A 72,089-nucleotide genomic window follows, 5' to 3' on the forward strand; every position below is an offset into this window, starting at 1 on the left:
GTGAGGGAAAGATACTTTGAATGGTCTAGAACCTTACCCTATGTCGAGAACGACGATAAGTCGCGGTGATTCGTCGGGGAAGATGATGAATAGTGACTCACCGTGTAAAGGGAGAAAGACCAATGAGCTCAGGGCTCATCCCATTGTCTTTAGTCAAGTGAATGGCTAGTGATAATAGGGTTAGGGTATCGTAGTCTCGCCTAGGTAGGGTGGCTCAGTGTCCTGGGTTTTACAGAGGGGGGAGAGAGTGATGAGAGGAAGGGAGAGTTCGAGAGAGTCTGAGAGTATTGGCGGGGGGGGGGGGGGGGGGAGGAAAACACGGGACGAAGGGGAAATGGGGCGTGGGCCCCATGACCACAAAACCATCCAGAAAATTATTAAAATAAAACAAATATCCAACCTTAATATGTAGAATAGTGAATTGACTACTTTGCCCCTCGACTTCGTAATTCTGTAAAACGTTCATTGTAACTTCGAATTCGATTCTGCCTGCGCCCACACATTCGTAATGCTGAGTACTACAAGAATACGCCAGGGAAACGGATCTTACGTGAAACGACAAGGCGGTCAACAAAAGTCAACATTTTTTCCTTGAGGGGCATTTTTGTAAATTCACGTTTTAAAATTATAAAAACCGTAATATTTGGAGACGGGTTGTTGTACAACAACCATCTCTACCACCGCTGCCATTGCTATCGATCACAAATTTTTTTTTTTTTTTTAATTTCAAATATTGGTATCATACAGGTTTTCATTCTAAAAAATCATTCTTTGATTAAACTACCAAACAATTTTCCAATCATAAAAATGCAAAATTTTGTTTGTTGTTTTCGTTTTACAAAATGGTTCTTCAAAAATCATTGCGTAGAACGTCATCGGGACGTGCCCTTAGTTATCAATATATGTCCTTATATGTTGGTACCTCTTTTAGTATTGCATTTTAAATTAGTTCTGAGATTGCCAAGGCATCAGCCACATTACGCTATCAAATTTGAATTTTCCCATTCAATAGATTAAACTAGTTCAAAATATCCATGTTAAAAACTTAATTTTATGACAGCCAAAGCCTTCAAACCTAATTACTTAGTTCTTTCTACACCAATTTGATGATCTTGTACTTGGTATCATCAAATCGCTGCTATCTTCCTGCTAGTACTCTATAAAATTGACATGAAAAGCTTTATGGTACAAATATGCAAGGCATTTAATATATTTGGGTAATAAATTTGTAGACTTTAGTGGCATATCAGAAAACTTGCAAGATTTCACATTGCTAATGATATTGGTTTGTATTAATTTAACACCAAACACAGTTGATACATTCCAAATTCCACATTACAAATTCAGAATTAATCCAGAATGTCAAATAGATGTAATCCTTTTTTAATAATATATTTTCCAACTATTATAGCCTGTTCTGCATGATCTAATCTAAGACTATTTCAAGTACATTTGCATGAAGACCCTTATTGTGCGAAGGCTAGTGGGAACCCATTATCCCAACTGCTAGACTACAGGTTGGAAACTTCATTTAACATTAAACAAATGCTTCTGTGATTGAAGGGATCACTATATAAGCTGTGAAACTCTTTTCAGTTCTCACTCAAAAACAACCATTTGGTCTTGAAGTTGAAGACATACAAGTCACACAATGGCCAGTCATTGGCCATACCTGGTTTATGCCGTGGCTATATGCATGATAGCCACAAATGTAGCAGCTAATTATGACAAGCCTTATGTTCATTCATCTCCACCACTACCTCCATCTTCATACCTACCACCCTATTTCTACAGGTCATCCGCTCCGCCGCATTATCGTCACCAAACACCGCCTTACTACAAGAAATCACCACCTCCTCCATCACCATCATCCCCACTTCCCTATGTTTACAAATCTCCACCACCACCACCTCCCTCACCTCCCCCTCCTTATGTCTACAAGTCACCATCACCTCCTTCTCCGTCCCCGCCTCCTCCTTACATTTATAAATCACCACCACCACCCTCACCATCACCTCCTCCTCCTTATGTGTACAAATCTCCACCACCACCCTCACCATTACCTCCTCCTCCATATGTATACAAGTCACCACCTCCACCTTATCCATCACCTCCCCCTCCTTATGTCTACAACTCACCACCTCCTGCTTCATTGTCCCCACCTCCGCCTTACATTTATAAGTCCCCACCACCAACTTCATCCTCACCTCCCCCTCCTTATGTCTACAAGTCACCACCACCTCCTTCTCCATCACCCCCACCTCCCTATGTTTACAAGTCCCCACCACCACCTTCACCCTCACCTCCCCCTCCTTATGTCTACAAGTCACCACCAACTCCTTCTCCATCACCCCCACCTCCCTATTTTTACAAGTCCCCACCACCACCATCTCCCTCACCTCCCCCTCCTTATGTTTACAAGTCACCACCACCTCCTTCTCCAACCCCTCCTCCTCCATACATTTATAAATCACCACCACCTACTCCTCCATCCCCATCACCTCCACCACCCTACATCTACAAGTCACCACCACCACCGTCTCCATCACCTCCTCCTCCATATGTATATAAATCACCACCACCACCTTCTCCTTCACCCCCACCTCCCTATATTTACAAGTCACCACCACCCCTATCTCCTTCACCCCCACCTCCTTATGTTTACAAGTCACCACCACCCCCATATCCATCACCTCCTCCCATATTCCCATCGCCACCTCCTCCTTATTTCTATAAGTCACCACCTCCACCATCTCCCTCGCCACCACCGTATTATTACGCGTCTCCTCCACCACCCACTCATAAATACTAAAATTTTTGAATTCCTATTATATCTCTTCATGTAAGTGAACCTTGCACCTCTCTCTCTCTCTCTCTCTCTCTCTCTCTCTCTACAAATCTTCTTTATTTTTGTTAACAGTCAATATTGTTTACATTGCAGGTTCCAGATTGGTAGCACAAATAATTTCTGCAAGAGAGAGCTTCACCTTGTTACTTGTTTACTTGTGATCAGTCTAAAGTGCGGACCGAAAACTTGTTGAGAATAAGTGGATTAGCATGGACGTTGTCTTTTTCAGCTTTCTTGCAATTTATACTTTTTATTTTTTAATTTGTCATACACTAGATATATGTTGCTTGTGAGTTCATTATTGGTTACATATGCTGAAATTTGAATCATTGTTCATTCTGCATTATTTATTACAGCCCTGAAGGTTTTGAAATTAATAAAATAATCTTATTTGAGGGATGCCTTGTTGAACGAATACTGTGCTTATAGTTATTCTATCCAAACTACTTATTCTAACGATCTAAAATGTCTATTTTTTCAAGTAATTCATATATCATCTTTGAACAAGAGAAAAAAAAAATTTATATCTAAAATCATTAAGTCATTTAACCGTGTCAGTAAAACGATGTTAAAGTAATCTAATGACCTTATTGTTAGGCCTTGTGAGAGTATAAGTAAACTCTCAAACTACTATAATCGTTGAGTAACAATGAATGAAAACAAAATCAGTTTCTCTCTCTCTCTCCGTTTCTGGTGCGGCTAATTCTTGATTGATGATTATCATCGCCACTGTTGCGAAATCCTACTACAATTTCTAATTCATGACATTGATCACAACAACTCTCGTCACAATCAGCAATTTCTTGTGTATTTGGTAGTCCAAGTTCTAAAGGGATGTGGACAAATTTAAGGGAAAGATTTGCTAATGTTACAAAAACTAGCATCTTTCAAACGAAAACTAATCTACACAATGGGTTTGTATATGATGTTGGTTCTTCTTCTATAGTACCAAATCTCCCTATGGTTCAATGATGACAACATTGGGTACTCAAATACTAATCCTGGATTTGTAGTGTCATCGGGTGTTCCAAAGGAACCATATCACATCTCCGCTACCTTTATATACATTTCAGCTTCAACCTCCTTTTGGTTCTTATACCAATTATGTTGCAAAATCTTCATAACAGCCTCTGATAAGTCATATTATTTTACATTTTTACCCTAATCTTAGTTATAATTTGTTTGTTATTAAGAAAATTTTAATACCTTGTTTTATATTTTGATTGTCGAACATGCAAATCTACTTTGTGCAAAAAGTGATGAAACAAAGGATTTTTGGAGTAATTATAATTGGAGTAGATTCAAGAGTCTTTCAAAATGATTGTGTTCAAAATCTCAGATTTTATTTCCAAGCCGTTTGATCATGGCAATTAAATGGAGAAAGATGCATAGTGTTGTCAGATTGACATTTTTAGTATTTTTTTTTTTACCAATACTTTATTGAAGATGACGTTTTTTTTTTTTTTTTTTTTTTTTTTAAATAAAAGTTTCATCTACAAAGTTGTAGTCGACTTTTTTGTCATTGAAACGCCACCTCGCAAGCCTGATTTGCAGTAGATTTTGGTCATAAAACATGTGAACTTTGTGGCTGACCAGATTACCCAATTTAGAGTATGTGTTTTCTAGTTATATTATTTTATTTGGTTTTCCAGATTTGTTGAGAGCAGTGTTCTAAAAATCAGCCTAGGCGCTGGATGGTAGCCGACTGCCGCAATTAACTTGTAGTCAGTCATAAAATTGGAAAGCATATTGGGCGGACATTAGACGGGATTAGGTGGGACTAGGCGGGTCAAAGCGGGTCTAGGCGGGGCTAAATGGAGGCTAGACGGGCGTACGTTAAGTCGTGTGAATTGGAAAATTATATGTTGCAGAGGAGGTACGCAAGGAAAAAGATGGACCGAGATTGTCCCACCATCTTCTGTTTCATTTTAAGGTACTGTTTGGTATGTGGGATAGAACAGAACATAATGGGACGGAACGCGTTCGTCATATGTTTGGTGCCCCAAAGATAATGGGATGCATTGTCCCACGGAACGAAATTTGGGGTTTTTTCCGTTCCACCTCACCCCTTGGAATAGATGTTTGAGATAATACGTTACGCTTCGAAGTTGGAACACCAAAGAAACACTGCTTTCTGGAGAACATTTTTGTAGTAGTATACTATAATTAGTTAATTAGGTTTGATCCTCTCATTATGAATATTAAAATGTTATTTTTTTCAAAAAGTACTTCATGTATCTTTTTCTTGTTGGAATTAAGTCTTTAAAATAAATTTTTAAGCCTTAAAAATGCAAAAAAAAAAACATATTACAGTCTATTGCTCTTCCTATTTACATGTAAATGAGAAGTTTTATGATCAAATCTCGGAAACAATAAATTTACAACCAATTTATTTTCTCATCCCCTTAGCATATAAAAATCGTTGTATAAATAAAAGAAATTACACCCTCTCTAGGTGGGCTACATATTTTAGCCCCACTCAATGGTTCAGATCTGGGGCTTTGGCCCATCATCTATCTTAATCTGAATGCCACATGGCCCATATGTATTTTGCATACGATTTATTGTTGTTACACCCTAATACACGTGATCATAACCTAGTCCCTCCCAACCTGCCGCTCAAACCTATTTTCCTTGTTCTTCTCTCTGCTTCCCGCTTCGCGCTGCCGCGCACCATATTCTTCCTGTAGGTAAGCTCGATGGCTTATTTTCTTTTAATCTTAGTGTTAATTGATTCTTGTTGGGTTTCGTTTGCTTTTGTTTCTGTTTCTTGGTTTACTATGTAGGATTAATTCATTAACTTGGTTTTTGAAATTATTCTTCTTCCTAAATTTCTGTCATCTGTGAGTTATGGCTTCCTGTTTGAATTTCTGATTTCTGTTTGAGCATTTGAATTGCTTTTATTTGTGTTTCTGATTTGTTCTGCAACTGGGTTTGTTTCCATTTGCATTTTGGGGCAGGCCCTGACGGTTTTCGGGGTTAGTTATGGGGTTTTGAACTTGTGGTAAAGTTTCACTTCACTGCCGACGTTATTGCTAAATAGTACTTAAGCCATTGGTTCAATCTCTTTCGGTATTTTGCTTCATATACATTGTTGGTCAGTTCTCAGACAACTTGAGCTTCTTGGGTTTTAGTGGATGTACGTCTAACATGGTATCAGAGCCTTTGGATTTCAGCGCTCAACACTTATTGTATAGATTTTCCTAGAACTTGGACTTAGAGTTCGGTTATGTTTTCTTTGCTCTGTCACCATTACAACTAACTCATAGTTTTGTGGTCTGACGTTTCTTTTCTGAGAATAAAAGTTCAACTTGTTAAATCATTAGACAGCGAAAAATTGGCAACCTTTGTTTCGAAACTCCCCTATTTCCCCTTTCTTGAGTTAACACGAGTAAATTATTATTTTTTTATTGAATACCTCCGTATTTAGAAATTTATCAAATATTTTTTGCAAATGCTTTCGTCACAGCTTCAGATAGTTATGTTGCCTTATGAAACTAAGTTCGTATGGACTTTACTATGGCATTTTGTGGTTTGTGTTTAGATGGTGGTTCTGGAGCTGTTCATGTTTTTGTGCCCTTTGCATTGTTTTACTTATGTAACTCAATTGTTTGCATACTTTTTGTCGAAGAATATATCAAGCATACAATTCATGAGTAATTAAGTTTCTGCCAAATAAATATGAAGATGATTGCCTGAAATATTCTGTGATCGTTCTGGGAAGCCATGCTCCAGTGGTTGTGTGCCTCTTGAAAAGTGTTTAAATATTAATGAATGGTGCTGTGTTTAGGAATTATCAACAGTACAGAACCTTAGAAGACTTAACATAACACGGACAAAGATGAGACCTTTAGATGAGACTGAGACCACGACAGTGTTTGAAAAGCTGTTCAAGTTTACAGGCAACAACCTCAAGAACATTGTCGAGAATCCATCTCATGAAGGTCCAGACCCGGGTCCAGGTCGTTACTGCTTTCGCCTCCACAAGAACAAAGTTTACTATGTTAGCGAATCACTAGTAAAGCGTGCTACAAATATAGCTCGGACCCAGTTAGTCTCTCTTGGCACCTGTATTGGTAGGTTCACTCATGGTGGTAAGTTCCATTTAACCGTTCAGTGTCTGAGTTTATTGGCATCAAATGCTAAACACAAGGTCTGGCTTAAACCTACCTCCGAGATGTCGTTCTTGTATGGAAACCATGTTTTGAAAGGTGGTTTGGGGAGGATTACAGAGAATATTGTGCCGGGTGATGGGGTGGTTGTGTTTTCAATGTCAGATGTGCCTTTGGGTTTCGGGATTGCTGCCAAGTCTACTCAAGATTGTAGGAAGTTGGACCCTAATGGAATTGTGGTGCTTCACCAGACTGATATTGGAGAGTACTTGAGGATGGAGGATGAGCTTTGAGTGGTTATGACAGATGTGTTGGTGTCTAATCAAAGATTTGTGCGGGACATATAAGTCGATCTATCAGCTTTGATCAATTCGAGTTGAAGTTTTGTCGGATGTGGATGATTGTTGAACATTACTTTCATTAGTGATTCTGAGTTTTGATATAAATTCTATATGATCAGGAACTTCTGCAAGATGATTATTCTTACTTCAATTGTCGTACTATTCGTAAATTTGTTTTTGTCGTTCTGATTTTGATTTGATGATGCTGTTATCTAATTGCTGTAAGACCAAATTTCACTACACCGAATTGTTGTTTGTGAATGCACATAGACCAGCTAACTGTTAACCTCACTATGACCAATCGAAATAGCCAAATTATTTATTGCAAGTCCATTGTAGCAAATGAGTCTCCTACAACTTCATCTAACTCGACATCAATTGGAGATGGACTTACATTGGCACGGGTACGCTGCAATGTTGCATCATTGGCATGGGAGGCCATTGCGACGGTGTACTTGTTCCATGAAAGTTGTGGTGTTTGCATCAAACAACGGCTAGGATTTGAGTCTATTTTAACTGGTAATAGCTTGTCTCATCCGGCACATCAAACGGGCAGTTTCCAGAACTAAACCATATTCATGAGGTATTTTGAAGGAAAAATTTATGGCATTACTTATTAGGAACGGGAGCACTAGTTGTGTCTACTATTCTTATTTATGATGTTTCATTCGTTTACTAAAAAAAAAAAAGGAAAAAAAAAGGTGAGAAGTCTTATGTTTGAATTTTGTGAATGCCGAGTTCTGTAACGCCCGTTCCCAAAAATTATGGTTTTTATAATTTTAAAATGTGAAATTGCGAAAAATTCCCTTCGAGGCAAAGATGTTGACTTTTGTTGACTGTCTTGTCGTGTCACGTAAGATTTGTTTTCTTAATGTACGCTCGTAGTACTTGTCGCTACGAACAGGTGGACGCAAACGGAACACAATTTGGAGTTATAACGAAGGAGATATTAACGTTTAAAGTCGGGGACATTTTAGTAAATTGATTATTTTCTAGAAAGCTCCAGATTTTTGGAGCAAAATCTGGAAAGCCACGTGTGTGGTCCAGATTGAATAAAAGAAGAAACGGATGGTTGGAAGAAGAGATAAAAGAGAGAATAATGAGGGGCGGGACGCCCAATCAGAAATAAGAGAAGAGAGAGTGACCAATATGGAGAGCAGGAAAGGAAAGGAAAGGAGAGAGTGGAGGAGCACCGGATCACCCTTGACCCGGTTCCTCCCCGTTGACTCGACCCGTTCCGCGCTATTCTGACGTGATTTTTGTTTGTTTTTCCGTTAAATCCCCGTTATCCACCACCTGGAAAACATTCCATGATCTCCCATCTTCCATTTCCAATCAAAATTCACTAGATTTAGCCTTGATTTCGTGAAGAATGGAACCCGTGGGTTCCGGGGGGTGCCACGGCGGAAATCCTACGATCTTGAAGCTAACTCCGTCAACCACCATCACCAATGGACTCTCCTCAACCCTCAGGAACAAAGCCCAAGCAATGGTTAAGGCATCAGAGCTTGTTGGAGTTGAATCAAGAACAACCAATTTTTAGGGTTTTCGATGGGTTCTAGTGAAATTGAGGCTTTTCCCGGCCGATTTGGTCTTAGTCACAGTATGAAAGTTGTTCCTCTAATTGAGATCTTCATTCCTATAAAATTTGGAAATTTTTGGAGTTGTTCGATTTTCTGGCAAGTCGGCCGAATTCAAATCCGTTGTCTATTTTCCTAGATTCTATCATTTAGGTATAGTTTTACTAAAAGGTGTCTAATTGTGTTTAGACGCGTTGGCAGGAAGTGATGTCATTCTCGATAGTTCGAGTGGCTTTCGGGTAATGGAAAACTAGTGAGTGGACCCCTTCATAACTTATATATTTTTATAAAATATTAGCCTCGCATGCATTTCATATTTTATGAATGGAGCATGATTTATAATAAGTTTTACGAATTTTCATACTTATGATTTATTTAGATTGCTTTTACGAAATAATTATAATTTATCGAATTTATATATTACTAAAGGTTATGAATCATTGGATTTTTAGTTATGAATTTCTATGGATTTCGAATATGATTTATTCTGCAGGTTTACAAATATGAGATTCCATGGATTTATGAATGTAATTTATCTTGGATTTGAGAGACTTAAGTTTTGAACTCCGGACTTGATTTGAGTTTTGAGATATGTTTTTGGTACTTACCTAGTGGGTTATCATACGACACATCCGCACATCACAGGTATTGTCTATGGCCATTGACACATATGATGGAGGAGTGAGATATGATTTATTATATACCTCCAGCTTCACCACCGAAAGCGGTGTTGGACAGCTTCACTAGCTACAACTAGTGTCGGTGTGGATATATGCTATTTTAAACAGCTTCACCTTCGGGTGATGGATAGGTACTGCCTTCAGACAACTATGATACCCCTAGTTGAGTACTTCACTTATATGATTTACAGAGGTTTTACGAATGTTTTACAGGGCATGCTAGGGTTTTTCATAAAACCTATATGTAGAATTATATATATATATATGTGTGTGTGTGTGTGTGTGTGTGTGTGTGTGTGTTTTCAAAACAGGAGGTTATTATGTTCATAAAGAAAATGGTTTTTCTATTATTAATAGTATTATTATAAACTTTGGTCCACTCACCTTTTTTGTTTTTGCACCCCCCCCCCCCAGGAGTTAGGATCGAGGCACATGATTCCGGTGTCAGGGCACTTGGACTTAGTTATCCTCGAGTCTTCTCAGTATAGGTATCATTTCCTTGTTCATATCTTTTCTTAGTAAACCTTCCATATTATTCTTAGTAATTGTATGCTCTGAACATGATTCTGCATCGGTTTATATCTTTCTAATTAAATATTTTATCGGTATATATGTTTTTAATGGCTTTGTCATCCTCGGGTGTCGGCCAGCATGTGTCTACCCTGGTATTTGGGGATATCAGGGTTGGGGCGTGTCAAGTTCAATGCGAATTTATTTCTCTCATCCATTAGTATAGATATATCATTGTATTTGAATAATTAAAATAAATAAGTGCGTCTCATACTGAAAATATGTGTTCCACTTCCACTTGAACAAGGTATCCTTTTCATTTTCTAATTTAGATTCCACAAGCGCTTAGATGGAAACTACTAATGACTCGAGAGCCTCAAATGCTAGTGAGATCTAACGTGGAAACGTCATCGATTTGTCGGAATGACAAGGAATCAAGACAAACAAACACCAAGAGGATAAAGATCTCACCGTGACGCAAGAGATGGCAGGGGTTCAACCTTGAAAGGCTGCCGGATGGAGGAGATATGCCTAGGCCCCCTCCACCAATGATTTTCCGTTCTCAAGAAATGATGTTGCTGAATCAGTTGTCAAGCGAAGAAGAAAGTAAAGCTTATCAACACTTGTAAGACAAAAATGCTCAGCAGAATAGCTAATATAATTCATTCATAATTCAAGCTACATCATCGCGGAGAACATGATTCATAAGAACAATGTTCATATTATGAATCGTGTGCCATCATTTTCGCATAAATATCGCTAGGATCGTAGTGAGCTATTGTGTGAAGATCCATATTGGAGGAGTCTTTACTGTGTGCCATAGTTTTGAAATAAACATCATTCTTTCGCTGGTCGTAGTAAGCCATTGCACGTGACTCCATGTTAGTGGTGTCTATACCCATAATTCAGTCATCATGCTCTCTTTGCTCCGTTTCATTCGCTTCCTCCATCACCTTTACCTTTCTTTCTGCAATTTTTGCCTTTCTGTCATCTGTTTTGGCCAATTGTTTGGTAAGCTTCTCCATCATGTCACATAAATGAGAATCCAAAGTTTCTACAACCTTGCTTCTTTTGTAACAAACCGTCCCGGGATTTACGAAACAAAAAGGGTATTTTTGTATTTTCACTAAGTTTGGGGATATTTTCCGTTTAAAAATGATTTTTGGGGTCTTAATTGGTGAGCCCAAGGGGCCCATGTGACATCCCACATCGCCCAGGGGAGTGATCCTTATATGTATATTCTCATCCCTACCTAGCACGAGGCCTTTTGGGAGCTCACTGGCTTCAGGTTCCATGGGAACTCCGAAGTTAAGCGAGTAGCGCGCGAGAGCACTCCCAGGATGGGTGACCTATTGGGGAGTTCTCGTGTGAGTTCCCAGAAACAAAACCGTGAGGGCGTGGTCGGGGTCCAAAGCGGACAATATCGTGCTACGGTGGTGGAGTGGGCCCGGGAAGTGGTCTCCCCTGGGCCGGGATGTGACAATATGGTATCAAAGCCTAACCCTAGTCGTGGTGTGCCGACGAGGACGTCGGGCCCCTAAGGGGGGTGGATTGTGACATCCCACATCGCCCAGGGAAGTGATCCTTATATGTATATTCTCATCCCTACCTAGCACGAGGCCTTTTGGGAGCTCACTGACTTCAGGTTCCATGGGAACTCCGAAGTTAAGCGAGTAGCGCACGAGAGCACTCCCAGGATGGGTGACCTATTGGGAAGTTCTCGTGTGAGTTCCCAGAAACAAAACCGTGAGGGCGTGGCGGGGCCCAAAGCGGACAATATCGTGCTACGCTGGTGGAGTGGGCCCGGGAAGTGGTCTCCCCTGGGCCGGGATGTGACAGCCCACCTCCTGATTTGTCCCCCAGTTGCCTTCCCTTTTCTTTTATTTTTCTGAAAACTCTCTCTCTATTCTCTCTTAGTTCTCTCTTCTCTCTCATTCTCCCTCTGTGATCTCTCCCTTCTCTCTCTTGAAACCCTTTCACCCTCCAATCCACCCACACACACACCCTTACCATTTACCTGCAACACCATCACCATCACCATCACCCCTGCGAACTAAGATTCAAAGAAAGAACACCACAAACCCTCCTCTTCCTTTCGGCCGGTACTGTTCATCTTCTTCTCCGTCGTGTTTCGTATTTTTCCGACGTTGCTAAGCTTCTAAAAACCTTTGGGATGTGTTTTAGGGTTAGATCAAAACTTGTTTTAAGTTGTGTATACGCTTGAATCGCAGAAAATAGCTCGGAGTAGCTTTTCCAAATTTTCCGGCGAACACCGCCCCTTTCGAGGCAATTTCCGGCTAAACCACGGCGACTACTACAACTTTCCTTTGCAAGGTATCAATCCCTTCGTCTCGCTGAGTACTACAACTTTCCTTTGCAAGGTATCAATCCCTTCGTCTCGCTGAGTACTACAACTTTCCTTTTCGTTTCACCCAATTTCGTTGCATATCGAATAAGTTATGGGAGTTTGAAGTTTGCCCAAAAACCGACCAAAACTTTGGCCTGAAAATGGTCAACCTGACCCATTAACCCAAAGTCCAACCCTATTACCCAACCCCAAGTCTAAAATCCAAACCCAGGCCTTTGGGCCGGATCACTAAGCCCAAACCCTTTAAGATCCAACCCAGTTTCCTTTTATTTAATTTTTCTTTATTTTTATTTTCAAACCCAAAACCCCCAAGCCCAAAACTCAGACCCAACCTGGATCCAAGCCTAGACCCGGTCCCCTGACCCGTTGACTTTGACCCAGTCAACGGTCATCGTTGACTTTAACTTTGACTAGTCAACGGTCAACGTTGACTTTTTGGGTTCGTGCGGGACCTCTCTTAGGCTAATTTCGACGTCCTGAACCCGTTTTTGAAGTTTGTTTTTCCAAATTCAATCGTTTGAGTAGAGTTTGACTAAGTACCATTTATGTGCTTAGGGGCAATTATTTGTGGCGTTTCCGTTTTCGCTAGTTGCGTGGCTCTTCGGCGGAAAAGTACTGTGAGTGGACCCTTTCTAAAAATGCATGTTTTGATAGTGGAATTGTATACATGAAAAGCATGATTTGATGACTATGTTTTATGAGATAATATGCTTATTGAGGCTAGTTTGAATTATTACTATTTTTCCTATAACCCGTGTTCTTGTAGAATATATGTTGGATGACGATAAGATATTTAGAACATGTTTAGAACACCTCTTTATAGTATAGATTCCGGTCCGTCTCGGGCGATGGTTTGGTGTTGGCATAGGGCCTAGAGAAAAAATTCATCACCATCCCTGGACCGAGATCTTAGCTTTGCATGCTCGAATTTGTCATGGATTTGAAGAAGCCCAAACAGGCTGAGACTTCCAGGCCATTTTGCCGGCCACATTCGACCACATTTTGGCCTCGATTCAAGTAAAATCGTAATCTTGTCGCTCCCAGCTTCAATTTGGTATATTTTATATGAAAGTTGGTTGTGAAATGGATCTGAAAGAGAGTCGGGAAGTTAATGATTGATCTAGGTGACCGGCGATGATGAGGAGTCTGTCGGGAGTGGTCGTTGTGCATGACAAGGACGAGAAATAGAGGATAGTCTTAGCTAGTCCCATGGTTATTGGGGTCTCACTAAGACCTCTTAGTGAAGGGTTTTGTCCATGCTAGTCTCATTAATGTTAGTCCCAACATGGAACAAACATAGTATTGGACTAATATCTAGTCCAGTCCAGTCCAGTCCGAGTTAGTGAGGGCAAACAAACGCCCCCTTAACTTTCAATACAACAACTTTACGGGAACCATCCCTTCGTGGTTTGGGTCCTTCCCTAAACTTCAAACCTTCATATTGTGGGGTAATGGCTTCTCTGGTTTCATACCCGCTACTATCTTCAACTTATCTGCACTTGAAAAATTTGATCTGAGCAATAACCAACTATCAGGTACGTACATACTAGGCATATAAATTAGTGTTGCTTGCTTCATTACATTTAACATCTATATTATAAAATGTATAACAATCATTTCGTTTGTTTTTTTCCTTTCTTTTTTGTTGGCACGCATGCACATATTTAACAGGTAGCATACCCAGAGAAATCGGCAACTTAACAATGGTGAAGGTCACATACCTTGACGACAACAAGTTCGAAGGTATACTGTATGACTTAGGTTTTGTTACACACACACACACACACACACACACATATACACAAGCCCCTTCTTAGCTGGGATCTTGTTCAACTTTAGCAAAAAATGAGATGAGAGGACTATCATAGGATCGTATATTTACCGTGTAAGACCCTCGTATTCTAGAGCCAAAAAGAGGTCATATATAATGAGTACATGGTCCTTAGAATGTATCCCACTTTTGCTATGATACAACAGGATTCCCACTAAGAAGCTGCTCCTATATATGCATACATGATTTTAACAATATACACAGATTGATTTTATAGAACTTCTGAACGAGATTAGGTTAGCTGGAGGTGTTGTTTGTGCAGGACAATGCTCTAAAAGGCTCTGCTTTTGTGCGTGTCCTCAACATATCTTCTTTGACTGCTTTCACTCTATACGGAAACAACATGAGTGGTAGTCTTCCGGATGTGTGAGCATCTTTCGAGTATTCGACGATTATATTTGGGTCAAAACCAACTTGACGGTATGATTCCCTCCAAACTGTGGCAATGCAAAGAGCTTCGTGAAATCTCATTAGCGTCTAACAATTTCCGTGGAAGCATACCCAAAAGTCTTGGCAATTTGACCTACTTAAGCAAGATTATTCTTTCCGACAATAATTTAGAAGGTAATAAATTTGGGAGCATTTTACAATCATTTCGTTTTTAGTTTTTAGTTAAACTGAAGTTACAAAGTTAATGTAAACATACATGCTGAAATTGTGACAGGTACAATACCGGATGAGATTGGTGATCTTCCATAGTTAGAAATATTGACACTGCATGCTAATAATCTCAGTGGTGTCATCCCATCCAAACTCTTCAATAACTCCATGGTAAGAGAAATAGGGCTTTCTATTAATCAGCTCTCAGGTGGCCTCCTAGCAAACATAGGTCTTAACGTTCCAAACCTAGAATTCCTAGGTGTGGCCCAAAATAACCTCATGGCTGGACCACTCCCTAACCTCTCCAATGCTTCCAAGCTCAAGGAGCTAGACATGAGCACAAACTCATTTATCGGGTTTCTTCCTATCACACTCTGTTCCTTGAAAAAACTCGAGTTTCTTATCTTGCATTCGAACAATTTGACAATTGATGCTTCTGCTCCACAAGTAGGAAGCACTCTCTTTTACTTGTTTAATCTTAGAAATCTGACAAGATTATACTTGTCAAATAATCCACTAAACACCAAAATTCCAGCTCCTCGCGGGAATCTATCTACGTCACTCCAATATGTTGATTTAAGATTTTCCAACATCAAGGGTAACATTCCAGTTGATATTGGCAACTTGAGCAGCATGATAGAGTTAAACCTGGGAGATAATCAGTTGAGTGGAGCAATTCCAAGTTCAATACAAAGGCTAAAAAAATCTCCAAGGTTTGTATTTGAATGATAACCAACTCCAAGGACATATCCCGTATGAACTCTGTCAACTAAACAACCTAGCCGATTTACGTTTCGGTGCTAATCGTCTCTCTGGTTCAATTCCTTCCTGCTTGGGTACTTCGGCAGTAGCTCTAAGACGTTTATCGTTAGTGTCCAATTTGTTAACTTCTAAAATACCACCTTCCTTGTGGGAACTCAACCATATATTGCACCTAAACTTGGCATCCAATTCTCTAGATGGACCACTCTCAGAGGATATCGGAAAGTTGAGAGATGTGGTGGATATGGATTTATCAAATAACCATTTCTCCGGAAACATTCCCGGTAGCATTGGTGGTCTTCAAAATATGATTAGTTTCTCCTTGGCAAACAATTATTTAGAAGGCCCTATTCCCAATTCATTTAAAACCTTGCTAAGCCTGGAATTCTTGGATTTGTCCAAAAACAATCTATCCGGAGTGATCCCAAAGTCATTGGAAGCACTCTTGTATCTCAAGCATCTGAATTTGTCTTTCAACAAACTCCAAGGAGAAATTCCGACCGGCGGGCCTTTCGGAAACTTCTCTGCTGATTCATTTGCATCAAACGGTGCACTCTGCGGTGCTTCTCGACTCCATGTTCCACTATGCAAAAATAGAACAAAAGTTAAGCCGAACTGGAGGAAAGCTAAATATATCATCCCAGGGGTCATATCAGTAATACTCCTAGCGGCCGCTGCATTGATTCTGATACAATGCAAGAAAAGGAATGTCGAAGTTGTTAGAGAAATTGCCTCGCTACATCAAGTTCTTTGGAGAAGAGTTTCGCGCCTAGAACTTGTAAGGGCAACAAATGGATTTCATGAGAGTAACTTACTAGGCACAGGTGGTTGGTTTTGGCTCAGTATACAGGGGAACACTTTCAGACGGGATAGATATCGCCGTCAAGGTTTTCAATTTACAGCTAGAAGAGGCATTCAAAAGTTTTGAGAAGGAATGTGAAATGCTAAGCAATATCCGTCACCGGAATCTTATTAAAATCATAAGTTGCTGCAATGAACTTGATTTCAAAGCCCTGATACTTCAATTGATGCCTAATGGAAGCCTCGAAAAGTGGTTGTATTCTCCAAACCGCTCCATGACTCTCCTGCAGAGGTTAGATATAATGAAAGATGTTGCACTGGCACTAGAATATCTTCATCATGGTTACTCGATACCTATCGTTCATTGTGATGTGAAACCAAGCAATATATTACTAGATGATGATATGGTTGCACATGTTGCTGATTTTGGCATTGCAAGACTCATTGGCGGTGGAGATTCGATGACAGAAACCATGACCCTAGTCACAGTTGGATATATGGCTCCAAGTGATGTATTTTCTTAACTTTGTATATATTGGTCTTATAAGGAGTTATAATTTTCTTTTTATCATATATAACTAAATTCACATACAAATTTTGCAGAGTTCGGGATGGAAGGAAGCGTTTCGACAAGAGGGGATGTGTATAGTTTTGGTATTGTACTCATGGAGACATTCACAAAAAGGAAGCCAACAGACGAGATGTTTGTTGTGGAAATGGATTTAAAGCAATGGATTGCAGATTCATTATTTCCAGATGCTGCAATAGGTGAAGTTGTGGATGCCGATATACTTGGGGCGGAGGAAGATGGTGATTTTGTGAGCAGGAGGGATTGCTTATCATCCGTTATGAGATTAGCTTTAGCTTGCTCTGCAGCTTTGCCGGGAGAGAGGATTAACATGAAAGATGCTGCAATCACACTCACCAAAATCAAGACTAAGTATTTGAAGGACTATGGAGGAGTGAACTCTTAGTTCTTTTTGTTCTCTAAATTTTCGGATCCATTTTCTTATTGTTGTTTTCAATCTACAAAGACTACATTATTTTCTCATAGTGATAGATATGACAATATGATGATATTCCTAAAGTTGAAATGCCGTACCTGGATTTGTCAATGCAATGAGACCAGCAGTACCAAAATTGCAATTCCAATTATTCTTCCCATATTTGGTAATAAAGCATTCAGTTTCTACAGCCAACCAAATCTGTTTCAAAAATTTACACTTCCAACTCAAGAACGCCTGTCATGGGAACACGAAGTTACTTTAGTCAACATACTAGGAAGTTACAAACTTCTACACATGCCCTTGACAAAAAATTATTGGGCAGTGAGGCTGCTCCTTACGGGTAAGTTGGGTTTTTTGGCTGCTTGACAAATTGTGCTTATCTTTTTAACAAAAGGAACGAAGTTACTCCAATTTTCAACCCTAAAGATCTTATCATTCTTTCTGAAATACGTAAATGATCTTACTGCTACAACCTGGGAATGGTAACCGTTAGCATGTATTTGCCATAAACCAAACTGCAGGAGAAAAGCAAACGCGTGAATACGCAGGACAGAATGGGCAAAAGAAAAAGTGGTTAACCATTAAACGCTATCAGAAGCCATGTGTTTCTAGTTATCTGACATTTGCAATATCCAATATATGTCTAACAGAAAAAATGGTACCTGAAATTTGCTTTTGTTATTGAGCAAAGGATGAATTTACCCTATCAAATCATTCATCGGTATTTCTCCCTATCAAATGTACCCTTTTCTTTGAAACACTCCATATCTGGTGCAAATTGAATCATGTTAGATTACATTGGAATTGTATAGTATTTTAAATATACAATAAACAAAGCATAAGGCCAGACATTTTATAGAAGAAAGCCATCAGCAAGCCACCACTACCACCACACAGTGGTGTAAATGGACAGATCCTGCCAATCCAAAGTAATAAGATACTGATATACGGTATAGTGATGCAATTCTATATTTGTTTTCTATTAATATCAAAATTGTATTCCAAATTTCAATAAAACAGAAAATGATTATTGATGGACTTATCATATGTTTCTTCTTTATTATCCGGGCAAGACAACCCAATTAAAACTAAAGATTTACCTCATAATGAATTATAAAATACTAAAAGAAACCTAAAAAACTGATCTATAATACCCAATATCTGTAATACTAAAAAAGCTCATATTGACCCGTTCCAAGCCCATGTTGAACCCAGAGACCCTGCACGACCTGCCGTGCCAAGCACAGCTGCATGGGCTAGTCCTACCTAACTTAAAAGCTTGAATTATAAAAAAAATATCTAAAGTAAGTCCAAAATAAGTGCCAAAAAAGCAATAACCTAATGAAGCATTATTTACAACAGACCTCGTACCTGTTGGAGTAAACCTTCTGGGCTACAAAGACAGGATGCCGGGTTATCACCATCCATCATTTCTAAGCAGCTGCAATAAGATATTTAGCATGTGAACTTGGTAGAAAAGATACATTTGAAATCAAGCAGATGTCTAAGAAACCCTAATTATCAGGTTGGACAATGAACAAAATTCCAGTCAGAACCTTAAAACATAGAATCTTACGGAACATGCAAAGCAGCTCCATGACGAGACAAAAGTGAAGCAACAGGATCATAACCATCTCTAACAGCAGTGTTGTAGTATCCTGTTGTAAGTTAAGCAGGGTGTGCTATCGCCTGATACCGCCAATATTTTCCACCAATTTTAGCCGCCAATATAATTGAAGTTTGCTTGTTTTCTTGATATTTCTTCAGAATGTTAGTTGCCTTTGCAAGAATATCATCTGCATGATGGAGCAACCTACCACTGTACCATTCCTACAACGAGTCAAGGCACTGTCAGATCTCCTAAGCTCCACAGTGTTTTCCAATAATTTTAATCATGTTATGCCAAGTATTGCATGATAAAGAACCATAATATAATTTAATTTTCCACTTATACTCCATAATTGTCCTTAGTTTACTAACCAGTACATCCTATGATGATTTTTTTTCTCTCTAGAAGACAAGCATCAATGCATTTTCATTCTTAATCAAATTGCATTAACTTAGTGCAGTTTCTTAAAAACCCGTTCCCTTGTTATGACTTCATATTAAATCATTAGAACATATCTACTTTTTAATCATGTTACGTAAGAGTAGTTAAGACTTAAGTAGCAAACAGTCTGCAAGTACAACCCCTAGAAGCAAATAGAGTTAGTTATAAGAAAAGTTCCAGTGAAGATTGAAAATATATACTGCAGGCCCATGTTGTTTATATGCACCTACAGAGAAATGTTGCATGGCTAAAGAAACACAACTTCAATTCAGCGTTTGCATTTTAGTCCAAGTGGTAGTTCGAGGATGAAATATGCATGAACAGAACGATAAAAGCAATTATGTCATGCAAGTTACACTAGGCTTTAGCTATGCAGAAATTTTTCATGGGAAGTAATTAAGCAAGCTGCTTTCATCAGTTTCATACAAGAAAAAGACACCCATAATCAGAAAGAAAGCTTTCCTCTCCCTCTCCAAAGAAAGGAACTTCAGATGGAAGACTGTTGTAACAGCCAGCCTTTTGTGGTCCCTTCTTTTTCCACTGAATTTTTCCTTCCTTGCATGCAGCCATCACCCATCCTAACAAGGTTGTAAATAGTAAAAATTCAATAGCAACCAAATTTCCGTCAGAGGAATGAAAGATTTTTAACATACATGTACTTGTCATAGCACTGGAATTCACCGATTCCAAAAGGATGTGCAGGATATCTGTGTGAGCAATGCAACAATGTTGCATAAGAAATCATTGGACTAGCTTCATACTCATAGTTCTAGTGTAACTGTAACATACTTAAGTTCACCAGAAGGACCAAGACCAACACTAATTTCTTCTATTACAGTACCGATTAAGAATTCAAATTTCTTAGCAAAACTTGACATGAAATCTTCAACAAATTAGAGGGCAGTCCGTCCGCAAAAGAGAGGAACATGGTCAACGTAAGATAATCATCATTGGAAAATCCATTTTGGTCCCAATAATATATATGCTTATTCTGATCACCAATTTGGGAGGAAAAAAAGAAGAAGTCAACTTCTTTATCTAGATTCAAGATTCAAGCTGATAGGTGTGTAACGAAGGCCAAACTATAGTTTTTCTTTCAAATCCTTTTGCATTGATAAACTTTTTAAGCATATCAAAGCTAAAATCAAGTATGCTAATGGGGAACACAGTACCATAGCACGTTGCAGAGCATGAAACTGAAGAAACATTCATAATATCTCTAGTCATCCAAATGGGTTACGTTTCTTAAAGTATGATCGGGTAAATTAAGCTTTCCAATACAGCCATGTGCATTGTACCAGACTAATAACTTCAAATGGGATTTCAAAATATCAAATAAGACAAACATCTATGATCCAAAGTGGAAGAGTTACACCCCCTTTTCTGCTAGAAGAAGAGTCCACGTTTGAGTGAAAAGATTTGGCAACATGCAACTTCAAACCTAACCTAAGTCAAAAATCAATTTGAAAAGCTCTTCATATAGAGACCAATCATATGCAAGAGGAGAGAAACGCTCTACGATTCCCCACCAAACCTCAACTGCAATACCGTGGACAACTGCCAACTTGAGTGCTTTTAGAGCTACAGTTAAGGCCTTGATTCTGAAACAACAATAAATCCAGCAATATATAAGGAGATTCTGTCTCACTTGAAAGGAAACTAAATTAAAAATAAATAAATTTAGATAGTTAACTGCAACCATGTAGCTAATCATACTCCGTCGTTTAAAAGAGTATAACAACTAAATTAAGAATGAAAATGCATCACAGCCTCATCAACAGAAAGTCATAATAAAACTTACTTCCTAATCCTTGGACGCCCCGTACCATCAATGCAGAAGGCATCAACAGGCATCATCACATACATGGGAATTCTCTTATCTCAGGAAGACGGCAACGTCGAGAACCTCAAATTCTCTCGTGCATCCATACTGCAGGCAACAAATCATCTAATTATCACAGAGACATATTTATAGGATCCCATTGAACATTCAAAAGCAATAAATTAGCTTAGAAACTTCTCGTCAAATTGATTAAAAGAATGTACACCAAAAAAAAAAAAAAAAAAAAATCGATTAACACAATTCACGTCTAAATTTTATTGTTTGGAATTTATTAGCAACCCAACTGAACCTTTTCAAGTATTCACTTCAGCAACCTAACTGAACCTATTCAAGTTTTCTCGCGAACCAAACAGACCGTGCAACTCAAAAGAAAACGGGAAAAAACCGTAATTGTGTGAGATAAACCTGAGAATACTATTTCCAGCAAGGATGGGCTGCAGCAAGTGAAGAGGCCTTTTTTAAAGACGGGCAGGGTCGAAACGTTTCGGAGGAGGTTTCGGCAGTTGGGCTTGTCGTCGAAACTGATTTCTCTGAAGCAGAAGAAGCTCCTCCTCGCTGTTGTGCATTTACAGACGACTGCCATTGTCCGCCATTGCCATCGATCACAGAGAATCTCTCAGCGATAAAGAGAGCAAATCCCAGTGCTTGTAATTTTCATTTGCAACTGAAATTTACCTACTCTGTGTTGTGGTATTTTTGGGTATTTTAGTTCTGCCCCCCCCCCCTGTCCGCCATTGCCATCGATCACAGAGAATCTCTCAGCGATAAAGAGAGCAAATCCCAGTGCTTGTAATTTTCATTTGCAACTGAAATTTACCTACTCTGTGTTGTGGTATTTTTGGGTATTTTAGTTCTCCCCCCCCCCCCCCCCCCCACACCACTTATTTCTACTTCTCGCATATCACTTATTCATTTATGTTATTTAATTGTTTCAATTGATCAGCAATCGAAAAATATTAGAGATGTGTAAGGTAAAAATGGGTGTATGGATATCACTACCAAAAAGTTATCTTTATATGTATTTTCTAAATCAAATTTGCAAATGTGTTACCAATAAAAAATAAATAAACATTTTGATTTGATTCTTGATTTTCAAGTATAGAATCAACTAGCCCTTCAAATTCCATGCTTGTTACTAAACACGCAAAAAGTCAAGAACTGGGTGAAAGGTTGAATTGGTTCTCTCCCATAAACCTAATAGAAGGCTGCTCCCATTGCTTGGGAACCTCGTGATATTCGTTGGTATAAGCTTAATGTTGATGGTTTAAGATCAGTGTGGGTGGAGTTCTCTGCCAATTTGGGACAAGGAGATTTTATTGACAGAGGTGTTTGTTGTCACTTTGTTCTAGCAAAATCTGGTTGATAGCTATTATCCTCTTGATACTTGATACAATTGTGAGCAGATGCAAAACATTGATGAGTCAATTGGTTATATGTGAGCTGAGCTGAGGCATGAAACATGCTTTCAGGGAGCAGAATTTTGTTGCTCATCAGTTGCCAAATTGGAGTTTAAATATGGGTCTCGGCAGCTTTGTCTTCAATAACCCCCCATGCGGCCTACCTAGATTGGATCAACTCTCGTAGATGATTTTATTGGCGTTGCTAAGATGCATGTTGCTTGTACGGGTGTTTTACGTTAGGTTCTTCAAATGTCTTCATTTTAATGGAACTAAGATTAAAATGGAATGACACCAAAATACAATTGGAAAATAGAGAGTTGGAAGATAAAACTGGAACAACTGATCGATTTCCTTCTTATAAGAACAAGAAAAGTACAAAAATTTAAAATCTGACCCATTTCCTTCTCCCGTTACTTCTTACTCTTAATAACCACGCAAAAAATAAAAATAAAAATAAATAAAAATAAAAACCCACTCCCTCATCGAACACAAAAACATAAGCTAAATTCTCAATGTGTATGTAGTCATCAACAACTCATTATGCAAACCCATTGTATAAATCTGACACCTTTGTATATGTAATCTCAACCTAAGATGTTTGACCCCTCCCCAACTTTCTTAGTAGCAAAACGAGACCTTTCAGATGTGTTTTTGCAGTTAAGCTTTTATACCAAAACCAGACTTTTTCTGGTGTAACAAGTAATGTCACCTCACCATTCCTATCCAAATGAAATTCATAAAAGAGTGCAAAAGAAAATTGAGCATTTACTACCCTTAAAATTGCCTTCATATTAGCTGCTAGATTGTTCCCAGTACTCTTCTTGTACCCAAGAAATGCAAGGACAAAAAAAGAGGTATATGTAACCGCATCAAACAGACCATAAGCAAGAACAGCTGCCAACCCAAGTTTTGCAAGATTTGAACTCATTTCAGTGGAATTTGCCTAAAGAAAAATGTCAAATTATGAAGAGGAAAATCCAATTTGTACGACTAGGAGGTTCATATTCTTATACATACAAGAACTTAACAATTCACTTAAAATGAGAAGCAATATCAGCAAAAGTGTTGGAAATTTGTATATCCATGTGAAAGCAAAGGGAAACACTAGAAAAAGTTGGGCAGAAGCATTCTACAAACGAAATTTTGAAGATTAACATCCCAAGGGCTGCATAGAGCTCCCACACAATGACTTAGTTGAACGAACTCTTTGATATTCCAATCTGATTTCTTGTTACAACTTACACTTTCTACGAACACGAATTCCTTCCACATGTACTTGATCAATCACATGTTCCTAAACATTCAATTTGATACGAAAATCGTCTCTATGCATACATGTATCATTAAGTTCACTCATTAATCATACAATATATCACCAACACTCAACTCACACCTCCAATTAATTAATCTTGCATTCACCAATGTGTTAAGCTTTGCGGAAATACAACATTGGAGACTATGAAAACTTGTAAATGCAGCTGAAGGAACACTTGAGTGAAACTGAGACTCAGTAGTAGGTTTTGGGGAGAAATGCAAATACAAGGAGCTGCAGGAGGAGGAGGATGAAGTTGCAAAATTCTCGGGAAGGAATCTGCTTTTTTGTCTGTTTTTTTTCAGTTGTTTTTGTTCTGAAAATCCATATGGATGGACCATTTATTCACCATTTGTGCCTGAATATTGAACACCATTCCAAAGTTTTGTTCACCACACCAAGCCCTTCCTCAAATTCAATTAAGTACAGTAGTATGTTCGGTCACGTGAGTAACTTGAGATATCATTGCATCAGAGAAGCCAGACTAAATAGGTTAGAGCTCTAGTCATAACAACTGTAAAGGCATCTACAGTGCACCAAGAAAAGTAGGAAAATGTTTTCCACACCCTCAATTTCTTACTTTTTATTGATTTTTTTTAGATTTATTTATTCTGTCCTATAGAACTTAAGCAAAGCAAACAAAATATTGTTGATTCGTATGATTAATAGACCAATGGAACCGGATGCAATATTAGAAGGGGTGATGTTTGATATTGATTCTTTAGCTATGCATTTTGATTTTGTTATGTTCTGGTTCGTTCCGCAGGAAGATTACTTTGCTGCTCACGTGATGGCTTCGTTTGCTACCAAGCATGGTGGCAAGTTCTTTTGGGATGAGATTGACCGGATTTTTTATAATATTTTTACCGCTGATACAAAACTTGTCATTTGGCTTTAATAAGTTTCCATCCTTTTGACCAAAAAAAAAAAAATTCCATCTTTTCGACCTATATATATATATATATATATATATATATTAAATCAAAAATAATTAAGGGGTAAATAAATACTGATAATAAACGAATATTTATCATTCAATAGAAAAAGATAGAAAATACACCAATGACTAATCAGTACAGGACCAAAAAAAGAATTAAGTCCTAATTAATAAAATTATATATATATATCTATATATCTTTTCTTGAGAACAGGAAATCAAAGTGTATCGATATAGAGAGCCAAAGCAAACCAGATAGACAGCCCGCTCAAAACTACCCGAACCGCATTCAAACCCGACGCAGACGATTCATCGCTTGATGGACCCTGGGCAGCACTATCCGGTGACATACTTGCCGGCGCCGGAATCGGTGGCCTACCGCTTGATGGGAACATTCCTTGGGATCCTGCCGGTGTTGCAGAACTCGAAGGAATGCCCACTGGTAACGATGGGGTCGCTGCAATCTCAGGACCCTCTGCAACTGGCGGAGCCCCGGCTGGACTTTTCTTGGGAGCGCTCACCGGAGTTTTGGCCGGAGAGGCAACGGTTGGCTTCTGGGGCACCGGTGATTGAGCCGGCGGAGACACACTCTTGGACGGGCTCTTCGCCGGAGAAACCGATATAGGAGGGGATGCCGGAGAGACGGTGGGTGGGGTAGCCGCCGAAGGAGTTGGGGTCGGCGGGGAAGTTGACTGAGAGGTCTTGGGAGAAGTCTTATACTTAGACTTGATTGTATTACACTATTAACATTGATGATTACACTATGAACATTTTATTATAGTACATAGTAATGTTATTCATATCATGTTTTTATACTATATTTTTATATAATTTTATGTGGCATCTGATGTGAATAGCCACATCATTTGTGGTATACGATGAGTCTTTCTCCTTCATTTTTTTGAGTTTTGCAAATTTTTCAAATAATGTGGTTCTCCACATCAAATGTCATCTAATGTGGTATGAAAATGTGGTACAAAAACATGGTATGAATAATATTATTCCAAACAAATGTATGTACTAGAAAATGTCATAAAATTACATAATATTCTAATTCACTTTTATCCTCCCTAACTTAAATGTATAACGATGTGTTACAATATTTTGTTAACTTCGTAAGAATTCTTTTACTTTTCTGAAGTTGGCCGCTTCAGGAATATGCTCAAGAGATCATGAATGAAAGAAGGTCACCTTAGTAAGCTTTCCCTTTCTGCCTTTTAAGTTTGCGTATGTTTTGAGTAGAAGACACCAGATCACTTTTAAAACAGATGTCCATTACACTACAGACTAGACATCAAGATGTTCTCTAAGAGATGTATCATATATGATGTGTTTGTTGCGTCATCTGACTTTTTATTGTTTAATTGTCTTTTTTACTGCAAATAAAGATAGAGTCAAATGTTTTTAATTTAATTTTTAATGCATGAGTCTCATTAACAACCAATAAGATGAAATTAAAATCAATTTAAATTATTTTTAGTCATTAATCTAATTAATGGGGCCCAATATATTAATAAATAAATATTTAACACATCCTTGGAAAAGAAAAAGATTTAACATCTATATTCAATTGCCCGCATCGTCAATCAAATAAATTTTGACATATTATATTTGACATCTCCTTAAGAGATGCTCTTATAATAGTTTATACGTATTAGGCCAACATTCATATTAAAATGAAAGGTAGTTCTATTCATACACTTATTTTTGCTTTTTACACTCTCTTATTTTTTGGCCGTCAAAGCAATAGATTAAAGATTAATAGCTACTAATTAATAAAAGTGTGTAAGAAATAAAAGTTAGGGTGTAGTAACACTTTTCAAAACGAATTAGGGTGTCTGTGTGGAGGCCCATGTATGGTTTGGGTTAGATGGTCGATTAAACTATGTAATATAATTATATTTATCAATAAAAAACTAGGTTGAAAAAAAAAATTAAATGAAAAACTAGGGCCAATCTATTAAAAAAATGAAGGACTAGGGCCTTGGGAACTGGGGCTCTTTGACTCTAAACATATATATATCGGTGGACTCAATTGCAGTAATGTTTCAAGAACATGGCGACATTAGGTCAACTCCAATTAACATTTCTTCTAATTTGATTACGTGTTTTGCGTGTTGACTTTTAGTCATGATTTGAAAATCCCGGTAACAATTCAGTTATAATATGCATGGTTATTTGTTTAACATGCCTTATCATGTGCAAGAATAATAGCTACGGTAAACTGACATGCATTTAACTTTTAAACCAAAAGGAACAAATCTAATCAAACAAAAAGTCATAAGTAATGAAATAGAAGATTAAAACACTTTGATCACGTACAAGAAATTAATGTTCTTCACTTTCATTTAATCTCTTTAAACAAGTAGTACAATGAGTTCTTACAACAGAATACAGGAAGGATCTGTTAGACCCTTATTATGCACAAAAATGCACTTGTTTGTGAACTGAATAACGATGAAAAGAAATGGTACCCAATTAACATCCAAAACAAGAAGTTATTCCGACCCTTTCAAATGGCTGTAACCATTAGCTCTTAGTAATGCTTCGGAGGTGGAGGTGACCTGTAGTAGTATGCAGGTGGTGGTGGAGACTTCAATGGAGGAGGTGGTGAGCTGTAGATGTATGGAGGTGGTGGGGACTTTGATGGTGGTGGTGGGGACTTGTAGTGGTAAGGCGGTGGTGGTGACTTTGCTGGTGGTGGAGGTGATTTGTAGTGGTATGGAGGAGGAGGGGAAGGTGACGGTGGAGGTGGTGATTTGTAGACATAAGGAGGAGGAGGTGAAGGTGAAGGAGGTGGTGGTGACTTGTAAACATAAGGAGGAGGAGGTGAAGGTGATGGAGGTGGTGGTGATTTATAGATGTAGGGAGGTGGAGGTGATGGAGATGGAGGTGGTGGTGACTTGTAGACATAAGGAGGTGGAGGTGATGGTGATGGAGGTGGTGGTGACTTGTATACATAGGGAGGCGGAGGTGATGGTGAGGGTGGTGGTGGTGATTTATAGACATAAGGAGGAGGAGGTGATGGTGAGGGTGGTGGTGGCGACTTGTAGATATAGGGAGGAGGGGGTGATGGTGATGGAGGTGGCGGCGACTTGTACACATAGGGAGGAGGAGGTGATGGGGAAGGTGGTGGTGGTGACTTATAGACATAAGGAGGAGGAGGTGATGGAGATGGGGGTGGAGGAGATTTGTAGACATATGGAGGTGGTGGTGAGGGTGATGGGGGTGGTGGAGACTTGTACACATAAGGAGGAGGAGGTGAGGGTGAAGGAGGTGGTGGTGACTTGTACACATAGGGAGGAGGAGGTGAAGGTGAAGGAGGTGGTGGTGACTTGTAGACATACGGAGGAGGGGGTGAAGGTGATGGAGGTGGTGGCGACTTGTAGACATAAGGAGGTGGAGGTGATGGTGATGGAGGTGGTGGCGATTTATAGACATAAGGAGGAGGAGGTGATGGAGATGGGGGTGGAGGAGATTTGTAGACATATGGAGGTGGTGGTGAGGATGATGGGGGTGGTGGAGACTTGTAGACATAAGGAGGAGGAGGTGAGGGTGAAGGAGGTGGTGGTGACTTGTACACATAGGGAGGAGGAGGTGATGGTGATGGAGGTGGTGGTGACCTGTAGACATATGGAGGAGGGGGTGATGGTGATGGAGGTGGTGGTGACTTGTAGACATAAGGTGGTGGAGGTGATGGTGATGGAGGTGGTGGGGACTTGTAGACATATGGAGGAGGGGGTGATGGTGATGGAGGTGGTGGTGACTTGTAGACATAAGGTGGTGGAGGTGATGGTGACGGAGGTGGTGGCGACTTGTAGACATAAGGAGGTGGAGGTGATGGAGATGGTGGTGGAGGAGATTTGTAGACATATGGAGGTGGTGGTGAGGGTGATGGGGGTGGTGGAGACTTGTAGACATAAGGAGGAGGAGGTGAGGGTGAAGGAGGCGGTGGTGACTTGTACACATAGGGAGGAGGAGGTGATGGTGATGGAGGTGGTGGTGACTTGTAGACATATGGAGGAGGGGGTGATGGTGATGGAGGTGGTGGTGACTTGTAGACATAAGGTGGTGGAGGTGATGGTGATGGAGGTGGTGGCGACTTGTAGACATAAGGAGGTGGAGGTGATGGTGATGGGGGTGGTGGCGACTTGTAGACATAGGGAGGAGGAGGTGATGGGGAAGGTGGTGGTGGTGACTTATAGACATAAGGAGGAGGAGGTGATGGAGATGGGGGTGGAGGAGATTTGTAGACATATGGTGATGGTGGTGAGGGTGATGGGGGTGGTGGAGACTTGTAACGGTATGGAGGGTGCGCAGATTGCTTTGGTGGTGGGAAATTGTGGTAATGTTTTGTGCTGTGGGGTGGTGGTGGTGAAGAATAAGTGTAAGGCTTATTAGCAAGCACACTTGTGGCTAAAAGGCATAATGCCACGACATAAAACATTGGAGGCCAATGCCTCGGCTGTTTCGAGGCTATCATTCTCTGGCAATTCAGATGTTATTGCCAGAAAACTGTACTTCGTTCTTAGAACTTGTTTGTGAGTGAGTTGAGTTGCTTTTAAAAGGGTGAGAGCTATCCCCTTTTATAGCATGCAATATATGAAATCGTGGTTGAAAAGACATGTTTGTTTATTCAGTATAACAGGCTGGACTGATGCTTTAAAAAACTTCCATATATGTAACTCGTAGACTTCGAAATGTTTTAATCAATCAAGGTCAACTATTTCGACCAATGATTGTGGGTTCCCACGTATATTTTAGCTTAATTTGTTCTTTCATGGAGGCCATGAACAAGTCAAGTTGCATGGTTGCTAGGAAAGTGTCGTGTGCATGGCTGGATAAGAGTTCAATTGTAAAACCGTGTTAGAAGCATAGGCGGTTGAACTTTTCCCCAGTTATAAGTGTCTCTTTTTGTTGTATAAATATTGAGGCTTCTTTTAACAAAGTTGAGAAGCCACTTTACGACTAATTAGTTGTCGTGGACTAATTATACTTGTGTAGAAGGTGCATCCCTTGAAATGTTCTCACACTGAAGTTTTACTTTATGTACGAAAGAACATAAAAATTGAACGTTTGCGTAATCGAACTTTAAGATCTATATTCTTTTAGAAAACGACAGGATATATATATATATATATATATATATATATATATATATATATATGAAGACTTATTACAACTGCAATGTATTCACATTGCAACTACAAGTTTGGATGAGAAAATTTCAAGTTTCAAGGGATTTAGCTTAAAGACACGAGTCCATTAAGACTTGAAATTTCTTCATCCAAACAGAGCCCAAATTCACGAATCTCATCAGAAACATATATCGTTTTCAATAATTTATGTAAATTAAACATGAAATAGTAATTAAAATTCAGTAGAGACGAATACTAATGAATCGATATGGATCCATATGTATCTCATGGAAAATATGTAATCATTTTTATCATTAATTAAATCGAACATGCATCAGATAGTAGTTTAATTTGAGTGGAGACGAATATTGATGAGGGGTGTGATATTCACACATCATTTTTTACTTCTCACACATCTTTTTAATTTTTTACCATTGGATTGAGTGAATTGAAGAATATCAAAGGGCAAAAATTAATAAAAGGTGTGTGAGAAGTAAAAAAAAACCCTATTAATGAATCTAAAGGCTAGTTAAATCAAGTTTATATTTAATCAACCAATCAGGGAAGCATCGGGAAAAAAAAAACAACATATATATATATATATTATATGTACGAACTAATTTAATCTAAGTCAACTTTTAGGTTCTTTCTTTCCTTTTTCATTAGTTAATTTCTATCTTAATTGAGTTGGAACGAGCATATATAGATAGAACCCTCTTAACCAATGGCGGAATCCAGACAGATGAATAGGTTTAAAGATTTTCATTAAATCAATAGTGTCACAATCCTCGAAAGCATCTGCTTTAGAATTAGCTTCTTGATATAGATACTGTGGGGGCAATATACCGTCGTCCATGTGGTAGTCGATTGGCGAATCTCTTGAATTAATAATGGTCCCAAGTCTCCAAGGTCGTTCCATATCTGAATTAGAACTTTGGTTAGGGTTCTCTTAAAACAAATTAGGGTTAGGTTAGATTTATATTTTTTTTTTTCATACATGAGGTATCCCACCACATATTGGCAAACTAATTTCCCTCCATATGCAGCTCTGATGCTACATGAGGCTACATCCTACTTTCGGTTTCTGGTCAAACGGTACGTCAAAGCAGAACCGATGACCCCAAATGTATTTGTGGGAGTTCAAAGTTGAGTTAGGTTAGAGTTATGTGAAAAGAAAGAAGGTAGAGACAGATGAGGATCAAATTAACAAGGGTGATCGAGTAGGGAGAGAGAGGAGGAGAGGTGGTGGGTGGTGGAATAAGGAAGATTATGATAATAGCACCACTAATCTTGATCTGTCATTGATGGAGAAGTTGACAATGAGAAGGGATCAAGATGAATAATGAAACGATATATATATTTTTTTCCCCTCAAACTTATGATCTCTTAATTAAATTTAACTAGTATATTCATGCTCACTTACTTATTGTCTTATAACTATTTTTTTTTTCTTTTTTCACAATTAATTTTCTTTGTTTCTGTAAATATTAAATTTGCAAGCACAATAATGAAATAAAGTAGAATAAAATATATCAGTTCTCTAAGAAATGTTCTCCGGGAATATATATACTTTCTTGTAGTGGATATACAGAGAACGTGCTCTCTAGTCTCCAAGTTGCAGTTGCCTACGGTGGGCACCAGACAACATATAGATTGGTGAATTTGGTGTGCAATGTTGGCCATCATCTCTTTCAATTTGTTTTTTTAATTAAGTCAAAGCGAATTCATCATTTCTTTCATCTCCCTTCTTATGCGGGTTTAACACTTGATCTCTAGGTTTCCTTGAAATCCTTCTGAAACTGAAAGCTTCATTAATTACGTTTTTTCACTAATTTAGAAAAAAGTTACAAATTACTAGTATGTTATTTTTCTATGATTTACTAACAATAGATTATCTATTTCAATATATTCCTTTACACCAAACGAAACCATATGGTCATATCAGTTAGTGCAAAAGATGGATTTACAAGAATAAACACAATTCTTAGCCACCATTGGCTCCTCTGTTTTTTTTAACAAACGAAATTATCTATACTAAGGGGGGAGAAGTAGGCTAAGTCTCACAATGGGTAACAATAATGTGGTTCAAATTCGCCTTTGACAAGAATCAAACCTAAAACATCTTACTTACAAATGAAGAGGAAACCACTAGACCGTAGTACTACGTGACCCTTCTACTGAGTGTTTAATTTTTCTTTTTCTTTTTTGTCGATGTTAAGTGTTTATTTTAAGGTAGCTCATTTTTCCAACTTACCAAATACTTTCAAGTACCTATTCTTTTAGGTTTCGTTTTTTTTACCCTATTATTTTAGCTAGTAACAAAACGTCATAATATTTTCACAATAATGTTATTCTTACCACATTATTATACCACAATCTTATATCACCTTATGTGAAGGCTGAGTTGGACATGCCTTCTCACTTAATTACAATATACTTGGATTTCCATATAAATTTTATTAATTTTAATTAGTTTTCGTTCAGAAACAGATATTAGATTGAATTAATTAAAACACTTCAATTTTCATAGACTTGCACCCCTCGTCCAGTCGTCCTCAAATACTCTTTTCGTCATCCCAATCTCCTCCTCCCTCTTTAAAGTTCCTCTAATTGTCTTGTGCTTCTTCATCCTCCTTCATCCTCTTTTCCAAAACAAATAGAAAGAACATTAAAATAAAAATAAAAAACAAAAGGCCAATTGCAAAAGGAAAAAAAAAAAAAAAAAAGCATAATTAATTTCAATAATTGGCAAGCAATTGCAGCATAAATCTGAGGATTTTTCAAGAACAGTGACCCCATGACCTTCAATCTGATAGAAAACTTGTTCCTTTTGACTCCTTCATCAAAATTTTAAAGATGCATATAGAGTCATTGTTCAATGAAACGATTAGCTAACCCTTATTTTATGACAATAAAAAGGAAAACAAATACGATCAGTTAGAAACCAAATAAAATTGACAAAAAAATTTGAGATGGAGTGGAAAACGAAGCGTCCAACCCAATCAATCCTAATTAGGGTGTTTTAATTATTAATTTTTAATTATAGTAATATATAATAAAACTAAAACTAAAGATGTGGTATGTCCAAGTAAACTGCCACATAAAGTAACATAGAAATTATGGTATAATAACAGGGTAATAATAGTATTACTCATATTTTCATCATGAGAAGTACGGCATTCCCATTATATATCCAAGTGTTTATTTTGTAATTATGCGTACAATATTCCAGTTATATGGGGGCATTTTCTAATTATTCTCATTTATTCTTTGACCTTAAATTCCGGATTCTTTTCCTAAAGATCTTAGAGGTTTCGCGATCGTGATCGTTCATCATACACTGTGCGATTAATTTTCGTTAGGTACTATATATATTTAATTTTAAATTTTAAATTTTGAAATGATTTCTGACCGCATGATGAACGATGAACGATCACGATCATGGGATCGCTAGATTCCTCTGGAAAAGGATCCGGCTTAAATCCATACACATTTTCTGCAGGTCAGCAAAAAATAATCCATGTCTATGTCTCTGCAATTCCTTGATCGGATGATCTCACAAAACCCTAGTCTAGTAAATTAAACAAGTGAAACCAAATCCATCATAGTCGATGAATTTTAGACAGCAGCTCTAAGACAAAATTAGTATGTAAAAGATTGGGAAGAAAGACAACCTGCGTTTCAGGTTAGGAAGCTTGTTGCGTAGACTTTGGAAAATAAAATTTAAAATTGAATATCATATTCGTTTTATTATATATAACTATATTACATATATGAATTTGTCTCTTTTGCCTATTTATTTTATATTAACTTTGACACAAATAACATAACTGTCTTTGGCTGCAATGAGAGAGGATCCTCGTCGGATCCTTTTTGTGAGAATCTCGGAAATCTTTTAATCACATCCGTCCATCATGCATCATGTAATCAGTTTTCATCCGGTAATGTTTATATTCAATTTTAAATATAAAAATTTATAATTATTTTTAACCGTATAATATACGATGAACGGATGTGATTTGAAGATCTCGGAATCTTCACAAAGAGAATCCGGTGAGGATCCTCACTATGCTGCAATACTGTTAGATTAATTTGTAGGGAACTGTTATTAGCATTCCAAAAATCTCATTTTACACTCCTCACAAGTGTATTTTTTTTCTAATTATAGAAAGTTTAGAGTGCTAAATGAGATTTTTAAAATATTAATAATAATCCCCAATTTTTATTATAGTTAAATGTAAGTGGCATCTCGGCGAAGAACGGGCAAAAGGCAAAATGTTACGTGGATCCCAAGTTTATATGCTTATTGCATGACATCAGAGTAGGTAAAGGAGCTGGAACGCAGCCGCACAAATACAGTTTTTATTTTTTATTAAACAGTATCTTTACATTAAAAGGTGAAATGAGTTAACACATAATGAATTAGACATAATAGTTTGATTCGAACTCATCATTTACAGGAATCAAACTTAAAAATTTTCACTTATTAATGAAAAAACATACCACCAAATTGTAGTGTTAAACGACGCACTTACAAGCCGACAAAAATAATTTTTAAAGATAAATGTACCTCTCTTAAGTTTGAATTATATTAACAAGGTAACATGCAATCCATTATTATCAATTAGGAATGTGGGGGTCAATGCAGGGAAGAGCCGAAAGTCAAAGGCTGAAGCCTGCCGGTGTTCATTTTCTTGTTTGTTCGTAACCGTATATGCTGGGTCAGCATTACTCCACATTACTAATTTTCTGTAATATCTTCTTAATCCAATATTTAGTAAAATAATCTAACTGCTACAGAATGCCACCGACAACAAAGAAATTTAGTAAATTGACTATATAAGTACATATAGTGCATAGCTGGTTTATTATTATTATTTTTTTATTTTTTTTATTTTATACTGACCCCTAATATAACTAGTTGACTAATTTGTATAAGAATTTTTGTTACCGACTTATCTAATTAAATTCATGACTAGTTATGTTGTTTTTGGGGACCTTGGAAGCATTAGAATATGAGCTACCAAAAAGGCAAATATTATAGATTAAAAATTCTTTGTTTGCCTTTTGTCTTTGATTTGCTTCATGAGCTTTGTATGAAGTACTTATCTTCATAAGTGCTTGTCTTGAAAGTTTCTTTGTTATAAATATGTAGAAAATTTTATAGAAGACTCGAACTGCATTTGGTAAGCATTTAAAAGTACTTCTTAATAGGAGTGGGTTTGAAAAACCGAAAACCAAATAGAATATTGAACTACAACCGAAAACAATTGAACTAAAAAAAATCAAACCGAACCAAAAATGTTTGGTTCGGTTTCGGTTTTCATGGTTTGGAAACCGAAGAAGCACCTAAATTGGCGTCGTTTTTTGGTTTTGTATAACTCGAAAATGATGTCATTTTTTGTCTGCTTATAACCCTACGCCGCTCATGTCCTTGGTTTTCTTCTGCACCATCTCACTCTCATCGACTCACTGACTCCTCAAAGCCGTTCCAGCGTGTTCAATCTCCTAGGGGATTGGGTGTGAAATCCCCTCCACACCACCCCCCCCACAAAAAAAAAAAAAAAAAAAAAAACTCCTCTAACTAGGGTGGGCACACTGCGGTTTGGTGTGGTTCTACCCTCAAACCGTAACCGAAATTAAAAAAATATCAATGGTTTGGTTCGGGGCGGTTCCATTTAAATTTATTACGAAAACCATACGATTCGTTTTAAACTGGTTTCCATTTGGTTTAAACCAGTTTTGGTTCAGTTCATGCCGGTTTACAATTCCGAATACTAAATCATTCGAGAACCAAATCAAAATGGTATTCAAAGTTTACTTGATTTTTTTTTTTCTTGTGTTTTTGCATGCTTGCATTCAAATACGACTTCTAAAATGGTTATACAAGGTTACAAACAAAAAATATCCTTTTGAAATACTAAATCAAAATGCAAATGTCCTTGACACCAAGCAAATAAAAAAGGAAACATAATTCAAATGTACATATACATTTATAATACAAATTACATACAAATACATCCACTATGCAGTAAGAATGTTAATACGAATACAATAATTTAAATTTAAAAGGGACTTATCAAGAGATTAAAAAAATGCCCAAGAAAAAGGGAAAGAAAAAAGCAAGATGTAACTGAACACATTAAAATCATTCTATTCCAAGAAAGAGATGAAATCAAAACCTAAATGTCAAATTTGGAATTCTAGGAGAGAAAATGACCTCTTTTTATCAAATATGTGCCTTATCTCAATAGGTGAACTATGCAAGTGAATGACCTAATTGAGAAATGTTGTCGCACTAGGTTAAACCTGTTTGGTTTTCACCACTTATTTAGTGACACCTGTATCAGTTATTAAATTTAATTAATTATTTATATTCATGATTCAATTCGGTTCTAAGTTGTTCTACCAACATGAAAACCAGAATCAGAACCGATATGAACGGTTTGGTTCAATTTTTGAACCTATGTTGATTTTTTTTTGTCATCACAGTTTTTTACGATTTATTTTGTCGCAATTTGATTCGGTTTCGTAGTTCCACCATTTTTATGCCCACCCTTACCTCCAGCCCAATTCAATTCACTGGGCTCCAGGGGAATCCAGTTGGTCACCTAGGCAAAAATCGATAGGCCTAGCCCCCCAGGTGGAGTGACACAAGGTTTACGTCACCATGACGTCATTTACTATTAAAAAAATAATAAAAAAATTAATTTAAAAAAAAAAAAAATATATATATATATATATATATATATATAAAAGAAATTATTTGCTCCCACTCGTAAGGGTGGTGCACCCTTACTAACCCAAGGGGCGTAGGGCGTGCTTAATGTTACTTCAGAAGAGTGGTGAACAGATTTCAAATAATATGCCTCACTTGACCAAGGCTCCATCACCTATTAATCGCTTTAATGCCTTGGGCAGTTATTATTCATTAAGGGGATTGAGTTGCCTATAGCCCAGGGGAGGCTATCAACGCTGGAACTGCTCTCAACTTAGTCACCCTTGCAAGCTTCCTCTCGACATTGACCTCACGCACCTCACCGCGACGTCGTCGCTTCTCGATGTCGACCTCGCCCGCCTCGCTGTCACCCCTGCGAGTTTCCTCCCGCCGTCTCGACAACCGACCTCACCCAGCTCGATTCGCCGAGGCATGATTTTGGTATTTGCAAGATGTTTGAGCTTGGTGAATTTTTGTTCTAAAACTATCTACACCATTCTTGTAATATATAAAGACAATTTGTGTATCATTCAGAACGGAAGTATTAATGAAATTATAATAAGAATGGCAAGATAAAGCCTTTGCTCAAGTTTGATGCTGGGATAGAGGATTTAATTAAAAGACTTACTTGGGCTGACCAACTATTGACCCTAGAAATTCCATAACCTATGAGGAGCGCAGGCTAAGTAACTAACGAGCTCACATCGTCCTTCTGTGGATGGTTGTTGATGTGGGTGTGCCGATTCGCTACTGAGCTCAGTCGGGCGAATGAGATGAATGTGATGGTGCGGTAACGAAAGCGCATGCTGACTTCTGCAGCGATTGACTTCGACATAAGAAGGAATACTCTTGGCCTTGGGTTCTAAAACCTGAAGAAAAGGTTTTGCAATTCACTTATAAGTTCATGACCTTCTACATCGGGTTCAGCCTCATCAACTATGTTTATTAAAATATAAGTGTGTCGAATAGGAATCAAGTTGTAGGTAATAGGATTTTTACCACCTGCAAAAGTAAGGATAAAAACATTTTAAAATACTTGCAAGAGAATAAGGAAGTTGTAGTATAAACAACTCAAGTAATGTCATTCTCCATAAGGATTGTACGAATCATTTGTATTTAAACAAATCCTTAGCTAATTATTTGAAACAAAGTTTCGAAAAGGTTGATTTTGAAATTTAAAATCACAAAAACAAATTTTAAATAAAAATAATTAAATAATTGGCATAGTAAAATTTACTAAAAGAAAATGGTTTTGAAAATCAATTGAAGCACTAGGATTCCGCCGTCACCATTAACAATCCTATGCAATTTTACTATTTATTTATGAATTTCCACATACATTCTTTAAAGGTTAGATTTTCCTAGTGCATATTTTCCTCGTGATGTTCAAGTGAAAATATATATCTAACATGCAACTTGTTTGATGTTCAGATCAAACATATACATGCAAGACTCATTAAGCTTTGTGAAAACCCTTTGAAAAGATATGCAACCCTTAAGAGCGTGATGTTCGCCTTAAGGGAACTTATAATTGCTAATCACAAGAAGCCCTCCTCAATTTCAGGGTGATGTTCCAAGTTTCCAACATAAATTACATCAAATTACTTGTTTAAATACCCTAATGGTCGTGAATCATTAAGACAATTAGATAGTTTAAACACGGTGATTAATAATTCAAAGCAAGCATGCATCCATTCATAAGTAAATTAATAAAATCACATATTCATTCTAAGGCTCATGGCCTCATCCGAGAAAAAGGACTAGTTACGCAAAATCATAATAAAAACTAAAGAAGATGTCATTAACTAGAAAAATGATTGAAAACACCTTGTAGGTAAAAAGTTTGAAATTCTCCAAAGCTTTACTAAGTTCTCTCCATGTGGCGTATAGAACTTTAATGGCTAAAAAACCTTATTTATACTACTACAAATTAAAATCCTTGGTAGAAAATGATTTTTAAAAACTAGGAAATATAATAGCTAAAGGATAACTTAAAAATACAATCCAAATATGATTAGGAAATCTGCCCATCAGAGAAATAGCTACGTTTCTAGATCTTCAGGACTCCAAAATGACTTGAATTAAAGATAAGAACCTCCTCTTCAAGTTTCAAAAGGAGCCCAAGTCCAAACTCCATCATCTTCCAGCCCAAAAGTCACAAATAAATTTTGTAACTCAATCTACCAGCACCGCGTGCTGGGCACAAATCAATTTGCCACGATCAGATGCTTTGAGAAAAAATTATGAAATTTTGATACAACCTTCTTGACATACTCACAAACCCTCTATAATTGGAATCACTCAAAAATTTCACCGTCTAATTACTTTATGGTCAAAATGGATTCACACGTCCTACATTGAAAATACATAATAAAGCATCAAAATCTCGCCAAAATATACCAAGAATAGGAGAAAATATATAGTATAAAATCGATTCATCAGTAGGGACAGAAGATACTCAAAGGAGGTGAGTGTATTTACGGTAAAAGTGGTTTAGTCGTCTAAATGCTTAACTCTGAAATGCACTTATGAGCAACTGCTTATAGAACACCTCACTTCGCAGGGTATACTAATGAAGTGACCTCTTTCGGTGAAAGAATCAAAGACTCTTTGTTAGCTGAGACTTAGGATAAATAATCAACCGAAATAGAAGTAGTGTTGTTTAACCAAATTGAAATTACTCCTAGGCTGACTAATTCTACAGCTCCAAAGATGTTCAACCAAATTGAATTTTTGCTTACAGAGATTAGTGAAGCAGTTAGAGTTTTTCTTAGAATATGAGAAGGTTTTATGTAGAGTGTTTGTTTGTGTGCTGAGTTGGAGGTCCTCTCTATGTTGTAAAACCGCTTGTATTTATAAGGGTTAATTTCATGATGACCAAGTCTTCTGAGTGGTACAATGCTATCAGGACAATGATTCCTTGGCACTTATCTCATCAAACCCCTTTCCTGCCGAGACTGTATCTCTACCTACTCTCAACCTCTTCGACTTGGACTAGATTTTGAACCTAGTCCCCTTAGATGCTTAATTCAGTCCATATCTGATCAACCATAGGTCTTTGATTCTTGGAATAATTCAAATCTTATCAAAACTCATTCTGATCCTTCAAAATTTCTAATTAATCCAGAACTCGACCGAATTACACCTAAATCTAATCCTTTAGCAATCTCAATTCCACTAGGATTCGTTTCATCTGGACCCAAATCCTTGATTTCGGTTCCAAACACTAAATACACAATCCATTCAACTATGCTATGTTTTTTTTTTTTTTTTTTGGTTACTCCACCCTGAGAATAGTCAAACAAAGAACTCATATTTTTGTTAATCTTCTTTCCTCCCTCTACTTCTGCTAGTTCTATATGTGTCTCCATCTTCAGATAATCACTCCATATTTCCTATATTTTGTTTCCTTCCTTTTCGTTCCAAATGACCAATTTTCAGATTGATATATTAAAAAACTTTAGGTAAAAAAAAAGGAACTGAACCCGTACTGAGTTGGATAAAAAAAGCTTAAACAATAATTTTGGTTTAGTTTTCAATTCCGACAAAAAACTGAACTGATTGGAATCGAAATCACACTTACTTCTTAAAGAAGCACATAACAGAAAACACTTTGAAAATTTGACAAAGTTAGAATAAAAATTACTTTGGTTCTATGATTGAAGGGGCATTTTGCCTTGTCATCGGCCTATTTGGGCCCTTTGTTACAAGTTGTCATGTACAACTTAAATACAAGCCGATCGGCCTAGAAAACCAAAATTAATTGAAGGCCCATTTCAGCATTGTATGCTCTTTTGTTTTACTAAACTTTTTTTTTTTTTTTTTTTTTGAACAGATTTACCAGAAAAACATCCGTAAATGGGTTTAGGATAAATTAATTTACTCATCTCCATTGATTTTTCCAAACTTAAGTTTATGATTGTGTGATCCATTAGATTCTAGCTAGCGAAGTTTTGAGCAATTAAAATTCTTATTAATTGATTATGTATTAAAAGTACTAATAATTCTCCATTTTATGATAACTGGTTATGGTTAATTCGCATGGCTCCCACAAGCTATGAGCAATACCTCGTACTATATCATGGTTACCTAAGCTAAGAAAAATGATACAAAATCAATTTAGTTGGGCTTGCAATGCAATACAATCTCGTTATAATTCATTACTCTTAACCACATTACTAGTGCACTAAAAAAACCGTGTCGATCCCCTAATGTGAATTCTCAAGTCCATATGATTCACATGAATATGATTGAAACTCTTAATCATATTCAAACACTTTGACCGGTGATTCCTAAATCATATCTTAGAGCACGTCGGACTCTTTGCCACAAGTACAGATTCCTCATTTCCTTCTTGTACATTCTCATTCCTTGTTGGTTGAGTTTTTATGTGTACGTCTTTTTTTCCTTCAGTGCAGTTTCTCATGTGGTTTAATCCAAGCAAGGTTTTCTATAAGCTACTCTTTTATACATGCTACATACTCTTGTCCAAAAATTTCTACACATTTCCATCAAGAACATTAATGCACAACTTTCTAAACGCATTCGAAAACAAAATATACATTAGAGACTCTTGTACTGATAACGTGTTATAAAATAAGCATAACATGAGTGCCTGCGAGTGCGAGGTGGGATCCAGTGTGAGAGTAGGCATATACCTTGCATAACATTCAATTCTATGGAGCGAAACTCAAAACATTGTTGCTACCCACCACAATACAAATGAAAAGTTGTAGCATGCACAAATAAGAGGAAGGGAAACTATACCTACTGCAACTAGCTTCCATATTTACAGGATCATTTTTGTACTCCACCATAATTGCGTAACATTACCAAATCACCTGATGTTATGAGTCGATTCTGGAATTTACGAGCAGTTTGTGAAGCTAATGTATATGACAAATGCATAAAACTCATTGAAAACACCATGCACCTCACAGAGCCGCAACACGATCTAATGATCGGAATCCTTCACTTCGTAACATTCTCATTTATTAAAATAGCTCAGACAATGCTTCTACAAACAACGTGGAAAAGAAGCAAACATGCACCTCTGTTAACCAAATTTGAAGAAATTTTTTTCGAGGCTCTCTTCTTTAAGCTCATAGGGCCTCCTATTTTGCGCACTTTGACGCATCACCAAAAACCTCAGTGTAACATATTGGGCAAGCCTGATACAAGAAATACTTGTCAGCTAAAATTGAGGCATTGCTAAAACAACTCCAATAAGTTATAAACACCAATATATTCCTCTTAAAAAATTAACCACAACAGCTTGCCTTGTTGATGCTAAGCCATCTGGTCCCACAACCAGCATGATAGAGGTGTTTGCATGGTAGAGCAATCCGCCGGTCCCCTCGTTTATATTCCATCTGGCAAATCACACATCTACATCCAACAAGGGAATACAAGTAAATATGAAGTACATTTGGAAAGCTGCTCATACAAAAGATGGCCTTTACAATCAACAGATGGCATATGAAATGAAAGGCCTCTCGGTAGGAAGCACAGAAAGATCCCAATAACTTCTAATAGGGGATGGGAACTAAATTGAAAAAATTACTCACCAATATGTAATTATGAGTATTCATCAATTTGAAACCATTAAATTTACCAAAATCCTATCCCATCCAATACTGTTGTCTCTGTATATTTTTCCAAGCAAACCACAAAATTGCATAAGACCCAAGTAGGTCACTGAAGTATGCAGCTGAAGAGCTAAAATCCAATCCCTACTTTTACGCTCCACAGTGCCAATACATGAAAAATCTAAAGTAATGTCCAAAATTTACTTCAACATCCTACCGAAAAATGATCCAACATTTTATATTCTTGTGCAAAGAGAACCATTCGAGACTCATAAAATCATACAACCTAGTACAATACCTACCTTCACTTCCCAAGTAATCAGTGTTCTATATGCTCTCCACAGAACAAAAGTTGTTCTTATCAGTAGATATTAAACTTCCCACTTCTATATTTAAGGGCAATGTATACCTCTCGTCTCGTGATTTCTTTCTCGAGAAAAAGCTGCATTTGTACTTTGAGATTGGAAGCAACGAGATCTGATCTTGGGAGAGACCTCGATTTTGAGTGCCAACCGTCTCACCTAACTCAAGTAATTCCTGAATGTAAAAAACATTTTCAGTAACAATATACCAAATATATGTTAAGAAGCAAAATCATAAGCATGCAAATAAAAGGTTTTTAGTAAGCACTAGATGCTCCCATACAACACAAGACATTACAGACATACAACTACTAAAACTACCATCACAACTCAAGAACATTGTTCTGCTTTAAAAATTCACTCACTAACGATTATATAGTAAGGTCCCCACCATGAATACAACTCTATAGCCAGATCCAACGTCACATTGACAAGTGAAAGTCAGATACTTAAGAAATTTGCAAGAATCTCCTCATTAAGAACAGAAATTACAAAAGGAGCCGTGCAATGATTGTTTAGCACACAAGCAATCCTCCCAAAAATGAAGTAAATCTGTACCACCAAGAAAACATACACAAAACACAATTTAAATTTCCAAGGCTAGGGTGGTAGATGGAATTTGTTCCAGTATAAACCATGGCTAGTGTATCCATTTGTTACCATAAAATCTAAACAATACCTAATCCAGAGAAATGTTAAACAACAATTCAATAGATAAGACGGATTACTTGAAATTATAATACAATTGTGTTATCCAAATTCTCAGGATGAGAAGTGCAATTAGCTCTAACCTCGTAACTCATGATGTCAGGATCAATGTTGTCTTGCCAAATAACCTGCATATTTCACAGAAAATGCTCCAACTTAGTAATCTATTGAGCTCATTTTGTTTCACATAAAAAGTTCGAAAATGATAATGATGTAGAGAAAAATTCCAGGTATAAAAGCTTTGGTTAAGGTATTTTTTGAAGGTATCACTGGAAACCAGGAAGAGGCCTGCCAAGGCTGTGATGATTTACTCATCTAACACTTCCATTCATGTTAAACCAATCAATTTTACTCAGCCTCCAATATAGGTGCCCATGTGCACATTTGTTGCACATACGCATACATGAATGCATTCATAGTTATATGTATATACATACATTTAGAGAAAGACCAAGAGTATGGAGAAATAAATACCTGGTTATCATCGGAATTTTGATGTCTCCGTGGGCCTGAAATGTAAAGGATGATACTTAGATTGATAGAAAATATTCAAGTCTCAAGTGTATAGAAGTGACTTGGAATGGACCAAAAGACATTGGGAGCAAAGAGGATAAAAATGGAGTAAATAGCAGCCACACCAACAACTTTGGTTAGAAACATGTCTGTAGTACACAGTCCTTAAACATTGTAAGTTTATAATAAACAGTCACGGGGTAACAATCAGTGGTGCTACTGCTACCTTTAGGCAACAATACGAAAAATGACAAACTTTATACCAATCAAACAAGTAATTCTTATCTTCTTCCCTAGAGGTATTATATAATTCATCTAACTCTATATGTCACCACTAAGATTACTTATTCTCTATGTCACTGGTTCATCCAGGCCCTGTAATGTTTAAATCCACAATTTAGGAAAAATAGTAATAATAGAGAACGCTATTAGACTTTCATAAACTGTGGAAACTCTAATGCCAGTGAACATACATGGTCACTTATTTGTTCAAAATAATATTTTTACCAGTCTTCAACGCTTCTTACAGAAAAGAGAAAACCGCAGAGCATAATCATGAAACTCCTCACCACCTGCAGCATCCATCCCCACCCCAAGAGAAGAAAGGAGAAAAGCAACACTACTAACTTACATTCTCTGGGGTTGTGGCGTGTAGAATTATTCGCATTTCCTTCCCATTCTGAGTTCACAGCCACATTCTGTTCATTAGTCATTGTTGAAGCGCTCTGCAAATGCCTTCTTTGTTCCCCACTTCTTGGGTCGGGACCATTGATCTCATAAGCATGACCAAACCCAAGATCATAGTATGAAGTAATATTCCCAGGTTCTGACAACCCAAACTTGTAATAATTTGTATTCATTGTTGGGTAAGCACTCTCCTACAAGTGAGAAGGAAATTGAAATTGAAAGAAATTTAAATAGATGAAAATACAGATAAACATTCCAAGGTTCAAAATTTGCATTATTAATGGTATAAAATTAAATAAAAACTTGCTACTTATGACTTATGAGCAATCCTACTATGGAAACCCATATAAACTCCTTTCCGATGATGTACAACAATCCTACAGATCTAAATTTTGGAAACATAATAATTAAAGACTAACTCAACAAATCACCATGATTGGTGGTTGAAAAGAAAACCTTTGCGCAAATATTTAAGGTAAAGTACCTGAGCATGCGAATCGCCTGAAAAAATAAAGTTCACATGTTCATAGGTAAGACCCTCAAAATACTCCATAAAGCTACCCGCTGAGCTATAAGGACAGTTGGTGTAGGTGTAATGAACCTCCATGTGTGGGTTCCAACTCATTTTCAGCGACCACAAGACAGACGAGTAATCTAAGGGGCACAAAGACAATAAAAGAAATGAATATTTTACACTGAAGAAGAGACCATAAGGTTCACAAATAAAACGAATCGGGAGAGATGTAAACCTGATCTTTTGACAAATTCTAGCACCCAATATCATATAAAATAATCCCAGACAGGCAACCGAAAAATGCAATCAAGTTTCTCACTGTCAGAAATTCCTGCAAATCAAAACGAACAATCAAAAACTCTCCCAAGAGAAAAATCGAGTTGCGAATTAACAGACAGAGCACATAAATCAAGAGTTTAAGAATGCAAGATTGCTGAAACAATGAAATCGAAGTTGTTCCAAATTCATATAGCTCCCCTTAGCTTCATACTTCAACCGGCATTAGTAGATCTAAGCAGATGTGTGAAATTATTCATCTCATTACATCTATCTATGGGAAGAATCAAACTCAATTAGTTACGAAAAGAAATTCATTACTAACAATGAATACAGATACAGTTTGCTTGTACTTAATTAGGAAGCCTCCCGTCATTATAGCCGAAATTTTCCTTATGGTTAACTTAACTCTCTAATGGAATAGTTTTTCGTTCAGACAGACACAAAACAAATGGCTAAAACTAAACGAATCGCTATCGAAACCAAGGCATGATTATCACCACAACTAAATGTAAACTGCCGATTCCAACCAGATTGTTTTAATTTACAGATTAGCTAGAAACAAATTCCTAATTACGAAACAGAAACAAATTAAGAAATAAAATCACTAATAATTTGATCCAAACACCAAAAAATTATAAATAATAATAATACTATCATCGCATTTCCTGTACTTCCCTATCAACTTTCTCGGCAACCAAACGCAAAAGGAACGCCGCCAAATCTACCTAATTAGACGGCATTGATCTCAAAGAGCTCCCTAATCACACCAAATCAAGCAAAAACCAAGCCGGACAGCAGAGAAAATCCGAGAAAATGCGACGGAAAATGAGATGGAATGTATCAAACGGATCAGAGAAAGCTAAAACCAAAACAAATTAACCAAAAAATAAAAAAAGATTGAATCAACGAGAGATCAAAGAACCGACATTGCTGGCTCGTCTCCTCAGAAGCGCTTCTTCTTCAGCTTCTGCTTTTCTTCTCTGCTCTCTCTCTAGGTTGAGGTGAGAGAGGATGATGGTGGTGTATTTAGTAAGGGTGATGAGGAGAGAGAGAATCCCGAGTGACTGCCGTGGCTTTATGCAGTGGTTTCAGTGACACGCCAAGTCCGTTTGATGACAGAAGGTTGGGATCTGCTGTCACGCGTCATATGCTAACACAATCATACCTCGCATCGCATGTCTCTCTGAGTCTGTTGTGTTTCGCCCCCACCCACCCAAGTAATGATCCCACTTGCCCTTTTTTATGGACGTAAATGTAGTCATATTTATTCGAGTAGACTAGTTTCTTTCAGGTATCTAGGTTCGAATTTATCCTCTCTCAATAACAATTTAAGTTACTGGTATCTCTTTTACTTATGATGTGCCAAGTTCGAAGTACTAATAGTATACAGACGAATTTTTAGTTTTCATTTTATTTGGTATCTTTAACATAAAAATGAATTAAAAACTAAAATATCTCAAACATGATCTTCTTTCCGAGCAATTTTTAAGTCTACAATCTAGTTTCAAGCTGTAACATGAAAAAATACAAATTATTCACGAACTTTATGAGCTGAAGGAACCAATGTTCAAGCTTGACTTGTTTCTTAATCGAGTCAAACTAAGCTTGTCTTGTTTCCTTCTCGAGCCGAACCCGATACAAGCTCGAGCTCTTTCATTTCAACTTACAACCCTAGGCTAAACTTATCATTTTATATTCAATTTTTAGGGTCATATTGTGTGATACCATATATATTGTTCGCATACACATTAATTGGTTGCACAATTCAATAAATGTGTTAAAGCGTGTAAAATGATGTGTTAGGACTCAATTATTGTGCAAGACAAGAAAAAACATGATAAAAAAGAGAAGAAAAGCAAGCATGCGAATGCGATGTGTGTAGATCGTAGAATGCGTGAGATGAAACATTGATCATCGGAGTCATGAAAGAGTTTGAAGCATGGGCTCCACAAGTCGAACCAAATGATCCAAATCCAAGATTGTGGTTGGAATTGCAATTAGTGGTTGGCTTACCAAATTGCCATTACATAAAAGGAGCATTAATTTGGTTGAAGACGGATCACCAAAACCATCTGACTCTCAACCCCAAAAGGAAATTAGTGTTGGATAAGGTTCGTTACAACTCAAGAAAAAATTGTTATCTGTTATTTAATATCACGATTTAATAGTATTTTTGAGAGATTTTAAATTCGATTCTTGCAGATAACAAATTCGATGCGAGTTTAATATAATTAGCTTTTTGTGTGGCTTAAGCACAAATCCTGCACACCTTATCATAAGCAGATACATGTACCGTAATCAGGTCCGGGAAGAAGACCTCCATCCATGATGTGAAAGGGGGTGTAGGGGCCACTATAAATTTTAAAGTTATGATTGGTGGGGTGGTTCCCTTTAGACACATGATTCAACAAATAAACTATAAACGGAGCATGCAAAAGTTCGTGATGATTGCTTGTTAGTTGTTGCCACTAAGAAACATGTACTTATTTTTTCTCTGCGGGTGGCTGCGGTGCTATTTTCAATCTTACATATTTTTTAACCTTTTGGTTGAGAAATGTACGAAATGACTTCAATACAACCACCTACAAACCATTTTTAATCAAGTTTACCAAACTCTTATCATAATCTTTTGGACATCTTACAAACTCGAATAGCACGTCGAGTAAAGAGTCAAGCATATTATATTCATGTTAGAACGATAGAATAAAGGTCGAACGTAGGGTCGAACATCAAGACATTTTTGGTTAGAAAAATGACCAAATGGTTAGAAACAATGTAGCTTTAGGTTAGACAATACAAATATCATATCACTCATTAAACGAGGTCATTTGATATATATAGTCCCCCTCATTTTTCCCACTTCTGAATTTGAAGTAATATTGAACATCTACCATACAATTAGCATTATACATAATGCAGTTGAAACCTTGCAAATGACGTTAACGTTGAAATTTGACTAAAATACTTACAAATACTTAATATTATCAACATCTAACGATCGGATATATGCTGTAATGACATCGCATGACGACAGTATTAAGTACTACGTAGCCAGTTGGCAAAATTTGTGCTGCTTCTCCCAATTATGGGGGAGAAAGATTACTGTAGTTTAGTCGTTGGTGAGCTTTTGGTCTGCCATGAGAGAAGAGCAGGTAGGTCTGATCAAAACGGCAAAGGCTAGGGGCTGGCGAGGCATGTGACATGAATGAGTGATAGAGGGATGGAATCAAAACCTGGCGTGCAAGACAAGTCAAGGACAAGTCATCATATATTCTCTCTCTCTTTTTTTTCTTTTTTTTTTCTTCCTGTTTGCTTACGTGTGGCAACCAAATTAAAGATTGATCTTCTATTTCTGGTGGGGCCTCAATACACTTTCTTCTTCCTTTTGATTACCCTAAAATCATCGCTTAGTGTTACGGTTTATTCATCTTCATATATAAATACAGACGAAACTTTGATTTTTTCATAAATCATAAAACTCCGGCAGTAGTATTCATATTTGAAGTGCGAATAAAGATATTGTTGATCTTTGTAATAAAGTAATAAAAAAAAAGTAACAAACCATATAATTAAATAATTAAATATTTTAATATATAATCAAAATTATAACATTATAATTAATTATAGTATGGTTATAAATTTGCTATTTTAATAAATTAAATATATTATTAAATAAAAAATATATTATTTATTATTAAATAAATAATATAATTATGAGTTCAATAGTAATTTATCGTGGTGGACTATTGCGTAATTTAACCTAAATCATTCACTTCTTAATGTAAATATAGCATTGTTTAAAAATATCTAAAATAAAAAAACAAAGAGATTTTGCCTCTTTGTGATTGGAAGTTGGAACTCCACAAGTGACAAACCACGTTTTTAGATTTGTTGGGACCAAATCTTAGCCAAACAGTTTACCAACATAATTTATTAGGTCGTTTTTTCAAACGATGAAAAAGAAAGCATTGATTCTTACAAACAATGAACAAGTTTGGTGAGAATAAATGCTTTTATTTTTAAGCTTCTTTTGAAGAGATTGTAGAGATAAAAGAAATGCTGTCACTTTTAACTTCTATGTCAATGGCAAATTTCTTGAAAGCTAAGCACTTAAGTCACTTTAATTGCCCACATTGGCCTTATTTGGCGCGTTATGTATAATTTTAGTACATAACTAAATATCTGATTCCACCATTTTAGTACACTTCACGCCTGCTTAATTATCTCTTTCCCCTCAAAACCTATGGATAACTAGTCGGGAGAAACAACGCTCACATTCGTGAATTCCTTCCTCCGTTCTATCGCCTAGACTTTATAATTTGCCTTGTGAGGTTGCTGCTAGACTTTATAAACATTTTGAATTTGATGTATGGAGTTTACTAATTTTTTTTCTATTATTGTACATTTGTGTGGTTTCCGATTGGTATAAATATGAAAAAAAATTCAACAAACAAACAAGGACTTGTCAAAAAGATTTTTTTTTTCTTATCCAGGTGCAGTATCAAACACAATACAAATAATACAGTCATTAGTCGATTGTTGCCTTGGGGCTTTGAGTGGGCAATAGAGAATAGAGCACTTTAATTTCTTCTTAAAATACATTCCTACCTTAGATCAACAAGCTCAATTACAGGAAATAATCTAGGTATAGTTTGATATTGCACCAAGCGCAAGACTAATTTAGTCGGTACTATCTTATGACTATTTGTCACGCCCTGATCCCGACATGCGTCTAAGATCGACACGTGACGTCACCAAATATCCGTATCTCTAACTTACCCCGCCTCCGGGATACGACAAAGCAGAACTCAAAAATCGAATCACATAGCAATTTTTCGTGCACTTTATGGCTACATATAACCTCTTCGTTAGACTGCCTACGTACCCTTAATAGGGATAAAGCCATTCATAGTTCACCATTCGTCAAACTTTAAACTTTTCGTAAAATACTTCTAGCAGAAATCATAGAGTACCACACTACACATCAACCATACACCAAAGAACTATTATCACCTTATCATGCACGCATATATGCCAATCCCATGCATATGCATTCCAATTCATCCATCATATAAATCACTATGTTTCAGATAATACTGCAATTCATAGTATGCTACATCTCAAAGAAAAGTCAACGAAGCACAAGTTATTCTCTAGCCACATTGATCAACGAGTCTATCATAATAATAACAATCATATCCAACGTCATTCCACAATCACTCTAATTAATCAGTCCCATGAATCACAAATGCACGATATTAACATTTAACTACGTTAATCAATCATCAAGATCACATATCAATTCATGAAATTTAAAAAAGGAATTCAACATAATTCCCTGCACAGATTCCAAGTAATAACAAGGTGAATCTAATTTCTAAACACAATGTCTATTCTGAACAATTTATGTTTACTCAAATCTAGGGGCCGGACTAACTTTATGGAAGTGAGCAAGAGTAGAGATTCTAGACCACTCCACATAATCCAACTAAACTATGGTCATCTCTTGCAAATGTACCAAGTACAACTAATCCTCAGCACCCCTAGAATGCGTATGGTTCCCCATCGCGGTTAAACCAAGCAGAACCATAGGCATAAGCTCATCATGCAGGCAGTGATCACTCATCGTGGATATACCAAGCATGATCACCCCTGAATACATATGGTCCCCTAACACGGATATACTAAGCAGAACCACATCCTAACTCTAGGTAGTGATCACCCAACGTGGATATACCAAGCATGATCACTCCTAGAATGCGTATGGTCCCCTAACGCAGAAATACCAAGTAAAACCATATGCATAGTCTAATAATATAGGCAATGATCACCCAACGCGGATATACCAAGTAGGACTGTATCCTATAACTCTAGGTAGTGATCACCCAACGCAAATATACCAAGCATGATCACTCCTAGAATGCGTATGGTCCCCCAATGCGAGTATACCAAGCAGAACCATATGCATAGTCTAATCATGCAAGCAGTGATCACCCATCGCTGATATACTAAGCATGATCATCCCTGAATACGTATGGTCCCCCAACGCGGATATACCAAGCAGGACCATTTATGTACCACTCCTACATGGTACAGTAAATTCAACACACAACTTACCCATACCTCAACCCCTCTGAGTTACAATGTAGTCACCCGCCCCATCAACTACTCATGGCCACCAATTAATATGTCACACTTCATATAAGTTCCACATAATGCTTCTAATATGATTCTAGGATCACATTGTCATAACCTTTATCATACATATTATCAAGAAGGTAAATAAACACAGATACATCACAATATGACAACTCATACACGTAAACTGATGTATATATTATCTGGGATAACTCACTAACCAATACAGGCCCACTAAGCCCTACATAGTCTCTAGTAATACTGATTTTAATATTTAAGATCAATTTGTAGCATACTGACCAAAAGTAAGCAGTAATTAGATTAATACATATAAGGTTTCCCAGACCCCTTACCTTGAATTCGATTAATTTTGTTCCTTTGAAGAACCTAATTGGAACACAACAATACAAACAAAAGTATAAATACAAGTAACACACATTAATAACCGAACTAAGTGTTTAATCACAAAATTAATATTATCTAAATAAAATACATTGATTCTGGAATCTTACAACTCAAATAATATCACTCAAATAGTAGTAAATAAGATTAGAAAGGAATCTAGAAAAGAAAATAGGTGTGGTAAAAATAGTACTCTGCTTCTCCACAAAATCTGCAGAAAAACAGCACCATTGGACCAAGTTTAGGCTCCCTTTAGAACATTCAAAACTAAACCAAATTGTGTAATATTATATGGAATTTGAAGCTTGTGTTCTATACTTTAAAAGCATATAACGTTTGTAGAAAACGGAGCTCTAAATTGGAAGTTATACCAAAAAGAAAAATGGAGTCTTGAAACTAGAAACCCAGTTTTCCGCTGCTGTTTGGCAGCTCACGACCCAAGTTAAATAAGGTTTTGATCAACCAAAACTCAACAGAACTGAGTGAAAACAATTGGGTTACAATCATTAACATATGTACTTTCAACACACTAAAAATTTTCTCTAAAGGAGCACATAAAGACCTAGAAATTAAGAGCCAAAGAAGGCTACTCGAAACTTGAATTTTCTTTGCAAAGAAATCAATTTTCTACAACTTACGTATAGGGCTGGTCCAGAGATTTTTGAAGCCCGGGATGACGTAAAAAAATGTGCCCACATTTCATATAAAAAAATATTTGTTTTCACATGTAAGACATCGATAAAATTATATTTAGAAGAACACTTCAAACTCAATAATTTAGAAATACGGAATAATTAATTTATTTTGTATCAAGAGAAGGAAACTAAAAAACTTTGGGCTTACAGGTAGAAAGATTATGAATTTTGTTTTCCATCTGAACTTTTAAAGTGTTTTTGTATAAATTGTGAGTTATTTTTTCTTATTTACCAACCTCGTTAATATAAGACTAAAAAAATATTAATGTTTTTGAGTCTTTAAGGATATGTATAAGTAATGAATGAACAATAAATTAAACCTTTTGATGGCACGTAATATTATTTGCAAATTTGGTCTAAAAATTTAGTCTACGCATTACTCTTTGCTAATGATTAAACTTGAATTGGAACAGATATTTAAAAATAGCAACTCACATAGCTACTAGCTAGTAAATAAATTAACAACCAAACAAAAGTTTGTAAAAATTGAAAAAAATAAACATGCATATAGCATTTCAAACTTAGGACCTCTTGTTAATTTTAAATAACAAAAACCATTGCTTCTAATTAAACTTCTTAATCATTTAGCCAAATTTTATAAATTTATACTGTTATGAAAAAAAATTTGTAAAAATTGGAATCTAAATAAGCACACATGGTGTTTTGAACCTAAGACTTCCTCATTCATTTTAAACAACAAAACCACTAATTCTAGTTAAATTTCTTTGTCACTAAACCAAAATTTATAAATTTATACTCTTATAAAAACATATATAAATATACCACCCTAATAATTTTGGTGCCCCCAATTTTTTTGGGCCCCGGATGGTCGCCCTGCTCGCACTAGGCCCGAGACAGGCCTGCTTACGTAACAACATCCAAAACTAACATGACTCAAAATTAACAAGAATTCGACCTTTTGAACCAAACCTTTGATCAAGAAATTTGATCTACACACCCAATCCGAATTACCCAACTCTAATTCATGTTCAGACTGGTTCATTGAATGATAGAAAACCCTAAATAAAACTAAGAACTCCAAATATATCATGGCAGTTTCAATTCAACTTAAGGAAATTAAATTTGAAAATCAAGATAATCAAGGAACAAGGAATTTACCCTTCAAATCTCTGAATCCTTCCTTCACAATCACGTTCTCTAACTCTCAACTTCTCTGCCAAACACACTCTCTCCGATTTTTGTCTGAAGAGAGAAGAATTTTCTTCCAAAAGCTATGGAAGAGCCACCTCCTACCAGTTTCTTTGCTTATACCCGGCAGGGGAACATTTATGTGTATAATCTCTTGGTAGTCTTGCTAATCTGAAGGACATCGTAGTGACTGGACCAACATGGAGTCCATTGAATCTGCATCGGCATCAATCGAACAGTGAAAGAGTATGTATGTGAGAGAGAGAGAGAGTCGGTGTAGTGTAGCTTGGGGAAAAGTGTGAGTCGAGACTCATCCCCCCTGGATCCTTCCTTCTTTTTTCTTCATCCACTCCCCCCTCATTCTCGAGAAATTTTTAATTATGATGGGAATACGGGTAGTACACCACGTGTTTTTATATAAGTGGTTGGAAATTTTATTTTTTAAGTTATTAACTTTTTAATATACATATCTCACCATTTATATAATGACACATGGTGTACCATCCCGTGTGATGGTCACACTGAAAAATCTCTCCTCATTCTCGATAGTTCCTCTTTTTTCTCTCTCTTTTTTTTCTTATATTTTGTTTTATTATTTTTTAAATTATATTATTATTTTCATTTTATCAATTGTTAGTAAACTTTCTCTTCACTTTTAAGAGTACTAAAATGCCCCTCACTTTCGTGTTTTGTAAATTCTTTTTATTTTCTAGCCCTAAATTTTGTTTTACTTGCTCTTACACATTCGTAGCGACAAGTACTATCCATATTTGTTAATAGGTGTAATGAAACACGAAAAGATCCAATACGTACGATTCCACATAGTCCAATGATAGGAGCATATTTAGGCGACTTAGTTAGCTTGTTTTCTTACATTTATGTTGTTAATTCATAGTTATTTTAGTATTTTAAGCTATTTTCGTGTGTTTATAGGTTCATATGGCTAAGGAAGCAAAAAGGTGCATTTTGGAGCATTTTGGAGCAAAATTGGGCTTGGAATGGATAGCATATGCTTGGAGCAAAAGGAATGGACAAAATTGAAGACTTAAAGATGATAGGATTCCTAATCAAAGAAGGATTCCTAATTAAAGTAGGATTCCTAATCAAAGAAGGATTCCTAGTCAAAGAAGGATTCCTAATCAAAGTAGGAAAGTTAAGCCAAGGTTTCCTATTTTGGTTCCTAATCCTAAATATCCCTAAGTTCCAGCAACTTTGAAGGTACCTTATGTATTTTAGCACACAAACCAAAGATCCCTTGCACTATCCTTGTCCTTGCCGTATATATCCTTACCCTTTTCTTCCAAAATCTGTCATATATCTTCTTTCCCCTTTTCTCAAAGTTGTGCCGCACCTTTTCCTTCCCTTTTTCATTTGGGATTCTGATTTGGACCCTTTTCTTGGAGGATTTGGAGTCTTAAAACCTTCCCAAATTAATTAATTAAGGCCTTAACCTTTCTCCCTCTATATATACACAATATGCCGCACATATTAGGCTCTCGAGACATCCATTCGAATTATTCCTCATTCTCTCCATTCATTCAGCCATCATCCACCCCCTACCACCATCCAACCTATCCATCCATCACCATAATTCATACCCAAACACCCTTGTGCTGCAACAAAGAAGGAGAAAGAAGAGAGGAGAAGCCTTGGACGTTTTGGCTATTCAAGCTTGGATTGTTGGAGCGTTTCTAGGTGTATTCAATCTTTGTTTTCAATGTTTAATTTATATTCTCTTTGTTTTGTTGTAAACATGAGGAGCTAAACTTATTTTAGCTAGGGGAGACTTTGAAACCATGATTATATTTGCAATATGAATTGATTAATTCCAGTTGTGACTTCATAAATTGTGAAGCAATTTACTTAACCGTTTGATGCATAACTTATTCTTGTTTGTTGATTAAGGGTGCACACTTAGTTTGCATGCATGAATTTGGTGCTAGAATATAAGGGAGTTTCACATAATCGTTACAAACTTATATTCACAAGTAGTTAAGGTTGTTTTCACAATCATGTTAAGTAAATTCCTAGCATGAGTATCATGATGTCATAGTTACAAGTGCTTTGTCAATACTTATGATTTTCATAGAACGTAATGATCTTTGATTGTATCTCTATTATGATGTCATGTAGGGGACTTTTGAAGAATGCTTTGGGTTGTCGAATGATGTCATCCAATCCAATAACTAAAGGAAAATCTGAGGGTTAATTAGTGATGCCACGGTTAATCTGGGGTGTTAAGGTTCATGGTTTATTGAGAAAGCAACTGGAAATCAATTTGTATGCAAGTGTGTCATGTGTGGAGAAGGATCCTCTAGCTATCTAATCATCCATAGTTTTTCCCAAATTCGTCCAAATCTCATTTAAGTCTTTTAGTTACTTGTTTTTATCTTAAATTCGTCAAAACCCCAATCCCCTTTACTTACTTGTTTCAAATCTGTCCTAAAGTGTGTTTTTGAGTCTTTTGAGTCAAAACCAATTCTATTTTCGTCCAAATTAAGTCCTAGAGTCTAAATTGAGTTTTTTTTATTGTTTTGTGTTGTTTTGAGTCTTTTAAGTTTCTTTTGAGTCATATAAGTTTAGTTAAGAGTCTTTGAGTTTGTTTAAGTGTTTTTAAGTATATTTTTGTATCTTTGAGTTAGTTTTCATTAGATTAGTAATCCCTCCTAATCCCCGGCCTAGAACGATCCCTTCTTATATCTATACTACAATTGTTAAAAAGAGGGTTTAATTTGTGTGCTATCTTTTATCACATCATCCAACATGGGCATTTTCATCATTTTAGTTAACAAAAAAATTCTACACCGTAAAAATATACACAACGTGACTACAAAATACGAAATACAATATTTAAATAGTGAAATCCAGTCCCCGAATTTCATACTATTTATCATATCCGATTAAAATAGTCAGCAAAGTCTGAACTGTCAAACGAGACCATACAGTAAAAAACGTTCGAGTACCACTACAAAAAATACCTTGCTAGATGAAAAAGTTTTGTCGGCTCAAAGCTGGTTTCGTTAACGTAGCCTTTAGCCAACAAAAGTTCTTCGGGAAAGATTAGTTGAGCAAAATCCATATCATGAAACCTTAAACGAAGACAACACAACTTTGTCAGGAAAAACCTAGTTAACCTGATGAATGACCCAATGAAAACCTCTCGCCCGAGAAGGATATCTCGTCGACCAACAAAGAATTAAATAATGTTGTGAACTTGACTCGACGAAAAAGTAGTCGGACCAACTCTAAGATTTAAAAATAATATAAATTTTGAGCGATGAAATCATCTGTCAGGCTAACATTTTTTAATATAAAAAATATTAAAAAACAATATTTATAATAAATAATTTATTCGTTCTATTTTTTTAAATTATCATAAATATTTAAAAAATGATATTTACATTTGAATTAAAATTGTTTGTACGATTATATGAAAAAAAAAAAAATTAGATAAACGTAAACTACTCGGTATATGCTCGGGTGGCTAGGGGAATGGCTCCTGAGGCCATCTCCAACCGACTCGACCAAAGGGTCATAGGGCTAAAAATAGCTCGAAATGACACGAAAACCATGTTCAACCGAAGGCTAGGCCAAAGGGCTTGTGGGCGCCACCGAGCCAAAACCACCAAATCAGGCCGGCGGGCTGGCCATTTCCAGCCAACCAGCCAGCCAACCCAATGAACCCAGCCCACTTTTTTATTTTTTTGGACGAATCACCATTTCTCACGTACTTTTCACCATTTCATACTATCTTACCACATTTTATTTCAATTTTTCACATTCTATTCTCTTCCAGCAATCTTTCCTTTAATTTTTTCCAATAATTTTCAAATGGCCACCTCTTTCAATAATCTTCCAATATGTCCGAAAATCTTATTTTAATATGATAGTTTAATTTAATTAATTATAATAATTTAATTAAAATAATAAATTATGTTTGGCCTATGACCCTTTGGCTTCCTCGGTTGGAGATGGTTTTTTGTTAAAGGGCTATGTTTGGCCTGACCCTTTGGCCTCCTTTGTTAGAGATGGTATAAAATATGGCATGGCACTATTCATTAAATATAATTTATTGCAGGGCTATAAGGCTAAACATAGCCTTTTGCCCCTTCTTTGGTTCAAGCCATCTCCAATCGACCCAGCTAAAAGGTCATATGGCTAAAAATAGCTCGAAATGAGACGAAAACAGTCTCCAATTGAGGGCTAGGCCAAAGGGCTTGTCGGTCCTCTGAAACTCCACCCCCAAAACTTTATGTAATTTCACATTTTCCCTTAAAAATATATGAGATTAGATTACATTTTCACCCCCACTCTTCTACCTAATCCAGATCTACTTTATAGATTGTCTTTCAAATTCTCTCATCTTTCTGCCTGCCACATGGCAGCACCCTCACCATATCTCTCATTTTATCTCTTCTCCCCAAGCACTCTCCCTCTCACTCTCGGATCTCTCTCGCAGCTCCTCTCCATAATCGACACATATACTCAACCACACCCAAACCCAAACGATTGCCAGCATAATCACCATCTTCGTGTGAATCTCTCTCCTTATCTCTCTCTCTCTCTCTCTCTCTCTCTTCGTCTTTGTGAAGCTCCGGGGCACCCAAAGGGCACCCAAAACCAGGTCTGGCGAACCCCAGCAATTTTCAAGCTAAACTCGGCCACCTTCAGCCACCCCACGGTGTATCGAAGGTAAGAAAACACTTCCCCATGCCTTGTATTTCATTTTAGTACTTGAATTGTGCCCTAGGGTGATAGATCGCCATCGACCAGAGCTCGGGAGGCTTCAACCTTCATTCCGCCTAGAACTAGGTCAAAAGACCCACACCCGGACAACCCATAACCTACCAAACCCAGGCCCTTCGAGCCATGACCAGCATTGGACCTTTGACCCGCTGAACCTCCAGCTCGCAAAATTCTAAACCCAAACACTATTTAAACAGCAAAACCTTTACCTTGGGCCAGGCTTTCAAGCTCAAGGCCAAATGGAACCCAACCCAAAAACCCAAAGGAACTGGCCATCGGGCCATGCGAGCTTGGGCTTTCAACCCATGATCCCAGGCCCAACCCTAGAAACCCTAAACCCAGCAACCTTTGGGCTGGACTACAAAGCGCAAACCCCAAACCCCTCAACCCAAACCCCAGGCCCGTTGATCAGCCCGTGACCCGAAGCGGACCTGTTAACCCAGTCTGACCGTTGACTCGGTTAACGCTAACTGTTGGCTTTGACTTTGATCGGTCAACGGTTAACGTTGACTTTTGTTGACTTTTTTTTTTGGGGTTTGTCTGGGACCCTTCCTAGGCTAATTTCGTCGTCTTAGACCCGTTTTTTACGTCCGTTTTCTGAAATTCAATCGTTTGAGTAGAGTTTTATTAATTGGACCCTTTGTGTGCTTAGGTGTGATTATTAGCTGCAATGTTGTCCTTTCTATTTCGTATGGCTCTTCGACGACAGAGTATTTGTGAGTAGACCTATTCTAACATGCATATTTTAATAGTAGAAATGCATACATGAAAAGCATGATTTAATGGTTACGTTTTATGAGTAAATTAGATTTGCACTTTATGATTATCATGCTTTACTAAGAATATTTTGGATTACCATATTTTATCAAATTTATGTTCTTTGTAGTATATATGATGGATGACTATATACTATTTATGAACATGTTTTTACACTACTTTGTAGTATATATGATGGATGACTATATGCTACGAAGATGTTTTGAGATATATGTACCTAAGTTTGGAAAGACTATGTTTAATGATTTTGTGCATATCTAGTGGTCACTGTTCTGCCTATGGGCGAAGATACTTTTAGATGGCTTTGGGTTGAGGGAGATATATGTGGATGGCTTCGGGCTGTGGGAGATATATGTAAATGGCTTCAGGCCGAGAAATATATGTATTGGCTTCAAGCTAGAAGATATTAGCACAACAGGCAACTATGACACCACTACTTAGCACACTACATATGATATATGTTTTATGAAGGTTTTATGGCATGCTAAGGTTTTCGGAAAACCTACTACATATTATGCTATTGAGTTTTCATAAAACTTTGGGGGTTAGTACGTTGATAACTGTTTCAGTATTATTTATATATATATATATATATATATATATCTACTTGGTCCACTTATGTTTGTTTTGCGCCCCCTCAGGACATAGGAACGAAGCCTATGATCTGCATTACGAGGCATTCCCCTACCAGTGATATCTTATCATCCTCTCTGCTTTGACATGTATTGTAATAGCACATCTCTATTTTACCTTCCGCTTGTACTCTGGATTAGTTGTATGCTCTGAACATGTCATGCATTACCATTAGATTCATTGTTGGCAATTGAATATTATTATTATATTTTGTAAGACTTATATTTGAATATTACTTTGCATAGTTATGTGCAAAATTTATATGCATGTTATACTTGTTCTCGACATATACATTCATTAAATGGCTTGCGTCATCCTAGGATGTCGGCCAGCACGTGGCCATCCTGATGTCCCTCTGACATCGGGATCGAGGCATGTCAAATTGGTATCAGAGCATACTTAGGACTTCATTCTTCCATTTGGTAATCATAGGCTTTCTTGTATCCATAATCTTCCGTCTTTCTAAATCTTGTTTGCCTCTTATTAGAATCATGGACCATCCCGGTGGGAATGTACCTCGACAACCTCGTTCTGGTCTAATGGGAGGAATTTAGCAATTAACCTCTGCTTTACGAAATGCTTTCTCAGGGAGTAATAGACTAAGTCGTACATACATAGAGATTGTTTGTAGCCATGACGTTATGGAACTTAAGGCAGTTGGAGCCTGTGAGGTGGCTGAGGATTGGTTGGAAAAGATGGAGGATACCTTAATGAGCATGAAATGCCTAGTGTATGAATAGGCAAATACTACTGGTTACTTCCTGCAAGGGGACACGAGGTTTTGGTAGAAGTCAGAGAAGGGCTCTCTCTAAGTATTACTGAGTTTGATAGTACTTTTCGGCGTCTGTCGAGGCACCACAAGGGAACCTATGGGAACCAGCGAGAGATGATAATATAGGTGCAGATTGCTATGAACTCGGACTATCACGAGTTTATGGTAGCACAGAGGCATGCATCATACAAGGAGATGATTAAGACGGCTTTAAGGATCGAACAGTCGAGGTGGGATAGACTTAACTAGGATCAGCCTTAGAGTCAGAACTAGCCTCAGAGTCAAAACTGGCGTTGGAACCAGAATAAATGGGATCATGGATTCCGATCCTTGAGTATGAGGGAGCATTCTACTTCTTCTCAGTTCGTTGGCCCCAGACACTTTCAATCGTTCAAGGGACAGGGCCAAGGTTTGGGATCATCTAGTAAAGGCTTAAGTAGTGAGCCGGCCAAGCGATCTTTCAACCATTTTAGTCTGACAATAGCACCTTGGACACTTTGTGGTTTGCGCCATCAAGGAGATTGCAGGGTGAATTCTGCCAGGTGTCACAGGTGTAGTGGCACAGGGCATTATAACCATGATTACCCTTTAGCATCACCATCAGAGAGTTATGCTTTTGGCTCAGGGTTACAGTGGGGGTGATTATTCGACTAGTTAGAGGTATGGCAGCAGTAGTAATCAGAGTACCTAATTTTCTGCCCAGCGACAAACACAGTACTCTAGAGTAGCTTTGGGCAGTTGTGCCCGGAGGAACTGAGCGGGCCATAACAACCAGGGTGCTAGGACTTGTGGCAGCCGTAACAGTGGATCGGGACATCAAGTTCATGGGCGTATCAACACCATAACTCAGCAAGAGGCAGAGTAGAACGCCCGAATCATTACTAGTACATTACTTGTTTGTGGTAATTGAGCTCGTGTACTGATTGATTCAAGTGCCATGTATTCATTTATATCTTCACCATTTGCATGGGTTATTAACCCGTAACCTACATCACTTGGTTTCGATATGTTCATTCAATTGCCACTTGGAGATCTTTTTTGTGCATAGTGGGAGTATAAGTATTATCCAATTGTTGACGAAGGGAAAATCTTGGAGGCTAATTTGATTCCCTTCAAACTAGTAGAGTTCGACGTCATTCTAGGGATGGATTGGCTATTTAAGCATAATGTTTTTGTTGGATGCAGAGAGATATTTGTGACTTTCAGTCAGCCTGGACGACCGTTGATCACGTTTCAAGGTGAACGACGGATCCTTTAAAATAGTATCATTTCTGCCATCCAGACAACTAAGTTGTTACAGAAAGGTTGTGTGGGATTCTTAGCCCATATAATCACACGGGATGAGTCTTCTTTGTGTGCTGAATATGTGCCAGTGGTGAAAGAATTCACCAACGTATTTCCTGAGGATTTGCCAGGGTTACCACCTGCGAGGGAAATCAAATTCACCATTGATTTACTTCCAGGTACCAACCATATTTCCTTGGTACCTTACCGAATGACACCAGCAGAGTTAAGAGAATTGAAGATTCAACTTTAGGAGCTTGTGGATAAGGGTTACATCTAGCCCAACATGTCTTCCTGGGGCGCACCTATACTGTTTGTCATAAAGAATGATGGGTCGATGAGACTTTGCATCGACTATAAGCAACTGAATTGAGTGATGGTGAATAACCGTTATCCTCTGCCTCGTGTTGACGATTTATTTGACCAACTGATGGGTGCTCAGGTGTTCTTAAAGATCTTCGTTCGGGTTACCATCAGTTAATAATCTGGAATGAAGATGTACTAAACACTGCATTCTGCACTAGGTATAGACACTATGAGTTTCGTGTTATGCCTTTTGGGTTGACGAATGCACCCAAGCTTTCATGGATTTGATGAACAGAGTTTTCAGACTGTATCTCGATCAGTCTATAATTATGTTCATTGATGACATCTTGATATACTTCAAGAATAATGTTGAGCACATGAAGCATTTGAAGTTGTTGTTGGAGAGATTAAGGAAAAACCAGCTGTATGCAAAGTTCAGTAAGTGTTAGTTTTGGTTGGACCAAATTAGTTTCCTCGAGCATGTGGTCTCTGCTGAAGGAATTAATGTGGACCTTCATAAGGTTTTGACAGTGTCTACATAGGAAAATCGAGGAATGTTACTGAAATAAGAAGCTTCATAAGGCTGGCAGGCTATTATTGACGTTTCGTACAGGATTTCTCGACAATCGCTTTGCCTCTTACTAAGTTGACATGAAAGGAGTTTTTAGGAGCTTAAACACCGTTTTACTCATGCCTCCGTCATTGCTCTTTCGAATGATAGCGGTGAGTTTGAAATCTACAATGATGCATCTTTATCGGGAATGGGTTGTGTTCTAATGCAGCATGGGAAAGTCATTGCCTATGTTTCTACGTAGCTAAAAAACCACGAGAGAAACTACCCTACTCATGATTTGGAACTCGGAGCAGTGGTCTTTGCTCTAAAAGTCTGGCGACATTACTTGTACGGTGAGAATTGCCGTATCTTTACTGATCATAAGAGTTTGAAATATGCCTTCACCCAGAAAGAACTGAATTTGAGGCAGAAAAGGTGGATGAAGCTCATTAGTGACTATAACTGCACTATCGAGTATCATCCTGGACACGTCAATATCGTAGCGGATGCATTTAGCCGGAAGTCTTATGGACAGCTTGCCTGCCTTTGAGCTATCCATGTTCCGTTATTGTTTTCTCTTCGAGAAATTGGCGTCATCATGATGCCAGATCCACAAGGAGCCTTGTTAGCATACTTCCAAGTTAGACTTGTTTTGGTGAATATGGTGGAGGAAACTCTGGAACTTGATCAACAGTGTGCAGACCTAAAGAAGCAGGTACTGGATAAGTTGAGACGAGATTTGAAAATCTGGAGAGATAGAGTCTTGGTGATGGGAAATAGGCTATTTGTGCCTAAGGATAATGAAGCAGTGAAGAAAGAAATCCTTGATGAAGCCCACATTTCGGCGTATGCTATGTATCCAGAGAGCACCAAGCTGTATTACACTATCCGTCCATTCTACTACTATTACGAGAAGAAATGAGATGTGGCAGAGTATGCGAAGAGATGCATTATTTGCTAGCAGGTAAAGACAGAGAGGCAAAGATCTGAAGGGGTAATGCAGAATCTCCTGATACTAGCATAGCAGTGAGAAGACATGACCATGGATTTCGTGTATAGGTTGCTGAAAACGCAGTTGAGGTTTGATGGTATTTGGGTGATTATAAACTGACTCAACAAGACTGCTCATTTCTTGCCTGTTTGACAGACCTATACACTAGAGAAGTTAGCAAAGTTGTTCATCGATAACATTGTTAAACTTCATGGTCTACCTGTCACTATCGTTTTAGACAGAGATCCAAGGTTCACTTCCAGGTTTTGGAGAGCATTCAATGATGCCATGGATACTCAGCTGTTGTATAACACTACCTATCATCCACAGACCGATGATCAATTAGAAAGGACAATTCAGACCTTGGAGGACATGTTAAGAGTGTTTGTTTTCCAGTGAAAGGGTAACTGAGATAGTTATTTTCCATTGGTTGAGTTTGCCTATAACAACAGTTATCACTCCAGTATTGGTATGGCACCATTTGAGGCACTGTATGAGAAGACGTGCCAAACGCCGTTGTGTTGGACAGAGGTTGTTGAATGGGTGTTAGTAAGGCCAGAAATTGTGGACACTACCAATGCTAACATCCAGTTGATAAAGAAGAACATGAAGGCAACACAAGAACAGAAGAGCATTGTGCAGCGACATTCCAGGGATTGGGAGTATAAGATTGGTGACTTTGTCTTCTTGAAGTTGTCTCCCTGGAAGGGTGTGGTTCGATTTAAGTAAGGGAAGTTGAGCCATTGATATGTTGGTCCCTATCAGATTACGGAGGGAATTGGCGCAGTTGTCTATATATTGGAGTTACCACCAGAGTTGGCACATATTCACAACGTTTTTCATGTTTCCATACTTCATAAGTATGTGCCGGATCCCTCTCATGTTATTCAGTTGGAACCGCTAGAAGTGAATCAGGATGTGAGCTATGTTAAGGAACCAGTGGTGATCATCAATCGGTGGGAGAAAACTCAGAGGAAGAAAGTCATTTCATTGGTGAAAGTGTTGTGGAGAAACCATGTAGTTGAGGAAACGACTTGGGAAACGGAGGAACTGATGAGGAGCCAGCATCCGTATCTATTTATTTGAGATTGTAATTTCCGGGGCGAAATTATTTTAGGGAAGTAGATTATGAAACCCCACCCCCAAAAATTTATGTATTTTCACATTTTCCTTTAAAAATATATGAGATTACATTTTCTCCCTCACTATTCTACCCAATCTGGATCTACTTTATAGATTTTCTCTCAAATTTTCTCATGTCTATGCCTGCCACGTGGCAGCTCCCTCACTGTATCTTTCATTCTTTTTTCTCCCCGAGCACTCTCTCTCTCACTCTCGGATCTCTCTCGCAGCTCACCCTCTCCTCTTCCTAATTGACACACACACTCACCCATACCCAATCCCAAACGATCGCCAGCACCATCACCATCATCGCGTGACTCTCTCTCTTTCTCTCTTCGTCTTTGTGAAGCTCCGGGGCACCCAGAGGGCACCCAAAAGCAGGTCAACCAAACCCCCACGATTCTCGAGCTAAACCCGGCTACCTCCGGCCACTCCATGGTGTATTGAAGGTAAAAAAACATTTCCCCTTGCCTTGCACTTCATTTTAGTACTTGAATCGTGCCCTAGGGTGGTAGAACGCTGTTGACCAGAGCTTAGAAGACTCAGCCTTCATTCCGTCGAGAACCGGGTCAAAAGACCTACACCTAGACAACCCATGACCTACTAAACCCAGGCCTTTCGGGCCATGACCAACATCGGGCCTTTGGCCCGCTGAACATCCAGCTCACAAAACCCTAAACCTAAACACTTTTTATTTAAACCCCAAAAGCCTTACTTTGGGTCGGCCTTTCAAGCCCAAGGCCCAATGGAACCCAACCCAAAAACCCAAAGGAACCGGCCTTCGAGCTGTGTGAGCTTGGGCTTTCAACCCAGGATCCCAAACCCAAGCCCAGAAGCTCAAGCCTAAGAACCCTAAATCCAGCACTCTTTAGGCCGGACTACAAATGTCATATCCCGGCCCGGGCGGGACCACTTCCCGGGCCCAACTCCACCATAGCACGATATTGTCCGTTTTGGGCCCCGACCACGCCCGCACGGTTTTGTTCCTGGGAACTCGCACGAGAATTTCCCAGTGGGTCACCCATCTTGGGAATGCTCTCGCGCGCTACTCGCTTAACTTCAGAGTTCCCATGGAACCCGAAGCCAATGAGTTCCCAAAAGGCCTCGTGCTAGGTAAGGATGAGAATATACATATAAGGATCACTCCCCTGGGCGATGTGGGATGTCACAACAAAGCCCAAACCTGAAAGCCATCAGTCCAAACCCTAGGCCCGATTGACCCGACCCAGACCCGTTGACTCATTATGACCGTTAACTTCGGTCAACGCTGACCGTTGACTTTGACTGGTCAACCGTCAATGTTGACTTTTGTTGACTTTTTTTGGGTTTTGTTTGGGACCCGTTTTTCGAAATTCAGTCATTTAAGTAAAATTTTATTAATAGGACCCTTTATGTACTTAGGTGCGATTATTAGCAGCGATTCCGTCATTCCTATTTTGTACAGCTATTCGACGACGGAGTATCAGTGAGTGGACCCCTTCTAAAATGCATGTTTTAATAGTAAAAATGCATACATGAAAAAACATGATTTAATGGTTACGCTTTATGAGTAAATTAGATTTACACTTTATGATTATCATGCTTTACTGAGAATATTTTAGATTACCATATTTTATCAAATTTATGTTATTTGTAGTATATATGATGGATGGCTATATACTATTTATGAACATGTTTTTACACTTCTTTGTAGTATATATGATGGATGACTATATGCTATGAAGATGTTTTGAGATATATGCACCTAAGTTTGGAAGGACTATGTTCATTGATTTTGTGCATATCTTGTGGTCACTGTTCTGCTTATGGGTGAAGATACTTGTAGATGGCTTCGGGCCCAGGGAGATATATGTAGATGGCTTCGGGCTGAGAGATATATGTATTGGCTTCGGGCTAGGAGATATTAGCACAACGGGCGACTATGACACCACTACTTAGCACACTATATATGATATATGTATGAAGATTTTATGGCATGCTAGGGTTTTTGGAAAACCTATTACATATTATGCTATTGAGTTTTCATAAAACATTGGGGGTTAATACGTTGATAACTATGTAAGTATTATATATATATATACATATCCATTATTATTGTATTTTGTAAAACTTATATTTGAATATTACTTTGCGTAGTTACGCTCGAAATTTATGTGCATGTTCTACATGTTCTCGGCATATGCATTCATGAAATGGTTTGCGTCACCCTCGGGTGTTGGTCAGCACGTGGCCATCTCGATGTCCCTCGGACATCAGGATCGAGGCGTGTCAAGCCCTATCTGGCCAAAACCACCAAATCAGGTGGGGTCTGACATGTGGAAATGGCCAACTCGGTGGCCTGATTTGGTGGTTTTGGCCAGGTGGAAATGGCTAGCTCGTAAGCCCAGCCCACTTTTTTTTTTTGGTCGAATTGTTTTCCTATAAATACCTAAGCCATTCCTACACCATTTCTCACATACTTTTCCCCATTCTATACCATCTTACCTCTTCCAATAACCTTTCCTATAATTTTTTCAATAATTTTCAAATGGCCACCTCTTTCAATAATCTTTAAATATGTCCGAAAACCTTATTTTAATATGGTAGTTTAATAATTAACCATATTAATTCAATTAAAATAATAAATTATTTTTGGCCTATGCCCCTTTAACCTCTTCGGTTGGAGATGGTATTTTGTCAAAGGGCTATGTTTGGCCTATGACTCTTTGGCCCTCTCGGTTGGAGATGGTATAAAATATGGCATTATACTATTCATTAAAATATAATTTTTGCAGGGCTACAGGGTTAAACATAGCTCTTTGGCTCTCATTCGATTGGAGATAGCCTGAAGGTCGGCCGGGAGCTAGGGAATCTTGTTGCCAGAAGCTGACAAGGATTAGGATACGGCAATGAAGTACATGCGTATTAATTTTCGATTGCGCACAACACTTATGTCAGTGCGCCGCTTCTTCTTGTAGGTGCTCACCTTCTTTCTTTTGGCGCACTAGCTCCATCTCCTAGGCTGCAAAGTTTCTTGCCTTCCATTACCCAACCCCGTCCATTAGCAACTGTAGAGACACCTTTGGATCATGTCTTAGCTCCTTCATAGGCATGTTTAGTTGATGTTGGAAGAGGTTGGTGAGATATTCGTTCTTCTTCTGCATCATAAAAGCCTACAACAACAAAAAAAAAAAAAAAAGAAAAAAAAAAAAAAACCAATTAAGATTATCAATCAGAATTTAAATCTTATTTATTGTAATGAAATTGACAATCAAAACATAGAGGGTGATACTTACAAAAATGTGGTTCCCGATTCCGTTGCCATAATGGGCATGCGTCTCCCGCCAAACCTCCAGGAAAGGCGAACCAGTAGCCCCCAATTTTTTCACGACACACACCACCCACCACAATTTCCAACCCTCAATTTCCGTTTTCTTTCATTTCATTTTTTACCTGTGAAGAATTTATGCTTAATTGGAGCTGAATTTGTAATGTTTAAGCTTGTTGGTAATTTTTGGTGTGAAGTTTCAACTTCAGTCCCAAAACCCCTACAACGTCCCCTCTTCTCTCTCTTCCACACTCGCTCCCTCTCACCCCACAAAGACAAACCCACCAGTTGGAACACAACCCACACTTCAGTTCGAACAAACCCACTACTCTCCCTGTTCGAAACATGCAAATCCATGTCCCAGCTGAAGCAAATCCAATCCCAGATGATCCTTACCGGTTTAATCTCCGATGGGTTCGCTTCGAGCCACCTTATCGCCTTTTGCGCGCTTTCAGAGTCTCGAAATCTTGATTATTGTATCAGGGTTTTATGCAATGTGCAGCACCCAAATGCGTTCTCGTGGAATGCGGCCATTAGAGGGTATTCGGAGAGCAAAAATCCGAGGGAAGCGATTGTATTGTATAAGAAAATGTTGAGGAATGGTGGGTCGAGACCGGATAATTATACTTACCCGTTATTGATAAAAGTTTGTGCTAATTTATCGTTGAGTTTTGTGGGTGGTGAGGTTCTTGGGCATGTGATGCAATTGGGTTTGTATTTGGATATGTTTGTTCACAATGCTGTGATTCATATGCTTGTTTCGTGCAGAGAATTGGAGGCTGCACAGAAGGTGTTTGATGAAAGTTGTGTGAGAGATTTGGTTTCTTGGAATTCTTTGATTAATGGGTATGTCCGATGTGGGTTGGCATGCGAGGCGTTGAGGATTTATCGGGAAATGGAGGTGGAAGGAGTGATGCCGGATGAAGTTACAATGATTGGGGTGGTTTCTTCGTGTGCTCAACTTGAAGATTTGAGTATCGGGAGACAATTTCATTGGTTGATTGAAGAAAGTGGACTAAGTTTGACTATTCCTCTTGCTAATGTGCTTATGGACATGTATGTGAAGTGTGGGAATCTTGAGGTTGCTCGAGCTTTATTTGACAATATGAAAAAGAAAACTATTGTCTCATGGACTACAATGATATTTGGATATGCCAAATACGGGTTTCTGGAAATTGCTCGCAGGCTTTTGTATGAGATTCCGGAGAAGAATGTCGTGCCATGGAATGCAATGATTAGCGGCTATGTCCAAGCCAAGCATGGGAAAGAAGCTCTGGCTCTGTTTCATGAAATGCAAGCAAGAAATATACGTCCTAATGAAATAACCATGGTTGGCTGCTTATCTGCATGCTCACAAATTGGAGCACTTGAGGTCGGAATATGGATTCACCATTATATTGAGAAACAGGCTCTTTCGTTAAATGTTGCATTGGGGACTGCCCTTGTCGACATGTATGCTAAATGTGGGAACATCACAGAGGCTCTCAAGGTTTTCTGGGACATGCCAGGAAGAAACTCTCTGACTTGGACAGCTATTATTTGTGGTCTTGCCCATAACGGACATGCACATGATGCCATAACTTACTTTGCAGAGATGATCAAAACAGGATTGGAGCCAGACGAGATCACCTTTCTTGGGGTGTTATCAGCTTGTTGTCATGGAGGTTTGGTTGAAGAAGGTCGTAAGTACATTTCGTTAATGAAATCGAAATTCAATCTTTGCCCCAAAGTTAAGCATTACTCTTGCATGGTGGACCTTCTAGGTAGGGCTGGACTTTTGCATGAAGCAGAAGAGCTTATCAATAGCATGCCAATGAAGGCGGGTGCTGGGGTCTGGGGTGCATTGTTCTTTGCTTGTTATGTTCATAAAAACGTTTTGATGGGAGAAAGAGCAGCTTCCAAGCTTCTTGAGTTAGACCCTCTTGACGGCGGAATTTATATTTTGCTTGGTAAAATATATAGGGAATCACATATGTGGGAAAAAGCAGAGAAGATACAGAATTTGATGAAGGAGCGAGGAGTAGAGAAGAGTCCTGGTTGTAGCTCAATAGAGGTGAATGGCATTGTTTATGAGTTTATCGTCAGAGATAAATCACACCCTCAGTCGAAACATATATATGATTGTTTGATTGAGTTAACAAGACAAATGGACCTTTATTTGCCAAACATTTAAATTAACATCACATCCAATATTATGCCCTTTTTGATCATTTTACTCAGTATCAAACACTATAACATTGCATTTTTTGGTACCCTTATATGCAATCTCATTCTACAGGTAGTACATACATAGTTTAACTTAACTATGCTTCTTAGCGCCACTTAGTATATTATTGTCTAGTGGTATTTCTCTTCACCTGTAAGTGAGAGGTCTTAGGTTCAATTCTTGTCGAAGGAAAATTCGAACCAGTTTATTCTGACCGGCCCCACTTCCTTAGTGTAAATACATGGTTATATTAAACATTAGGGACCAAAGTGAGGAGTTAAGCTAATCTCATAATTCATGAACCATTTTGGTTAAAAGCCTTAAAAATAAAATAAATAACACTTCTTAGTACTTTGCCATGACCACCATGGTAGAAAGCAAAGACGCTTCCTATGATTATTGCATTATGTGGTGCTATTCACTCATTTTTACTTCCCACGTATCCCTTGTTGAACCTCTTCAATTCATTTGAGCCAACGGTCGGAAATTGAGACGAGTGTGTGAAAGATAAAAAGGGATGGGTGGAGAGCACTACCCTTGTCATATATAGTTCTAATTGCTTCCCCGTTACTAGTCACCACAGGGTTTAGATAGTGGGTTATAGGTAGTTAATTGTTAGGGGAGGGAATTGATATGGACTGAACTTTCGGCAAGGTACATAGACATGATTGTTTTCTGCCACTGTAGAGGTAAGGAGAGTTCAGCATTGTTAAATGTGTATGTTTAACGTGGACTCATGCCATCAAAACATTCAAGAAACAAAGAGCGAGAGAGAAGATTATGACAGCATATGAAACACAGCCTCAGATACCAACATTAATACATATAATTAAGCTTAAACATTTAACAGTAGGAGGTTGCAACAGCTCTTATAGCCAGGATAATGCGAACAGAACTCCCAGAATATGGTGTTTAGGAGACGAAATCCTCTAAACTAGGTTATTCAGTGAGAATCCCATTAATTAATTCCAAAATTTTAAAATATAACTCAAGATATGAAATGATGTTTTCTTTCATCAATATCTGTAGCTATCTCGGGGTGCCGTTGTCCATTCAGTTTTACTTAAGCTCCACCAGAACCATACTTCTTTCCAAACACTAGCACCTGAAGCTTGTCGTAACCTGCAAGCACACCCGCACCAGCAACTGCACGAAGAATGTTAGCACCAGCACCCTTGAAGAGAGACTTCGCACCCTCGTTCTTAAGGATTTGAGAGAAAGCGTCGAGCGAGCTCTTGTACTTGACGGCTTCACCAGATGTCATCATCATCCTTCTACGGACAGTGTCAATTGGGTAAGATGCAAGTCCAGCACCGTTGGTGATAACCCAACCAAGACCAAAGCTAGCAAAGAAACTATCCTGAAATTTCCAAAAAAAATGTGAGATAATCCCCATTAGTTTGTGTATATGGACAGTGGAAATATGACTTAGTGCACAAGCAATCCACTTACCTGCAACTTTCCAGTGAGGATCACAGGCTTCAAAGAATCATACATTCCAAAGTACAAACCACGGTAC

General features: G+C 37.8%; 7 protein-coding genes and 2 pseudogenes across 9 annotated transcripts in view; 4 read left to right on the forward strand and 5 right to left on the reverse strand.

Annotated features, from left to right (window-relative positions):
• The first annotated feature begins 1,629 nt into the window (after positions 1–1,629).
• LOC137714929 (extensin-2-like) lies at positions 1,630–2,879 on the forward strand. The gene has a single exon (XM_068454090.1). It carries the CDS (start codon positions 1,652–1,654, stop codon positions 2,810–2,812), a length of 1,161 nt encoding a protein of 386 aa, XP_068310191.1. The 5' UTR covers positions 1,630–1,651; the 3' UTR covers positions 2,813–2,879.
• Positions 2,880–5,453: 2,574 nt separating this feature from the next.
• Positions 5,454–7,541, forward strand: LOC137716213 (uncharacterized). 3 transcript variants are annotated; one of them, XM_068455630.1, is made up of 2 exons: positions 5,454–5,538; positions 6,639–7,541. In XM_068455630.1, exon 2 carries the CDS (start codon positions 6,690–6,692, stop codon positions 7,251–7,253), a length of 564 nt encoding a protein of 187 aa, XP_068311731.1. In that variant the 5' UTR covers positions 5,454–5,538; positions 6,639–6,689; the 3' UTR covers positions 7,254–7,541. The 3 variants fall into 3 exon arrangements, with proteins under 3 accessions (XP_068311731.1, XP_068311732.1, XP_068311733.1); XM_068455631.1 differs by having other exon boundaries at positions 5,477–5,534; XM_068455632.1 differs by having other exon boundaries at positions 5,528–5,538; positions 6,652–7,541.
• Positions 7,542–13,648: 6,107 nt separating this feature from the next.
• On the forward strand, positions 13,649–17,668 carry LOC137714428 (probable LRR receptor-like serine/threonine-protein kinase At3g47570; annotated as a pseudogene).
• Positions 17,669–20,567: 2,899 nt separating this feature from the next.
• LOC137714763 (inactive beta-amylase 4, chloroplastic-like) lies at positions 20,568–21,932 on the reverse strand (annotated as a pseudogene).
• Positions 21,933–25,200: 3,268 nt separating this feature from the next.
• LOC137714429 (classical arabinogalactan protein 9-like) lies at positions 25,201–26,258 on the reverse strand. Its single transcript, XM_068453650.1, has 2 exons — positions 26,232–26,258; positions 25,201–25,722 (listed from the first exon to the last, which is right to left on the reverse strand). Exons 1-2 carry the CDS (start codon positions 26,256–26,258, stop codon positions 25,201–25,203), a joined length of 549 nt encoding a protein of 182 aa, XP_068309751.1.
• A 1,260-nt stretch (positions 26,259–27,518) lies between these two features.
• On the reverse strand, positions 27,519–29,465 carry LOC137714430 (extensin-2-like). The gene has a single exon (XM_068453651.1). It carries the CDS (start codon positions 29,463–29,465, stop codon positions 27,519–27,521), a length of 1,947 nt encoding a protein of 648 aa, XP_068309752.1.
• An 11,994-nt stretch (positions 29,466–41,459) lies between these two features.
• On the reverse strand, positions 41,460–46,583 carry LOC137715943 (E3 ubiquitin-protein ligase BIG BROTHER-like). The gene is made up of 9 exons (XM_068455309.1): positions 46,416–46,583; positions 45,446–45,541; positions 45,181–45,350; positions 44,641–44,887; positions 43,971–44,005; positions 43,580–43,624; positions 42,836–42,963; positions 42,118–42,226; positions 41,460–42,009 (listed from the first exon to the last, which is right to left on the reverse strand). The coding sequence occupies exons 3-9, from the start codon at positions 45,319–45,321 to the stop codon at positions 41,953–41,955; spliced, it is 762 nt and encodes a 253-aa protein (XP_068311410.1). The 5' UTR covers positions 45,322–45,350; positions 45,446–45,541; positions 46,416–46,583; the 3' UTR covers positions 41,460–41,952.
• Positions 46,584–68,372: 21,789 nt separating this feature from the next.
• Positions 68,373–70,556, forward strand: LOC137716451 (pentatricopeptide repeat-containing protein At2g22410, mitochondrial). The gene has a single exon (XM_068455913.1). It carries the CDS (start codon positions 68,528–68,530, stop codon positions 70,535–70,537), a length of 2,010 nt encoding a protein of 669 aa, XP_068312014.1. The 5' UTR covers positions 68,373–68,527; the 3' UTR covers positions 70,538–70,556.
• Positions 70,557–71,341: 785 nt separating this feature from the next.
• Positions 71,342–72,089, reverse strand: part of LOC137716537 (ADP,ATP carrier protein 1, mitochondrial-like) — a 1,626-nt gene continuing 878 nt past the window's right edge. The window contains exons 2-3 of the mRNA XM_068455990.1: positions 72,023–72,089; positions 71,342–71,930 (exon numbers count right to left, since the gene is read on the reverse strand). The exon at positions 72,023–72,089 is cut by the window's right edge and continues 305 nt beyond it. Coding sequence (XP_068312091.1) covers positions 71,634–71,930; positions 72,023–72,089 — 364 coding nt within the window. The 3' untranslated portion in view covers positions 71,342–71,633. The remainder of the gene's footprint in view (positions 71,931–72,022) is intronic.

This window comes from Pyrus communis, chromosome 14 (assembly GCF_963583255.1).
Source record: "Pyrus communis chromosome 14, drPyrComm1.1, whole genome shotgun sequence".
NCBI lineage: Eukaryota > Viridiplantae > Streptophyta > Magnoliopsida > Rosales > Rosaceae > Pyrus > Pyrus communis.

What these genes read in the sequence shown, in the direction of transcription:
- LOC137714929 (XM_068454090.1), top strand. Translation starts at nt 1,652, where the DNA reads ATGGCCAGTCATTGGCCATACCTGGTTTATGCCGTGGCTATATGCATG.
- LOC137716213 (XM_068455630.1), top strand. Translation starts at nt 6,690, where the DNA reads ATGAGACCTTTAGATGAGACTGAGACCACGACAGTGTTTGAAAAGCTG.
- LOC137714429 (XM_068453650.1), bottom strand. Translation starts at nt 26,258, where the DNA reads ATGGACATCTGTTTTAAAAGTGATCTG. An exon ending in TCTGTTTTAAAAGTGATCTG is followed by an intron (nt 25,723 to 26,231) that starts GTGTCTTCTACT and finishes CAATGTTAATAG; the next exon opens with TGTAATACAATCAAGTCTAA.
- LOC137714430 (XM_068453651.1), bottom strand. Translation starts at nt 29,465, where the DNA reads ATGATAGCCTCGAAACAGCCGAGGCATTGGCCTCCAATGTTTTATGTC.
- LOC137715943 (XM_068455309.1), bottom strand. Translation starts at nt 45,321, where the DNA reads ATGAGTTGGAACCCACACATGGAGGTTCATTACACCTACACCAACTGT. An exon ending in CTGACATCATGAGTTACGAG is followed by an intron (nt 42,964 to 43,579) that starts GTTAGAGCTAAT and finishes TTTTACATTCAG; the next exon opens with GAATTACTTGAGTTAGGTGA. An exon ending in GATGGCTTAGCATCAACAAG is followed by an intron (nt 42,010 to 42,117) that starts GCAAGCTGTTGT and finishes TTCTTGTATCAG; the next exon opens with GCTTGCCCAATATGTTACAC.
- LOC137716451 (XM_068455913.1), top strand. Translation starts at nt 68,528, where the DNA reads ATGTTTAAGCTTGTTGGTAATTTTTGGTGTGAAGTTTCAACTTCAGTC.